This window comes from Ictidomys tridecemlineatus, chromosome 11 (assembly GCF_052094955.1).
Source record: "Ictidomys tridecemlineatus isolate mIctTri1 chromosome 11, mIctTri1.hap1, whole genome shotgun sequence".
Lineage (NCBI taxonomy): Eukaryota > Metazoa > Chordata > Mammalia > Rodentia > Sciuridae > Ictidomys > Ictidomys tridecemlineatus.
In genome coordinates, this window is record NC_135487.1 from 70426700 (window position 1) to 70498788 (window position 72089).

A 72089-nucleotide genomic window follows, 5' to 3' on the forward strand; every position below is an offset into this window, starting at 1 on the left:
ATAGCTTGGCTTGATAGGGCCACTCTTTGTTGGGCCTGAGGGTGGAGCCAGTCCTCTCCCAGGCAGTCTCTTTTCAGAGACTCAGACAAGGTCAAGGGCTTCTATGCTCTTGGTATTTGTGGCAGACAAACTCTAAGGTGATCCCTGTGGGCTCCACATCCTCATGTTCATACCCTGGTATAATCCACCCCCTTTGAGTATGGTAGGGCCAGTGATGAAGGCATGCACTGCCACTCTCGTGATTATCTTCCTAGCAGGTCGGATTTAGAGACTTCCTTTCTGATTTAATGAAGTGGTCTTATTGGAAAAGCCAATGAGACAAGGAATTCCTAGTGAACTCCAAGAACTGTGGTGATGTCTAGGATCTAAGGGCAGCCAACAGCGATTGGCCAATAGGAAGCCAGTCCCCACAATTTCAGAGCCACGAGGAAATGAAAACTGCCAACAACCTGAGAAAGCTTGGAAGTAAAATCTTCTCCAGGAAGCCCAGCTGCCATTGGATTACAGTCCTGTGAGATACTCAGCAGAGTGTCCAGCTAATCCTGATTCACAGAAACCATGATAGAATCAATGTGAATTACTGTAAACTGCTAAGATTGTGGTAAATTGTTACGTAGCAATGAACTCTGACCCAGAGAGAAGGCATGCATATTCATCATTTCCCACTTCTCTGTCCCGGAACGCTTCCCACAGTCCACTGGGGACTGCAAGGCACACTTTCACTTTCTTCTTCCAAGTCTCCCATCACACACACACACACACACACACACACACACACACACACACACACACACCCAACTTACTGCTGCCTGAAGTGGCATTTACTTTATCTACCTCTTTTGGGTTCAAGAAGTGAAGGGGAGCCAGGTGCGTGGCACACGCCTATAATCCCAGCAGCTCAGGAGGCCGAGGCAGGAGGATCATGAGTTCAAAGCCAGCCTCAGCAAAAGTCAGTTGCTAAGCAACTCAATGAGACCCTGTCTCTAAATAAAATACAAAATAGGGCTGAGGATATGGCTCAGTGGTCCAGTGCCCCTGGGTTCAAACCCTGGTACTCCTCCACCCCAAAAAAGAAGTGGAGGGACTATTATGAAGCATAATTTAGAGGAAGAGGTAAGAAACATGCAGAAAATTAATATTTTTAAAATATCCTCATTATAAAAATCATTATATTTAGTTTTTTCCCTTTAGATTCAGTTTGTCTGAGCCTATTTGTTTTTTTTAGGTCAGAGTCACATAAACCATCTTTCACTCTAATTTTCTCTTTGGTTTTACTGTATCTCAATATTTTTTTTTTTCCTGGTGTAAGAAACACCCTTAGGGCTGGGTGGCTCGCCTACTTAAAGAAGTGAATACAGTTTGGTACAAAGGCTCAGAGTCTGGTTTCCCATGGGAATGCATCGACTTGATCAAAATAAATAACTACTCAGAGTCCATGGAATATAATTGCAGATTATTAGAGCTAGAAAGAGAGCTATGATATACAAATACTCTCCTCTTATAGAAAAGGAATCTGAGGCCCAAACAGGTGAAGTGACTTGTTAAAAAGTCACCTGGTTTATTATGCCAAATCAGAAATCAAATCTGGATATTTTACAGAAAATGACCTTCTCAGAGAATGTTGTAATTATTCCTAATTCCCATAGGTGAGCATTGTCCCTGTTGATGGGTGGCCTATATAAACCTGCTTCATTTTGCTATGTCCAATTCTGGCAATCATAGTTTAAGATGTCAAGCACGGCGCCTCATTGTGGTTTGTGGGGAGATAGTGGCAGATGTGGATAAGACTCTGGTTATGGAGTCAAACTTGAGTCCGCAGCTCTGTGATTTGGGGTAGGTTATTTAACTTCCCTGAGTCCTGATTTCCACATCCATAAAGCAGTGAGACTAATAGTGTCCATGTATAGGAATGTCATAAACATTACCTGAGCCAGGGTGGGCACACCTAGAACCTGCCTGGTACACTGTAGTGCTATCTTCACGTGTTGGACACATTATTAGAATTACTGCACATATTTGATTATCCATATTCCCAGTTGCACTGGGAACTCCATTGAGCAGGAACTGTGTCTGCCTGGCTCAGTGTTATAATTCCAATACCCAGGTTAGTGCCTACTCCACAGAAGGCACTCAGAATATATTTTTGTGAATGAAGGATGAATAGATAATCAAAGTATAATAACTATTATTAAGGTTCCCCTTCACTTGGGCAGCACATCAGCAGATCACACAGGTTAACAGAGTCCTTTCAGAAACCTCCTGACCCATAAACACACTCAGGCATGGCCCTACAGAGATGAAGGTATCTACTGCTTCCAGACTTATTAACTTGGACTTATTTAGTTCAAATTTAGGAACTCTTTTTTGGGGGGTTGGGGGTACAGGGGATTGAACCCAGTGGTGCTCTACCATGGAGCTACAGCCCCAGTCCACCTTATGTTTTGAGACAAGGTCTTGCTAAGTTGTGTAGGCCCTCACTAATTTGCTGAGGACTTTTGCTAAATTCCTGAAGCTGGCCTCGAACTTGTGATCCTTCTGCTTCACTGGGGTTATAGGAAAGGTGTTCCTCCAGTCAATCCTCCAGTCAATCTGGCATTGACTGGAGCTTATAGAAAATTGTAGTGTTAAAAAAACAACATTTGAAGAATAGTTAGAAAGGGCAAGTGATAAAATAATCTGGTTATAAAAGGAAGTTTTCTTATTATTTACTTCTCAAAATTCACAACCCAATGTGAACCCCTCATGAGTTCAATAATTTCCAAGGAAACTGAGACTTTTAACGTTCCTGTTCCATTGTAGATAATTTCCTTCTCATAGGAAACCTCTAACAGCAGTTGAGATGGAAATAAAAATAGTCAGAAGAGATAGTGGGAGAAATAAAAAAGGAATATAATTTAGAGACAAGATAGACCCCCTAGGAGATTGAGAGTTCTGTAAACAAGCCTTCTCTAGATGGAGATTGAATGTGTCTTTGCGTCTCTTGGGCCCAGCACAGAGTGTGGACATGTGAGCTGATGGGCCTGTCTTCACTGGGTGAGAGGGTGGCTGAGAGGTGAAGTGGAGGAGAAGGGAAAGGAGGTGGAGTGCAAAGATCCTGCTCAGGAGGAGCTAAACCAACAGATGTTCATTGCCTGTGCTGAGGGGCAGGATGAGGAAAGAAAGGAAATTCAGGAAAGAGAGAAAAGGCTGGAATGACAATCTCCTCTCCTACTTTCAGTTTCACTCTTTTGGTTCTTTATTTAGGAACAGCAGCAAGGGAGAAATATCAGGAGTAGAGATTGCTAGGAGGAACTGAAGGCAAATGTGGGAGATAATTGATTCCTCATCCTTCTCTCTCTGGTTCTCCATTGCCTCTTCCCATGGGTGTCTGTTTTTACGTCTCTCTCACTACACCAGAAGCAACTTGAGGGCACACAATCTGTTTTACTCCTTTTGTATCCACCCTGGATGTAGATGGGGACTGGTTCATTGGGTGCATAATCAACTGAATTGGCAAGAACCGTTGATATCTGCTGGTGGGTATGTCCACATAAAGAAACTCCACGTCTCCATGCTGGTGAGACACTTGATTCTTTCTCCTCTCTCTTTCCATTGGAAATATAGACAATAAGAATCAGAACATGGAATGAAGGAGGAGAATTTTTGTACTTCCACTCTTGATGTTTCTAAAAATTATTGGAATAATTTAATAAAAATAATATACTACAACATTTGTCAACTCTGTTCTTGTGGGGGTTAGAGGGGAAGCAGATCTCTGAGTGAGACAAAAGGCACTTGGGAACATGTGCTGGTGTTCCACTGTGATCTCCTGGTTCTCGCATTAAGTCACTCCATGACTATAAGATAATTCAGTTTCATCTAGCCATAAAGTCTCAGCTATTACAGGTCATTCAATGTGAGCAATAGGTAAAATCATGGTTAGGGGAATGGCTGAAACATTTGAGAAAAAGAATATACAGGGTATGAGCTTCAGTTGAAGGCTATGATGAGAGAAAGAAGGTAAGGTCAAGAGGTAGAAGAAGAAGAGCAAAAAGAATCATGTGGTAGAGAATAACAGAACTGCATTGCTATTAACTTCCATATGTACGATTGGTCAAAGCTATACTTCTTTATTCTGAGGTTAGCAAATGTGTTTAAGACCACAGAATTTGCAAGTTAGCCTTTGAGTCATGGGAAAGTATATCACTTAATTCTATGAAGGAATAATTTCTAGCTGTTTGTGAGTCATAGAGTTTTTTTAATAATCTGATGAAAGTTAATGGATGCTTTCTTCATAAAAAAATGCACAAATATTTCCCACATTTTCAGTCAAATTCAAGGATTCACAGATACCTGCAGTCTTGCCATCCACTCTGTAGGACGCCTTTTGGTAGAGAAATTATCAGTGTTCCTTACATCTTGTCCTAGACTCGCCATTTACCCCCGAGCAGATGGGATACAAAGGCTCACTGTCTGTGGATATGGGTTATCTGGTTTCTCTGCTCTATATTTTTGGTGCAAACAGTTGGATTTCCAGAAATGGGAACTACTATTAATAGCAAATGTTTGGCTGTGGCAATCTGAAATAGTTTTCTCAAAATGCTCTGTGGACAACATAAGTGAAGGAACAAAACCAAACACAAACAAATGGTTTACATGAGTCTGTCAAGGGATATGTGGGGGTTAGTGGTAAAGGGAGGGGACACAAGAGGACATACGCCAGAGCTGTCTCAGAGCCAGCATGTGGTAGTGTTACTGTGTGATGGTGCACATCTGCTTTCAAGCTGTGATATGCTTCAGACTACAGAAATCAGGTCTCAAAAAAAGATAAGGAATGGCAAATAGAATTCATCTTCCTGCCAACTCTAGTCGATTATATGGAAGTGCGTTATACTGATGCCCCTCAAGGGATCGCTCCTCCTGGTGTTTACACCTCTTTGTAGCTACCTCCCCTTGAATCTAGGCTGCTCCTCGAATTTGTTTTAACCAGTAGAATATGGCAGAAGTGGGATGGTGCCAATTCTGACTGGAGTCTTAAGAAAGTCTGTTGGTGTCTGCTCTTTGCTCTGGGGAGCCCTGAGCTGCCATATAAGAAGTCTGTTTGCCCTGACGGATTGATCATGTGAAGAGGGAGAGACCCTGGGACTCCATGAAGAATAACCAAGGAACCAGCCACTGGTGAGAACTGAAATTTTAAGAAAGTCCCCAGCCTTTTGATCCATCCTCATTGAAGCACCAGACATGTAGGAGGTGAGGTCATTTTGGATGTCCCAGTCATGTCCAAAGACATGAGGAGCCGAGCAAGCCATCTCTGCTGCGCTCTATCCCATTCCTGTCCAACAGCATTGTGAGAAATGATAAAAGTGGTGGTTGTTTTAAGTTGTTAAGTTTGAAGGATAATTTTTATAGAGTAGCAGATTGCTAAGATGATTTTTATTTAGAAGTGGGCCAAGCTATAACCTCAATCCCTAAAATGTGGCCTTGGTTTGGGGACCAGTCAATAAGTGAAATACAGAACCTTGAGAAGATTATTTCATGGCTTCTGGAAAGATGACCCCAGCTATGTAGTGGCAGTAATAGGCACTGAAATAACATGGAAGATAGAAAAATTATATCTAATGTACTGTGGGATTATAGGAATAATTTCTAGCCTTTTCTGGTTCATAGAGTTCTTTTTAATAATCTGATGAAAGCTAAGGGATGCTTTCTTCAGAAAAAAATGCACGAATATTCCCCAAATTTTCAGTCAATCTCAAGACCCCTACTGTGGGTCTTCTTGAGTAGAGTATCTAACAGAATGTTTAAGGGCAAGTGCTTTCTTTTGACTGTGTCAATAAGGTACAGATAGATATGAATTAAAGAAGGACCTGTTCAGTTTTAAAGCAGAATTGAGAAGAAACATTTCCAACCTAGGATTGGCTGAGTATGAAAATAGTTTCTAATTCCCAGCCTCTCCAGCTATAAAATATTCTCAAAGTAAATTAAATCCTGGAGGCAGATATGACAGGGCACTGCCAGGGCCTTGTAATGACAGGGCCTTGGTGGCCCAGATCAGATCAAGGATGTGGCTCTAAGACCCTTTGTAGAAACTTCAGTGAGAGTTAAATTTGAGTCTTAGAGATCCTCTAAGCTATATAATAGGGTTTCAAGAATCTTGGGGTCTTATTTTCCATACTCTCACTATTAGACAAAAAAGTTCCCAAGACTATTAATGGGCTTTTTCTCACAGTATCCCGACTCTCCTGGGATATAATGAATTGAATTATAGTGTGATAAATAGGAATCCTACAAAAATTTTAAATTAATTATCTCAGCTTGGATTAGAAAGGACAGCTATAGTTCAAAATAAAGTTTCTGAGACCATAGCCTCCCATGGTGAGGGAATCAAGGTGAGAAAGCTACTAAGAGGCAAACATAAAGCCTTTCTGAGGAAAAGAATGATTCAGAGGGTGAAATCAAGAGCTCTAAGAGAAGATTTAAGAACATGGAGCAATACTTCTGAAAGCAGAACTGAGCACTAATCCAAGAACATTCTCCAACTTTGGAGTTGGAGGATTTCAAAATTACTATGGACCAGTGATTTTTAGGACCCTCCTCTACCCCATCTCCCTTTTATCAATGGGAGTGTCTTTTGTGGTTATCTTGTCTTTTATTACTGTAGTCTATTAGAGTGTGAGTTCTGTGGTTGTTATTCTCTTCACTCACAGGTCCTTGCATTAGGAAGCACCATACCAGAGTAGCCGCACACAAGGGACCACACATTAGGAAAACCTTCTGCAACTGGACTGAGATTTTGGATTTTGAACGGACACTCTAGCCATGATGGCATGACACTTTGGGGGATCTTGGGAAGGAGGGATTATATTCCGCACATGAAAACAATGTAATGGGAGCCCCCCAAATAAACTTTTTATCCTTGAAAAAGAAAAAAAAAGTAAAATTCTGTGATCAGAGACCAGATACTGGTAGCTCTCAAAAATTGTCTGATAACAATCCCTGTCCTCTCAGTATGCACAAGCTGCTCTTCTCATCAAGGGATGCAGATTATTTCAACTCCTTTTGAATCTGGGCTGAACTTTTGACTGATTTCAACCAGTAGAAAATGCAGTGGCAGTGATGTTTGGGGATGCGCTGCTTCCATTTTCTCTTGGAACCTTGCTGCCCTTCTTTAATAAATAAGCCCATGTGAAACGGAGAGATCCGATGGAGAGGACTGGAGGCTCTGAGTTTGTGGGCCCCATCTTCAGCCACAAGCTAGAACCAACCGTCAGCCATGTGAGTGGACTTTCTTTCATATTTTTGCTTAGCTGAGTTCTCAGGTAAGTTCAGCTCAGGCTTGTTACATGGTATAGAAGAACCATCTAGCAGATCCCAGTCAACCCACAGAATTAGGAGAGATAATAAACTTAGTGTTTCAAGTCACTACATTTTGGGGTGGTTTGTTATACTCTAATAGACAAAAAAAAAAAAAAAAGGTTGGTATAGGCTTCTTGAATTGCTGTAAAGAAAGATTTTTAGGCCACCTCCAGGCTCAGTGGGAAAATGTGCTGTTTCTGATTACCCGTCTCTGTGGGGAAGAAAAGGAGAGTAGAGTCTTGAATAAAATGGTACTGAAATTACAATATTGCAACTTATTCAGTCCAGCTCAGAGGGAGCTATTGACAGCTTTTTGTAAGAAAGTTGTGATTTGGAAAACAAAAATTTAAAATCTTGGCTTTTATATGTCACAGAGTTTGGATTTGTTAGTTTGTTTCTTTTTGGTACTGGGGATTATGTTTAACCATTGAGACACAACTCTAGTCATTTTAAAATATTTTTATTTTGAGACAGGGTTTCATTAAGTTGCGTAGGATTTCCCTAAGTTGCTGAGGCTGGCCTTGAATTTGTGATCCTCCTGTCTCAGCCTTCTGAGCCACTGGGATTATAGGTGTGTTCTGCTGCACCTGGCTGGATTTGTTTATCTTTTAAGAAATTTAACCCAGCAGAACAAACAGAAACTCAGTGAATGGTTCAGACCAAGGGAGACCTCAAGGATAACTACTAGAATTCACTCAATTCTTTTGCTCATTCTCTTTCTTCAAACTCAAAGCTATATGTAAATAGCTATGGAGGTTCCCAGAAACTGTTAGCATCCCTACAGATTGGTCTAGGTTTTCCTGAAAATGTCTAAGCCCAAGTCCAGTATAATATAGAAATGCTGGGTATGTCTGCAGAAACCCACTTGCTCACTCATTCATTCATTTTAATTTATGTACAGTTTTCTCTATGTCAAAAGCTCTTAGAAGCTATGATGGGAATAAATGTGGCACAGGATCTAAACAAGTCATGGCCTCTATCTCCAAGGAACTCATGTTCTAGTGTGGAAAACAGAAAAGTAATCAGTTTGGACATTACATCAGGATAAGAACAACACAGCAACAAACAGTGCACACATTATAAGAGTAACTAGAATTTATTGTGCACTTACTGTGTGCCAAGTATCTCATTGAATCTTTGAATTTGTTAATTAATTTAAATTATTGTTAATAGCTTTATTGAGATATAATTTCCATACCACAAAATTCATCCCTTTAAAGTATAGGATTCAGTGGTTTTGTTTCAGAACTCTTTGAGTTCATCACCAGTAATTCCAGAACATTTTCATTACCTCCAAATGCAAACGCCTACCCATCAGTAAGTGTCCCCTACTTCTCTCATCCCATTAACCCTTGGCAACCACTAATATACTTTCTGTCTCTACAGATTTGCCTACTTAGAACATTTCCTATTAATTGAATTATTCAATATACAGCCTCTTTTGCTTGGTTTATTTTACCTAACTGTTTTCAAGGCTCAACCATAATGTAGTATATCAGGACTTTATTTATTTTTATCACCAAATAGTATTCTATCATATGAACATTCCATAATTGTGTTTTTTTGGGTTGTTGTTTGAGGGACATGTGTATTTGATTATTATGATTATTATAATGTTACTGTGAACATTTATATGCAAGCTTTTGTTTGAATAAATGTTTTCAATTCCCAATGGGATTTACCAAAGAGTAGAATTGCTATTAATTCTGTTGAACTTTTTTAGCAACCGCTAAATGGTTATTGCCTGTCTTTTGTATTTTAGTCATCCTAATTGGTACAAAGCTGTGTCTCAGGATTTTGATTTACAATTTCCTAATACTAATGATGTCAAGCACCTTCTCATGTGCTATTGACTATCTATGTGTTTTTCAAGAAATAGTATTCAAATCCTTGGCCTATATTTGAATTGTGTTGTTATTGTCTTTTTATTGAATTGTAAATGCTCCTTACCTATTTGGGATACAAATTTCTTATTAGATATATGATCTGCAAATATTTTCTTCCCTTCTGTGGTTGTCTTTTTTATTTGATAGTGTTCTTTGAAACCCCAAATTCTTTAGTTTTGATGAAATCCAATTTATCTGTTTTTCCTTTTGGCACTTTTGCTTTTGATTTCATATCTAAGACATCACTGCCCAATCCTGGGTTATCAACGTTTACTCTTATGTTTCTTTCTAAGCGTTTTATAGCTTAGCTCTTATTATTAGGACTATAATCCATTGTGTTAATTTTTTATATATGATGTGAGGTAGGGGTTCAACTTGTTTCTTTTGCAGGTTGATATTCTGATGTCCTAGCACCATTCCCTTCTACCCCTTTTTAGAAGTACTAGGATTAAACCCAGGGTACTCTACCATTGGGCTATATCCCATTCCCTTCTATGTTTTAAAATTTTTAGATAGAGTTTTCTCTAAGTTGCTGAGGCTGGCCTCAAACTTGTGATCCTCCTGTCTCAGCCTCCCAAAGCAACTGGGATTAGAGTCATATGCCACTGGGCTCCCAGCATGATTTGATCAAAGAAAATTTTTTCCCTCTTGAATTGTCTTGGCATCCTTTTAGAAAGTCTATCAACCACTTTAAAAAGGTAAGATTCTATTCCATTGACCTATGTGTTTATCCTAACATTCACTCTTTATAGGAGCTATACCCAGAAGGTACTATTAAAGGCTCAGAGAGTTTAAACATTTTCTTCAAAAACATACAGTTAATATGCAGTAAAGCTGAGAATGGGAACTTGAGTTCTCTAACACCAAAGCCCTAGCTAGAAAGTTAATATTCTGCTGTCATAGGAGGAATGACTATGGCATGGGCTTATAATTAGGCAGAGAATTCCAGGATGGAGGGAATTTAAATTCAGGGAGGATACTACCTGTAGAGATATAAGAATGAAGGAAGCAAAGCCAAAACCCAGGGGACAATGGATGTGGAAAGAGGCCCAAATAGTACAATTAATTAGTGCCTTTGGAAGCTCAAAGGGAGCCACCTAACTAGCCTGTGTGGGTCAGGGAAGGTTTTTTTCCAAGAAGAACTCACATTTACCAGTATCAAGAAAGTTCTGTAGAGGTTCCTCAGTGTGTTGGATGGGGTCGGGAAGCGTCTAGGAAGAAAGAGTAACACGTGAAGACCTAACGGTACTAAAAGATGAATCATAGCCAGGAAATGGCAAGAACCCAGCTGGAACCTAGCAGAAACTTTAGGAAATAGTTGGAAACGAAACTGGAAAGTAATTTTTAGGGGGGATATTTTATAAAGGGCCTTGAATAGACTGCTGAAGGGTTTGGGTTTTCTCTTGAGAGCAACTGAGAACAGTTGTCAGTTTTATGTAAAGGAGTTAGGTCTTCCGATCACAGAAGAAGATAGAATGTAGAAGAAGGAGACGAAGGCAGAAAACTTGACGAGGAGCTATTGCACGCGAGATGATCATGGGAGTAGGGAGAAGAGGGTGGTTCCTTAGGGTGCAGGGTTAATAGGACTTTATTGAGAGAGAGAGAAGGAGGCAGAGGAGAAAAGGGAGGAGGAGGAGAAGAGAGAGGAGGAGGAGGAGGGTTGCAGAGGGGAGAAAGATGGGGAATTGGAGCAGAAGGGGAGAAAAGAAGAGAAAGAAAGGGAAGAAGAAAAGGAATGGATATTTTCTGAAGCATCTTTAGCATCTTTCTTTTTTCAGGTGAGACAATGTACCTAGAATGGTTAATAAAATTATCCAAAAAATCACAGAATTGCAAGTCAGTGGTTGAAACGAATTTAAAATCCTAAATTTTGTCAGTTTTGTTAGATCTTAAAGCCCCTGCTCTTCTTCTACAGTGTTCTCAAAGACAACACCCATATTTGTGGTACAGGCCAGAGAGTGAGTATTGATATCACCCATTAAGAAAAGAAAGCAGGGAAAGAGGTAGTTTTAACAGTGAAAGGGCACAGAGGTACATTTGGGGGCACATGGTGTTTGAGGTAGCTGTATAATACATGATGAGAGATCAGCTGGGTGTGATGGCACCTCCCTATAATTCCAGCAACTCTGGAGGCCGAGGCAGGGGGATCACAAGTTTGAGAACAGCCTGGGAAATTTTGAGAGACCCTGTTTCAAAATTTAAAAAAAAAAATTAAAAGGACTGGAGTTGTCGCTCATAGGTGGAATACTCCTACCCAGTTCCCTCTCCCCCAAACAGAAAGGAAACACAGGAGAGGCACTAGGTGAACCAACAAAATTGGTGAGGGAACAATGCCAAATGAGAAGAGAAGAAGGACAAGAAAGGAACCCAACAATGGATCAATGATGAGTGATGGGAAGGCCCAGGTGCCACCCTGGGTGCCATCTGTCCTTGGGCATCCCTGCTGCAACCTACAGAAACTTGGTTTGCAGGCTTCAGACAGGCTTGAGCAAGAGCAGCGAAGGCCCTTTCTTTGTAAGCAATCAACAAATGGTCCCCGTTTTCATGGTTATGAATATTATGACCACGCACTGAGCAAAACTCAGTAACTATTTTTCAAGAGTCTCAGTACAACCCTCTCCAGAGGCAGAGCTATGGCAAAAAAAAAAAAAATGATTTCTGGTGGTCCCTCCACTCCCATGGCTCCATAATTCTCCCACTTTCATATGAGACTAGCAAATAGGAACTATCTTGAAAGTTTGGTTTGTAGCCCAGAGTCTATCATTATACTTCCAAATTTAACGAGAAAATATTTGAAGCCAAACAGAGACTTTCATTTTCTTGACTTTAAAGAAAGCTTCATTCATATTCATCCAACAACTATTCATTCATCACTTGCTCGCGTGCATAGTCCTGTGCTAGGTGCCTTGGCAAAGCTCGGTAGAGTACAAAAGTCTCTGTCCCTGGGTTGTTTGTGATCTAGTTAAGGGGGTGGGGAAGGGGAGATGAATATATCTGTAAAGGTAAATATCAGTGAAGTGGGTAACTTAAAAAGTCAATTTCCTGAGAGTTATTTCTAAGCAATTTATGGTCAAGTGTTAGAAAATATAGAGTGTAAAAAGCTGGAGGTGTGAAAGAGAAGAGAGAGAGAGAGAGAGAGAGAGAGAGAGAGAGAGAGAGAGAGAGAGAGAGAGAGAGAGAGGGAGAGAGAGAGTCAGGCAAATGTTAAGAGACAGGAAAAAACAGAGAAACCAAAACACAGAAGAGAGAGAGAATAGAGAGGTGAATGACCTTGAAGCCAGGCTGGAGATTAAGGCTGATTTAGACAGTCCAAGATGAGGCCAAATCCCAGGAGGGAGAAGAGAGACGTCTGAGTAGAAAAGAAGAGAGAGCGAGCTAAGGTTTGTCTTAAGAGTGGGAGTCAGTCTGAGGGAAGAGGCTGTCTCTGGAGAGGACCATCCTTGGATCCTAAGGTAGAAAGAGGAAGGGAGGGTTATAGGTCACAAGGCCCATGAATGTGTGTCACACAGCCTCTCAGGTCAGCTGATGGAGATGCCATTACCTGTGCCAAAGGAAATAGTTACCAATTTCTCTCAGCCACTGGAGAGACCCACTCTGGATATAAACCCCCATCGTGGGGCCCAGGGTACACTCTATGCTTTGTGTAGCGCCTGGACGGCCAAAGATGGGGCCTAGGGAAAGGTTTCTTAGATACCAAATAACACGTGGATGATTTATACATAAATGAGTCAGAAATATGGAGATTAAGTTTTCGCTGAGATGCACATGAATTAAGGAGAAAAGTGTTTGAGGCAATTTAAAAAGAAATGCCATGAAACTTAAAGCATATGGAAAATAATACATAGTATTGAAGAAATCTCTAAATGGATGGGGTTTGATCTAAAGAGTCCTTGGAGCCCCTCCCCATTTTGCAAAAATCTCATCATTTGAAGGAATTAACATGACTTGAGAGACTGGGAGAAATGAGTCCAACTCTCCAGGTTTGACTGGTTCATCCCCAGTCTAATTGTTTGGATTTTAATTTTTTTTTTTTACCTTGTTCTGCGGTTCATGTCTAAATACTCGAAGATGTTTATATTGCATACATTCAGCTTTAATTGGCCCTTAAAAGAAGGTGTTGATTAGAATCTGCTCAACATCAACAGCTAGCTCACACAACATTCTGTAATTACTGTTTATTAATTTAGTTCAAGTGGCATAGTTGAAAGCCCTGTTCAGATGGGAGAAGTAAATTGTCACTGGTATTGAATATGTAAATTATGTGCATTGTAAATTTCCATGAAGAAATGTTTAAAGTTAAATGCTGTGCACATAAACCCTTCCGGTTTTATCTAACCAGGCCCTTGGAGTGGAACCAGGTCTTCACTCAGAAAGCACATGGCACAGGCACGTCCCCGCTGGGCTGCCTGTGCCCCAGGGCGGGTGCATCTTACCTAGAGTTTGTAAAATGAGATTTTGTAATCAGGTTTTGTTGCGTGTGTTCCCTTTTTCATGAAACAAGGCAACACTAATGTGCCCCCTTTATACTTGTTCACAAAGCCCTTCCATGAAGTTCCCCAGCAAATTTTCCAAGGCTGTTTGGCAATCCGATAAATTCCCCTGCTGCTCTGAGGAAGCTTCTAGACCCCGGTAGGTGCCTTGCTGAAAACAATAGGAATTGAAGACATCTTTTCTTCAGCCAATAGCTGAAATAAGTTAACATAAGTGTGCTCCCCCCCCACTTTCCCTAGAGTAGCAAAGAAGATGCCAGAAATCAGAGCAAGGGCTTGTCAGGATTGTTTTGGGGAGCTCAAATCCTCTGATCTCTTCAAGTTGTCTTAAAGGTTTGGTGTAGCTCTCCTCTGGAAAGTGTATGTGGCTGAACTGATTTAGATCACTTTATTCTATCAAAGATTGCCTTGGATTCTTGCTGTATGAAGTTTGAATTAAATGAAATGTTCCTTTAAATATCAACCAAACACTTTGCTTTTTTTTCTATACTAATGCTGCTTTGAGCAAGTTCCTTAATCAATCTGTTCCTTGGATTTCTTTCGTGTAAAATGGAGAGAAAAATGGTACCTACTTCATGGATTGGATGTAAAGATTCATCGAGACGATACCTGAAGAAAAGCTTACAACACAGCCTGCCCATAATGTCAGGATAATAAGTGCTAACTACCATTTGTCTCTGTAAAAGTTTACACAGTCACAACCGGATCCCCAAAGGCTTTATTCGTTATTAAAATATTCCTTTTCTAGAAATTTCTGATTGGGCGAATCTTAAATCCACCTCTAGTCAGAAAAGACTCTTAAACAAATTAGGGATGAAAATCAATAGATCTGGTAAGCACAAAAATTCAATTATATTTTTTCTCCTAAAGGTTGAAAAGAGTAGTTGAGGCAAAAAGTACATCTGTCTCCTCTGCCACCGAAGCCCACACATGCCCATTTGGGGGGCTTCTGTCTTTGTACAAGTTTTTCAGCCCAGATGTTGGATGTTTTCAATTTTGCAGAATCTGACTATAAATGAACTGAAAAAAAAAATGGCCCAACTGTTACTGGGACTAATTATGATGGTTCCAAGGAGAATGTGCATGCTTTCACTTTTCCTTTATGAAGTGTTCCTGAAGAAAGCCTTTTGATTGAAATAACCCTTTCAGAGGATAGCTGACATTTTCAGAAGTAATAATAACACTGCTTCGGATTCCCAGAGAGGAAGTAACAGAAATGCAAAGTGCTTTACAGATGCAGCCTCTTCACTTGCATTATCCTTCTGTCTGGCAGGTGGCAAAAAATTATTCTTCCTGTTTTACAGATGCAGAAACTGAGGCACTGAGTGAGAAAAGCAGGAAGTGTAAAAGTTCTAGAACAAGCCAGTGAGGGAACCAGGAAGCCTACAGCCCTCCACTAAGGACATTCTGGTCAGAAGCCCACCATTGAGGTGGCTGTCACTAAGGACAGTTCTACTCATGGGGCAGGGGTGGTGGTGGGGGCTGCTTTTTTGAATCAGATGCATTTCAGCTAAATTTGTGTGCATTGTTGTAAAGTAAATCTCATTTCCCATGAACTTCTATTGAAAAATTAGAGATGCAGTTCCCGATATCCCTCCCCTAGGTAGAGCTGAACATCTTTGACCTGGGAGTGTTGGATGTGTGTGACCCACCTTGGACCACTTTCCACCCTATTTCCTGCCTTAATAGTGTTTTGTGAAGTTGGGAAGAAAAATGGTGCAGAGATGAAAGGGCACTTCCAGTGTTTTTCCTGCCTTTGGAGCTCCCTCTGTACAGTCTTTCTTCAGGTCCTGAGAAGTCTGGTATAGTCAGAGCTCCTCTGAGCTGATTCTTAATATCTCTGGAGTTTGGTTTTGCATCCCCTTGGGTGATGCTAAGCTCCATTCTTACAGATTGCAAATAAATGACACCATCTTACACATGCTTTAATTTCTTAAAATATCTTGTTTATTAATCTAATTACCTATAAATGCATTCATTGCATGTTGGGCACACAGGGGTTAAGAGGCAGGAAGAGGTGGGTAGAGAGATGGACAGGGAGTGTGCCCAAAAGAGGTGGGAATTCCCTGGGGGAGACAGAAGCAAATCAACAGCAATCATTCAGGGGACACTTTGTAATGGTTTATAGCAGGGACACTTAACTCTGTCCTGTGGGGAATCTCAGAGGAAGAATTAAAGAATGAATAGGAATTAGGTGAAAAGTGGGTGGAATGTCACTCCACATGGGGGCTACAATATGTGCAAAGGTATGGAAACTTGCAGGAGGTTGGCCTCTGGGGACCAGTGGGCACTGGGACGTACCATAGTATGGCTGTGTATGATGGACATCAAAACTGACTGTAGGTAGAGGTGGATGTGGGTGGTAACCAGGCTCAGCAGGTTCTTTTGTGCAAAGGAAAGGTTAAGTGCTTCTTTGAAAGTCCTAAGGCATCACTGTAAGTGGCTGTGATGGGGATTTGGTCATGATCAAGTGTAAGGCTTCCTGTGCTCCAGAACCAACTGGTTCCTTCCTTTGCTACTGGAGTAAATCTGCTACATGAGTTTATTAGGGTTCTCCGGAGAAACAGTACCAAGGAGATGGCCTGTCTCTGTCTATCTCTCATCTATTGATTGATTTTAAGATACTGACTAATGAGACCATGGAGGCTGGCAAATCCAAAATCAGCAGAGTGGGCTAGCAGACAGAAGAGCCAGTGTTGCATTCAAGTCCAAAGGCCATCTGCTGGCAGAATTTCCTCTTGATGAGGGATGGAGTGGAGGAGGGTGAGGGTGGTGTGTGTGTGTGTGTGTGTCAGTCTTCTGTTCTATGCAGGCCTTCAACTGATTGAATAAGAACTACTCACATTCTGGAGGGCAATCTGTGTCACTCAGATTCCACTGATTTAAATGTTAATCTTATTCAATAACCACTTTCACAGAAACATACAATGTTTACCACATATCTGGGCACCACAGTCCAGCCAACTGGACACATGAAGTTAACCATCACAGGAGAATATGTGTGTATGTGTGTGCACGTGTGTGCATGCGTGCACTTATTAAGTAATAATTCTATATTCCTGTCTGTTTTCCATAGGACTTCATTTACTTATGCATTTTGAGAAATTACCAATTGGAGGGTTGGGGATGTCTAGAATGTGTGAGGCCCTGCGTCCAATCCCACCACTGAAAACAAAATTACTAATCGAAGGCCTACTACACGTGAAGCCCTGAGGATCTAATAGTGAGCAGGACAGCGTTCTCATGGAGCATGTTGACCTCATGGAAATTTCTACTAGACCAGGAGTTAGCAAACTATGGCCAATGGCCAAGTCTGGCCTACAGCCTATTTTTGTTAGTTAAGGCTTTTTGATCTTTTCCATTGTCTATGGCTGCTTACCTCCCGTGATAGCAAAGTTGAATACTAACAACAGAGACCAAATGGCCTGAAAATCCTAAAATACTTATTATCTGGCTTTTATAGAAGGAGGCTGATGATCCCTGAATTTGAAGATATTGGTAAATGATGATAAGGAAATGAATAAGTAGACATACTGTACCGTCAAGTAGTCATAATTTCTTTGAAGAAAATTAAAGCAGAACAGAGGAGAAAGTGATGAGGGTCCTCTTTTTGACATGGTGACTAGGGAAGGTCTTTCTGTTAAAATGGTAGGGACCTTAATGAAAAAGAGCATCAGTCCTGACAACCCCTGGGGAAGCAAGTCCCAGGCAGAGGCCACAGTGAGTTCCTATCTGCTAAAGGATCTGGAGATAATGGAGCGCCAGGCAGGTCACCTGGGAGTTGTTCCCCCATTGGGTACATGCCAGAGAGGCCTGTGTTTCACTGACGTTGTTGGAGTCTGGATTCTTTAAAAGTGTGGTATGACTTTATGGTTCTGAGCATTGAAGACCTCAAACTTCATAATTTTCCCATGGGTCTTTTAAACTCAGATGTGATCAAAGGCTTCCATGTCACTCTCTCCCCTCCATAGATCTTTGCACAGTTCAAAAGGCAACTTCCTTAGCTTGGCAATCTAAGCTCTCAAAGGTCAGTCCCGTGCCAGCCAAGCTTTCTAAATAGCATCCCAGTGTCTTCCACACAATCCCTAGACTCTCTCCACACTAACGCCCGTTTCTCCTTTCTTCACTTGCTATTTACCTTATCTTCCCAGATGCTGTTACCTTTTTCTGCAACTCCGTCCCTCCATCTCTTGCCATCTCCACTTCTCTTCCCTTTCTTCCTCCTTCTTTTCCCCATACCTCCGAGTCCCCTCCATCCACTACTTTTTGCTTGAATCTCTATTACAACACTGACGTCAGTGGGTTGAACCCTGATATGTGCATCCTTCTTTTAGTTGCCTCTCAGGCCTGGACAATAGGGTTGCAGGGGAACAAAGTAGTTACTCTTTGCAGAAAGTATGAGGTCAAATAAATGACTCAATAATTTACTGGAGACTGGTTTGTGTCAGGCTTTCTGGAAAGGCCCTGAAGAGACAGCCATGAATCAGACAATATCTTAAACTTTAGGGAGCTCCCAGTGTAGCGGGGGAGAAAAACACATAAGCAAATGATTATAGTAAAACATAGATGCTTATAGGATGTGCTTCAAAAACAGTATGTAGCTAGCTCTGCCTGGATGAATCATGAGGGGCTTCACCAAGGAGGTGATGTTATAGTAAGGTCTTGGCAGAAGAAAGGAAGCAGAATTCTAATCAGAAGAAATAGCACATGCAAGGCTGGAAGCCAAAGGAGCTGCTTTTATCTGAGACTTGGGGAGAAGTTCCAGGTGGTGAAGTCTGGAGAAGGAGTCATGGCATTGGAGGTTAGGGAGCTAGTAAAGTAGTCCTGATGTAGGGGAGCAAGCATAAAAATAGACTTTATATTTATCTTTGCCTCTCCCTCACTTAATCTAGTGTCTATGGCAGAGTTGTAAACACTTTTGATAGTTTGTTGATTTGAACTAAGCAAGTTAAACAGATTTTACTATCTTGAGATCCAATCAAGCAGGGTATGTCCATAATCATAATGTGATACCATTTCATTTCATGATTGTGTCAGATATATATTGACATAGTATGTTTGCATGTAGGGGTATTAACTGCATTTTTTACTCACCATATTTTCAAATGACAATGGGTTAGGGCTGGGAATGTAGCGCAGGGATAGAGAACTTGCCTACATTGCCATGCACGAGGCCCTGGGTTCAATCCCCAGCAGGGCAAAAAAAAAAAAAAAATCAGTTTTCTCAAATTATGATGAGTTTCAGAACATAACCCCATCCTAAGTCCTGGAACATCTGTACATTGCATCTCGTCATATATCACACGATTTTCTTGAGCTCATAATAGGAACAGGAATCTCTTTAATCTCCCAATCCTGGCTGTGGTTTCTTCTGTGGAACCAAAGTATTTACTATGCATAAAAAGCTTATTCTCCATTAGAGTAAGAATTATACCCTGTGCTTGGGTAATGAGATACGCTGGAACTAGCAGACCCACCTGGCATTTTACTTTTATAGGACTCTTCCTGGATGGTAATAAAATCAGAACAAGTGCGTGTGACAAGACTTCCTCCAGGAGGGACTGAAGAAATAGTGACTGATGATCATTCAGTGTCAGTATTTAATTACCAAATAAGGTGAGTGTGATCTGATAGCAATTTGATTTCCTGCTCCAATACACAAGCCCAACAAGACTGTCCCATGTGTTCTTGGCAGGAGACGAGTGCCATCTTAAAGATGAGTCTGTTCTCTATTAGGTCAAATGAGGAGTGAACTAAATATTTTCTACTTGGGTCTTCACATGATAAGAGCTTAGCAGCTTTGAAGGAGCTATTACAGGCAAATGCCTAAAAGAAATAGCCGTTTGAAAAGTCTATAATTATATACTTCTATAATAGCGTGTAAAGGGATCACAGTTCCCATCAAGGGTTATTGAGTAAATAGTGAGTTCTTAAGTCAGTAACTACTTATTTACATGATGGTCAGTAATGTCAGGCAAGACCACATTACTAGCTGCTGAGCAGATCTCAGTCATCCATGTAGCGCTGCAGCAACTTGGAGGGAAGGTAAGACGCTGTTTTGCCACAGAGCAAAGGGATACCAATGAATTCCCCAAGGTCTCTGCTAGTGATTTAGGTTCAAAGTGAGGGCATCTCTGTTCTTTTTTCTTCTGATAAAAGGCTCTTTTCCTTTGGGATCTGCCTTTCCCACATTCCTTGTGCCTCTGGTAGGGATGTCAATCAAATGTTCAGGCTTCCCAATCAACAAGTGATTCAAATGGCTCTTCAGAATCCTTTTGGGAATTTGACCTGATTCCTGAGAAGAGAGACATCTCTCTCTCTCTTTTTTTTTCCCCCTAGGAGCCCTTGCTAAAATCTGAGTAAGATTTTGGTGACTTTCTTTACCACCTGGTGGAAATTTCTTAGCCATAACTAAAGCCAATACAGAATTAAGTAGAGGTAAGAGATGTTTTGAGCCATGACTGAAGCTAGATTGCACTTTGTACCTCCCAGTTATGGGTGCAGTAGATTTCCATTTCATGTTTATGTAATTTGATTTGGATTTCATGTTGCCATCACTATTGGGTTCCCTGGTGTGGAGTACACTTTTGTGTGATTTTTTTCTTCTTCTCTTTACTCTCATACCAACTATGTGAGAATTCCTTAATGCTTCTATCAGAAGACATTGATTTCAGTATTGGACTCACTGACACCTATTGGGTTGATACTTTCTGTCAGTAGTCCCAGCAATGTTAGGATTTTGAAATACATTGATGTTAAGGGTTTAGCTCTATCTGCCTAGTGCCTCTTCCATTGGCAGCAAGAGTTGGCTGTCTGCGTCTGAGTGACAATCCCAGGAGAGATATATTCCTGCCCATTCTCTTGTCTTCAATCTTTGATTTTTATCTTTGTCAAATATATGAGGTTTCTACTTTCTTAACTTTAAATCAGATGATTAGTGCAAGGATTTATTAAATACCATTTTACTGAACTATTTAACATTTTGACACTTGGAAAAAAAGAAAACACGTTGTTGGGAATGATGTGCTCCTGAGTCTGATTATGGCTGAGAGAAACCACTCACCACTCAAGATAGAGCCATATGGTCAATACTCTCCTGGAAGACTGAAACCTCCAACAGGATTACATAATGAGACTTTAATTGGCATAAGCCTTTATAGCCAAAAACTAGCCTTGGTGATGAAATGAATGAAAATTGAAGATGTTGGCAAAGCCCCAAAGAAGTATTCAAAAGAATGAGACACTGCAAAGTCACAAAGAAATGAGATCACCCAAATTTAGCCTAATTTCTCTGTAGCCAAAGACATAAAGTGGAGAATTTAAGAACCAGACCAGGATCTTTTTAGAAACATTGTTGCCCTGGATGCCCCCTTAGGTCTCAGGATTAACAGAGTTCAACAATCAGGGATTGGATAATACTTGTCCTAAATGTTGATTCTGGGCTTCACTGAGAATGTCATACTTTCATTCTACTTAGCATTTGTTTCAGGGTTTCTTAGCAACCACCATTATTTCCACACTTAGAATGGGCTAGGAATGGCTACACATCTCTTAATCATGCTCCAGATGTGGAAAATCTTAATTAGTAGAGTGAGAAAGGTAGCTAAGAACAGGAGAGAGTGACAGTTTCTATAATGGGAATCAGCATTTTTAGTTGTAGTACTCCAGTGTTAAATAACTAATGATAAAACGTTAGAAGAAAAGACAGTAGATGACACAGGTATGTATAAATAAATAAATAGATAGATAAATATATAAGCAAATAAATAAATAAAATATCCAGAAGGAAGAGGAGAAACAGCCAAGGATGTAAAGACAAGTTGGATAGGTTTGCTGATGTTGCTCATGTCTACCCAAGACTTACCCAATACTTACTGATTCCTGTATGAGGCACTTGTCAGTCATTCAGGCATCTTGAAAATTCCATGAGCTTTTTGTGGGTATGCCTCTATCTTTTTTTTTTTCACAAGAATGCTATATAATTATTCTCTATGTCTACTTTAAAATGTCCTTCAATAGGAGACCAAGAATGTGATTTAGGTGATTTTATAACTATATCTCAAGCTTAATCTTTTTCACTTTTATTTGGGAATCTTAAATCATTTGGGCAGGAAATTAGATATACAGTATGTTGAGAAATGGGACAAAGGACGACTGCTTTTATATAGTGTTGGTTCTGTTCTTATTGATTTATGAGTTTAATTTCCATCAAAATAGGAGAATAAGAAAATCGGAGACATTTCCAATGGCTTGGGAGAGGCTCAGGATTTGACTTGATTAGTAGATCAATTAAAATTTCCTAACGTTTTTCACCTGTGGTTAGAACTTGAGAAAAGGATGCTTTCTTGATATTTGTCTTTCTTTGCCTTCTAAGCTTGCTAAAGATTTTATAAACCTCTTCTGATAAACTGAAGCTTCTCTTTGCTTCTCTTGCCCCAAACTCTATTTCCTGCCATTAGCTAATCTTTCTTTGGGTCACAGTGGCAAGAGAAACTGGGGGAATCTCTCCTAAGGGATATTGTGTAGCAGTCCCAAAGTCCATGGATACAATGACCATGCTGCTAGGAAAAAATACTTTCCCTTCTTTTAAAGTGGATTTATAATGCTAAGATCCAGCCCATTCAGGACTTTAAAGTTCCCACCATAAATATGAGGATTTGATGTGATACACATCTTCTGTAAAAGCAAAGGGAATGGTGCTTAACTTAAACCAATTTCTGACACTTAGTCCTGAACATTCTAAAGCCCTTGCATTTTAGTGAAGATCTTCTTTCCCATTTAGTAGCTTAATACATAGTATCATTGTATCCCACATGAGGATCATTGCAGTTCAACAGCTGGGGAAATGACAGCATCCAGTCAATATGATTATTTTGACTATCAGTTTTTTTGAGGGTGAAATATAGAAATGTCATCCATTCTCATCCTAATGGGGTTACTTCCATTCTTTGAGGGGTTATCACCTAGTATCAGAGAGATCTCAATCTTGAAGACTATGGGATGTAGAGTAATTAGGCTTCAATGTCTTCAGGAGTGTGTTTTTTTTTTTTTAACTGTGTAAAAAAAAAAATGCCTCTTTCCAGATGTAGAACTGAAGTATCTGTTGCTTCTGATGTTGCTGTCAGAGGCCATTGGGGAGCAAAGTATCAAACACAATGGCTCCTTTGAATTCCTTTGCAAGAGGCAGAACATTCCCAGCCTCAAGATTCCGGTCCTTCTTGCCTTAGTGTGGAAAAAAGCAAATCCCCTCCAACTTGAAGAAAGAGTCTTCCTTCTCCCCACCCTGCACCCCTGACCTCTGAACTCAACCGAGTTCTGCTATTTCTGAGGAAATGGTTTGCCTCAGCAGCGTGGCACTCAGAGGTGAAAGAGGGGGGAGACTAGAGGAATTTGAGCCTGTTTTCACAATTCCAGTTAGGATGCTGGAGAAAATTTCTGTGACATTTAAACTGCTAGTTACTTTATTAGATTTTCATTTCTAAAGCAGAACTAAATAAGTGTAGTCAGTGACTCTGGCCAGAACATGTGCATGTGTGGGATCATTAGGCGCTTTTCTCTCCTTCACCCAAAAACTCCAAATGCTGGACTTGAATGGAAACAGAATAGCAAATTTCTCATTTTGGTCCCAAATGCATTTGAGCATATTTTAAATAAGAAATCGCAAACTTTGAACTAAATAAAAAATAGACTGCTGAATCATTGTTGTTCCTTTCTTGGATGTTGGTTTTTCCTTAAAATAATAATAATAATAATAATAATAATAATTAATAATAATAATAATAATAATAATATCATCATCATCACTGGATTTCTGTAGTCTCAGACCTATACAGTTTTTACAGCAATCCTACTGCTATGGGTCCCTGACCACGAAGCCGGCCAAATCAGAAATAATAAATGTCCCTCATCCTTCAGGCCTCCTTCTCCTCCTTGCCTTGATCTTCCCTAAATGGTAATTTAACTTAGGGCTCTTAGAGATTCCAGTGAGAAAACATGGATGGGGATAGCAGGTTGGAGCCTTTCTTGTGGTTTTTGGTTGTTTTGGTAGTATCTGTTTTGGGGAAGGGGCTGTGTATATTCAATGTGGAATTGCTCTCAGGGTCTATTATTATCTTTGAAATTAGATTCTTCTCAATTATCCAGGAGCTGAATACCCAGCTTGCAGACTATCTGGGTATTTTGTTTCTTCCCTTTCCTCTCTCTGGCTGCCAGTGTTTTGACAATTTCTTCACTCTGCTGACATGCACAAGATTGACCATAAAAGGAGAAAGGAAACACCCAATCAGTTTTGTTTGTTAATTGCTCTGGTACAATTTGTTCAGAAAGAAGCTAATATAGAGACCCAACTGAAGTTTGAAGAGTATCTGTGAGTTGAATCTATCCATACTATTTCTAAGCCTCATTTGTACAGATAATCGAGGGTTGGCAGAACTTCAGAGAAGTATCTCTTAAGGGAGATCAAACATTTTCTCAAAACCCAACTCCCTCTGAAATGGCACATTTTTTCATTCCCATGGGAAAGTCATTGCTTAGAGAAGCGAAGAGACAGAGGTGCTGAGAGGAAGAGAGAATTCCCCGGGTCTGAGTTACCTTTGATGGGAGAGGCTCAGCAATGAGTGGGTAAGTTGGCGATTTGTTCTGGATCCAGACATGTACACAGGCACGTGTGCGCATGTGTGCAGGCCTGTGTGTAATATTCAAATCCACCTGAAGGCAGTTTGCCAGGGAAGGAGTTGGGAGGTCAGTGCCAGTGAGCCACAGCTATCCTAGTGAGAAAGTGAGAGGGTTCCCCAGCTCCTGGCTCCTTACACCCTTTCTGGTTCAGAGGCTGCTCTTCCACCTCCGACCACCCAATGGCGTGAAACTAATGATTAACCCTTTGGCACCAGCGCTGCAGATTTTTCTCCACTAATTGGTAATGTGAAACTCACTAGTGATTGGGGATATGGACTCCATATGTCAGAAGGTTAATGAAAAATTAAGTATTGTATTTTTCTGGGGGTGGGAGGGGATTAAAATTTTTAGGATGGGTGATGTCTTTTTCTCCGTCTGTCTGCTGGTGAGATTGAGCATCAGGATGTTGGCCTCCTGGAGCTGGAGCTGGCCTGTCCTCCACAAGTCTGGTTGGGTTTTATCTGGAAGGTCAGAAAACTTTTGCTACCAAATCCAAACAAGTTCCATCTAGAACTATCCTTCACAGTTCAGAAGTGAAGATGGCTCCTGAGGGCCATGTAAATAGTAGATTTAATTGCCCAATAATTGCAGGCATTTTGCCTGCAAATATATTTGTTAATTGAAATATATATATTGTTTCTGTGTTTCGGCTCCTGGAATGGATAAGAGGGAAATTTATTGGAGAACTTTATTTGGACTCCAGGACCCCTTTTTGGAAGTGCATGCCTTATTAATAGGTCTTTGTTCTTGCTGTAACCCTCAGACAAGTATTCTGAGAGACATACTCATTTTCTTCTAAGTCCTATCAGCATAGTAATCACTCTTGGCTGAAAACCAGCTGCCATTTGCATGTTTAATAATAAAAATATAACACCAATACCATATTCAAAACTATATTTTTCCTTTTAGTGGAAGACTTCGGAATAACCTGGTTCCCTATGTCTACCACAAATGCTTTTTACCAAGGGGTTGAAGTCTTTAAAATAGGAAGATAATGCTAAAACAATTTGATTACTCTTTCCTTCTCCTATCAGTCACAAACCATCTCTCTTAATTATGGTGTAAGGACATTTACATAACCAGGGAGAGGGTCCTTTAACTACATTGCCATTATGCTTGGCACTTGTGTGAAAGGATATTATATTCATGTGCATTAGAGATTGCTTATAAAAGATCAAGACAATAATAGCCGATCAGACGATAAAGGTCTCTTTTCTCCTCCCAGACAGGCTGTCTCTGACAGAAGAATACAGTTCATCAAAAGTGTCTGCAGGTTGTCAAACTCAGGGAGGTTTGGGGACCCTCTGCGGCTGTCATGGTCAACAAGAAGATTTTCTGTCGGGCTCCTCCATCACTCACCCTGAGGAAATAATCACTCACTACATTCTGCATGTTCTCATGATGGAGCTCTCCATTTGAGAGAAAAGAGCCATTTTATCAAAGGACAATATAGCCCTTCTCTGGGTCCACGTAGCTTCCATTATCAGACCATAATAAATCATATTTATGTTCTCAGTTAATAAGACTGATTACAACGCAGGTTCCAGACGTGGGAAAAGCAAAGCAGGTGAAAAGATGTTTTAATGAAAATATGATAAGAAAACAGCTTCTTGTGAACATTTTGTGCTATTATTTGTAATGATTACAGACAATTTCTGATGCATCTTCTTTAGCAATGGTTTAAGCTGCATAAATTGGCTCACTGGTAGATAAGTAAAAATGATAAGAGAAAAATCATGAAATAGTCTTATGTTGTCTAGAATCATTATGTATATAACAAGTGCAAAATGGGTTTAATGTATATGCTGGGGATGGAGGGAAACAGATTTCTCAGAGAAGCATGCTTTGGGTATTATTCAAAATGATTTAGAAATTTTCTCCTCATCTTGCTTACTAAAGGTGTGTGCTCCCTCAAATTGGGGAGTATTAATCACACATTTCATTTTTGCAAATGAATCTGTAACTCTACCTCCTTTATTCAATCTCAAAGTTGTTCTTCTTTTTTCCTGTCTGTCCCTGACCTCTGCCACTCCTTGGACCTTGGTACAAAGAGACAAAGAGATACATGTTTCTCACTCCCTGTCTGTGCACAACTGCCACTAGTGCTGAGAGGAGTTAAGTGTCTGCTTCGGAAGACAACAGACCCCAAAGTTGAGTATTGAAAGCCACCTTATTAAAAAGGTCTGGACGTTTTTAGCTTCACTGAGTTCAATTACATTAAAGTACCAACTTTCTAAATTAGTACACAAAAGAAAAAAAAATCAGATAAAATATTGAAAGTGCTTCAGCCATTAACTGTGTAATACAGAGGAGCATGTGAAGGCTGAGGGCTCGGGATGTGCAGTATGGATTGTTCGTTCATATTAATTTACCAGTTTGATGGTGTAACAAATAACAATTCCAGGTTAGCATGCAACACTTAGAGTACTTCTTTGCACTGTCCGTTTATGGCCTGCTGAGAATTTTGTTACGCTTGGCTTTTGTTTTCTAAAAGGCTACAAAGCTTGTGCACTCTGTATTCTGATAGTGGTATTCCGAAATTTGAATTTACACACTTCAGATTCAGCAAGTGATTGGAGTATTTTAGTTATTTAGGGTGGGGTTGGGGGAGGCAGTTGGCCTCTTTCTCACGTATATGCTTAGGTCTCACAGCATGCACGTATGAAGGGTTCTGCTGGTGGAATAGCCATTGTTATAAACTGAAAAAAGAGAACATTCTCAAACAGTTCCTGTAAATCTAGTGAATTTTCATGGCTAGACTGCTGGAAAGGCACACTATTGACAGAATTGCAGACTTCTCTTACTGAAAGAAAACAATGTTCAGTGTTTCCAAGAAGGAACTTTAGTTCAGACATGCATGGATTCTACTTTTTCTAAGGTAGTTTTTGCTAATGTTAGAAGTTGGGAGAGTTGATAAAGTCAGCAAGGTCTAAGAGATTAACCTCACCAAATTGATCAAAACACCCATGAGGAAAATTTATGAACTTAATTGATAAGGGTGGGCATGTACATATGGATGTATGTGGGCGCCTGTGTGGGGGTCCGTGTTTTTTAGGCTACCTCTCTGTTTCCTGAAATTCAAAGCCGATTGAGATGGAGTTCCCTCCTCCTAGATCACGGCTTTCTCTGTTGCCAATTTCTTTGTTCTATTTTAACATAAATGGAGGAGGGAAAGAGCAATTGGTCCCTTGTCATTCACATTGTCTGACTTCCACAAAAATAACTGCCAAGACTTCTGCTGCGTCTTTTCTCCGATTTTAGCCCTCACTCCATTTTTCTTTTCCTAGGCTGACCAAAAAATATTGCCTGCAAGAGGATTCCAGAATGCCACCATGTATCTAATATCTATGAGGAGTTCTGTTTTAGCGTCACTAGACTTACCCACAGAAGACTTTGACATTGATAAAGAATCTGTCAAGTCTAGCCTGATCAGTGCGCTGAAATCACTCATGACAGGGAAGATACCAACTACCCTCCGTCCCCAAAGCAGTGGTAGATTAGGGGAAAAATGATTAGCGGCTTCCTGGTTGTGAAGCCGTTTCATGTTAGACCATATACTGAGCCAAATGTGTTTTACTTGTCACACTCCATTAGCATGTGTGAAACAGTTGGGGAAATGGCCATATGATTAGACAGAAGGAAACCTGGATTCTTCACATTGGGACTTGTTACCACTGAATAATGTCGTTGCAGGAGGGATTGGTTTGGATTTCGTTAATTTCTTGTGTGTTAGAAAATAAGTGGCATTTGTGGATAGAATCTACTAAGGTCGACCACAAACAGTTCCTGTAAATCTAGCCCATTTTAAGCATTTAAAAAAAAAATAAGCCCTGGTGAAATCCACAATTTTATTGGCAAAAACTTTCATTGATAATTTGACTCAGAAAATTCCCTCCCTTGATCCCCCTGTAGGGAACCCATAGATTACATTTTCCCAGGGCCTCAACTGTCTTTCTGTGGCTGAGAAGCAAGCAGAGGATTGGTTTCAGATGAGGATTGACTGCAGGAGGAGTTCTTACCTGGACAGGATCTAAATCCAGGTGTAGATAGTTTACATTTAAAAGATTTTGTTGTTGTTTTGCTGGTTTCGGTCGTTTGCTTCTAGGGAGAATGTCCGTGCCAAGAGAGCTTTAAGGAGGAGAAGATAAGGAGGACTTGGGTAGGAAGGAAATTCCAATGATGCTTAAAGCTCCCTGACTTCTGTACTGTAAGGGAAAGGACAGAGGAGGCCGAGTTTTCCTCCTGGGGGCCATCTGTTGAAAACCCACAATGAGTGAAAGAAAATCTATTATGGAGAGAAAGATAGCTTTCTTGAAGACTGCCTGCCTAATTACATATGTATGAGCGCTACAACTCCTTAGAATGAGATCTTGTCCCACATATGATTGGGGAATTATTAAATGTTGACTATTAAATATTTTAGTTAGTTTCACACTGTGTTTATTTCTCCAGAATGATGAATATGCAGATTTAAAATGGAATTTCTTCGTTCCCAAGAAAATGATGAAGCCAAGTCCTTGACGATGTCTAGCTTTTACAGATGGGCCCTCTGTGACTCACCACGGCAGGCAGCCGCATGTGTCAAGAAAAACCACATCGCCTCCCACCTCCGAGCAAGGGGGCCTGTGTGCATGGGGAAACTGCACCAGATCTGGTGATGGTCCCTGGGTGCTGGTGCAGCACTGTGACCTGATGGAGTCATGGGTAACAGCTCTCCAGCTCCAGACCTGAGCAGGGGCAGCAAACGGACGAGACTGCCAACAAAGGGCAAGAACAAAAGGGGCACGGGATAGAGGTTTCCGCCCCTAGACAGACCAGCATGGTGGGCAGTAATTAGTCGAAAACACCCACCGCTGTTTTTCTTGAGCGTGTTCAGCTTGTCTGGCTGCTAAAGCTTCAGAGTTGGTCCAGGAATTCAATGCAGCCCTCCCTAGTGACTACACAGAACGTGTTTGCCGTGTTGAAGGCCAGCCCAGGACTAATTTTGAAAAGTAAATCTGGGAAACAGCTTAATTTCATTTCCCTAGAGATTTTTCCTGGGACAGAGTGAGAAGGGAACACAAGTTGAACAAAATAGCAGTTAAAGGCAGAGGGCTACTTTGAGGAAAAGTCTCCTACATCATCCTTGTTCCCCAATTTCTGTCCTCTGAAGGACGTTGAACGGATTTTTCAGTAAACAATAGTGATTTTTGATGCTACACTGCAATGTTTTACAACCCCTGTGATGCTGGTATGAACTGTAGAGTCTTTAAAGTGTCTTCTTCAACACCAAGGAAAAAGGCACCGTCAACTGTACACAGCGACTTTTGCTTTGTGATCCCATTGGTGTTTACTGAGCACTTACTGTGTACCAGGCACCATGACTCAGAGTTGGGTCCCCCCATTCCTGTGCTCTTCTTGTGATTCACACTCTTCCTCAGAAGGACTGAAAGAGTTAGTGAACCAAAGTCAGTACTTTTGACTTTGGGATTCTCAAGTCGAAAATGGCTATTTTGGCAAAAACTCTACAATATGAATATAAATGAAAGGCATACTTACTTTCCTAGAGGAGTCAATATAGAGTGGTGTATACTGTAAGAGCTCAGACTTCAGAGTTTCATGTTCTGGTTGAAACAAACACTGACTTTGTTGCTTTCTGGTTAGTTTGTTCTGAAGCAAGTTACTGTTTTAAGTCTCGATTTTCTCGTCTATAAAATGGTCATAATAATTTTATTTATTTTCTTAGCGTTGTTGTGAGGATTACATGCATGTGAACAGTTGGCACAAGGAAAGCCAGATTAAAACATGGACCCTCAGGGCAGCTGTCTAGGATCAACGTTTAAGGGATGCCAAACACCTAGAAATAAATTACAAAAATGGTACCAGTAACTCAGGTTTCTATACATGATCCTGATGTATCTGGCCAGATGGAGTTGACCTCGTTCTACAGAGGACAGTGCCCTTCAGAGGAGAAAACAACAACAACAAAACCCTGATTGGCTAGTGTTGTTGGTCCAAACAGATCCTGCCACCACCTGCCCTAAGACCAGCACTTACAGCTAGCTGCAAATCCGAGATCTAGTGATGCTTGTCTTACAACTGCCTTCTGGAGAATTATACTTTTCTCTAAATTAGAATCCTGATACCAGGCTTCCCAAGCAGTTGTCTCGGTAAAGAATCATAAAGGAAAACCAGAATGAACACACGGGAAACATGCCGTCCATCTGAAAGTCAGAGAAATTAGATTTTTAAGCAAAATCTGAACAAGATTTTACAACTCTATCAATATAAGTTATCTCTACGCTTTGAAAGGAATACTCTTCAGTTAGGAGAGTAAAAATCAGTGAAATGGAAGGCAATTCTAATTAAGTTAAAACGTTTCGGTGCCTGAAATGATTCTCTTTTGTTTTGAACATCAGAAAAGATGTATATAAATTATATTAGTAGAAAATCAGTTTGTCTCCCTCTCAGCCAGTGACGATTGGTCAATGGGATATCGGCTGGTAGGGACACAAATTGTGATCCCACCATAGCTGCCCAGGTCCTGTTGCTCTGATCACAGCGTCTATACAGAGTAGCTCTCAATAAGCACTCGCCATTAGAGTCTAAGCATTTGCAGGCAGCATAACCTATTTTAAAGCATCTGATTATGAACTCCTGAGAAAATATTGCTTGGAACTTCAGGACTTCATATCCGTAACAGAAAGACAAAGGAAGAAACGGCTGTTTGAGCTCTGATTCTTGGAACTCTCTGGCTGACCTGGCCTCTGCAGCCCCACCTCTCTCTCTTCCTACTCATTCTGCGTCCTTCCTTTTCTCCTTCTGTCTCTCTTCATGCTGTTTGCACCTGACCCAGTGCCTGGTACGTGGCCTCAGGTGTGCTAGATTTCTTTTTCCTTCTTGTCTTTTTCACCTCTCCTACCTTCTACTCAGGACACTGGTCAATACGCTTCTGAATAGTGAATGGTTCAAGAAAATGGTCTCTCTTCCCTGAATCTGCACGTGAGCTTCCTTGGTGGTGGTTTTATCTAGCTGTTTCATGTGAGTAAGGTGAATGTTGGTGGCAGAACAGTGACCTGGGAGGGGGGGGGGGTCAGAAAGAGAGGTTCCAGATCCCTGCCTGCCTTAGCCAGATCTTCACATGGGTGAGAGGATGAAATGCAATTAATAGGCAGATCTCCTGGACAATAGAATCTCTAGAACCAAAACAAGGGGACTGAATTGGATCCATAGTTAAAAGTTTTCGAAGGAGTAAAACCCTTTTCTACAAACAGGATTTCATTTAAAATGCCAATAGTAGATCAGATTTGGCAGGAGAGATTCTAGAAGGAGACCTGGAACTCTGAGTTCACCTGTTCAGCTTCTTATGACCTATCCTCCCCGCCACCCTCCCAGTCCCCCAGCTCTCTGATGATCTCCAAGATGCATTTTGATCCAAGGTGACTCTAATAGTGAGCAAACTACCTGAGAGTGGACATTGAGCCTTATTTCTTCTCATTCCTACTCCCTTCCCTGCCCTCCAGTGCTTAGGAGAATACTAGATATATGTAAGCAGTTCATATTTATTTACTTCAGTCAACTTTTGGGTGACTAGAAAATAATAAGAAAAGTATTACTGTATGTGGTTACACAGATTTAGCCTATTTGACCAGTATTTCCAAGCTTGTTCAAGGGTTTTCACTATGAAATGATTAAAAACCGGGGAACAATTTCCAAGGAAAGTGACCACTTTTATTCCAGGATGTTCTGAGCATTGCACTAGGAGGAGATTTTTGGTTCAGGTGGTTCTTGGTTCACAGTTTCCCCTTCTCCAGGATTGGCACCAAAAGGGTCTCTCAGGGTTTTTCTGGGCAACATGACTGTCTCCTCCCTGAGCCCTGGCTCTTGTTTATTGGTCTAGGAGTGGACAATAACCCCAAACAAGACCAATCAAAATCTTTCCCTGGGGATTTCTAAATTGGAATCAAGACAAGATGATCTGTCTCTGAGAGTGGCAGTCCCTGGATGCTGTACTCGGGAGCTTTCTAAGCCGTGTAACCTACTGAGCAAAGGCAGTAGGTCTGGGGGAGAAGACAAGTGTCTGGGGGACATTCCCCTCAAAGAGGAATGTCTGAGAGTCATGGTGGTATCTAAGCTCCAATCTCAAGTTGCTTCTCTGTCCCTGCCCTGATTTCTAATTTTTGTCCAACATCTTTCTAATTCCCTGTTTGACCTAAACTAGTTTGATTAAAGTCTCTGTCATTCAACCAAAGGAATCTAGACTAATACAAGAGTCTCTGTTTTTCTAAAACTTCTTTCCTTTTTCTTACCTGATTTCATATATATTTTTTTAAATGATGTTATCATTGAGAAGATTCCCATACCTTCTCCTCCATGCCTCTATTTAAAACCCCAAATCATTATCCATGCCCAGGAGTTTCATCTCCACTAGAAAAGCCTTGAACATCCAGACTTGCTGTGGGTGGCTGCTTGCTGAGACACTGATGGGGGCCTCTCCTTGTTGGCATGATGGAGAGGCCCCCATCAGTCTCTCAGCAAGAATTGAGTGCCTCTCAATACTTATGAACGGCCTGGTAATCCCCTGTTCCTTTCCTATCCTAGGATGTACCTTCCTTAATGTACAGTTTCTCCATTCCCTATGCCAAACACAACACCTAGGACATTGTAGGCAATGTCCAATTTTACTTTGTTTATGGAAAAATGCCTTATTAAGGTATTATAAGGTCTCCTTCAGTAAAAGGTCATACCTTCTATTACTGGTGCTAGAAAAGTGTCCTTGCTGTCACAAGAGTAATACTGCCTCCCTGAAAGGGCAGAGGGGAATCACTTGGGAGTCTCCCTTAGGTGGCTAACATGTCTTTGCATCACTGAAGATGACTCAAGGGAACTCAGTCTACCATAGGAGGAAGATAAGTAAGGAGCTCCAACATCTAAAAAAGGGGTTGAATAACTTGGGTTTGACAGTTTCCGAGAAAAACAAAGCAGCTGAACTGCAAAGGCGGAGCCTAAGAAGGAAGGGAGAGAAGGTGGTTCTGGACTCCTGAGGCAGTAGACTCTAGAAATCAAGACCAGCCCAGTGCCTCTGAGGCTAATGAGTACCCAAATATGCAAGAGGAGAGAGCTGGGTACCAGGAACTGCATAGCAGGAAGAGAAGTGGGGTAGCCTGAGTTGTGCAGTCAGCACTGAGGACTGAGGAAATGGTGCCGCCCTTCCTGGGAGAAGCCCAATGGGACCTGGGAGACACTGTTCCTGGAGAATCAGTTCCCCTCCCTGTCTGACTCTGTAATCATCGCTTCTCAGCTGCAGCAACACATTGCAAGGAAAAATGGAGGAAGGGTGGTTTGGGCAAGCTTCCAAACTTCCTGGTCCGGCTATGCATGAAAATCTAGGTTTTCCTGGATGATTGATCAGGGAGCAAGGAGTTGTGAGAAAGAGACATTGGAACATCCTATTAATAAGGAGCTTCTGGCAATTAATTAAAAAAAGTAAAAATACCATGACCAAATTTTGTATTTCCAATTTTGACAGATAATACTAGCTACATGTTGAGTAAACAAATGTGTGTTGGGCCCACCCTGTTGGACTGTGTCATGAAATTTCAATATGTCAAGGAGCCCGCCACTGGTCTGATACAGCATGTAAATGTCCGATGTTTATCTGGGTTTTGAACCTTACAGCAATCCTGTTCAGATAAGCAGGGACTTTAGCACTATCTCATTTTACAGGTGAGGAGGTCATTGCTAAGAGAGACCGAGCGACTCACCATGGCTGGAAGGACAGCTAATGGCAGAGTGCTTTCCACCACCATGCTGGGGTATCCCCTGAGGCAGCCGTGGACACACTGGAATCTGGAGAACAGGGAGGCCCCGTGCAACAGTGGAGAGAGAGCACTTGGCCCCTGGTCAAGCTTTCCAGCTTCTGGTTCTATCCAGCAGCTGGCTGGGAAACGGCAGGCAAAGCCCTTTTTAAGGCTTCATTAGGCTTTTTTGTCATTTTGGAGGAGAAGCCAAAAGACCTCAAAGGTCCTTTCTAGCATGAACATATCTTGGATTTAGGGGTACAAAGAAATAGCTCCCGGGTATGTGGCTGGGGGAGGCTGCCAGCTGTCCTCCACGATCTAGTTCTCCCTTTATTTTTTCAAAATGAGTCTTCAATTTTTAGAAGAGTTTCAGATATATAGAAAAGATAGGAGAGTTCCCATATGTATCATGGTTCAATTGCTTCTATTATTAATACCTTATGCTGGTACAGAACATTTGCCACAATTCATAAACCAGTTTTGATATGTTGTTATTAATTTTTTGTGGTGGTTGTTTTTCTAGGATTCCATTCAGGAAGCCGTATTTCGTTTATTACTCTCGTCTCCTTGAGCCACTTGGCTGTGACGGTTTCCCAGACTTTCCTGGCATTTGATGACAGTTTTGAGGAGTGCTGGTCAGGTATTTTAGTGAGTCCCTCAACTGGGATTCGTATGATGTTTTTTGTCATGGTTAGACTGAAGTCATGTGTTTTGGAAAAGAGAACCAGAGACCTCATCACGTCACATCAAGGGATCCACACCATCAATAGGAATTATCACCACTGATGTTAACCTTGATTACCTGACTGGAGGTAGTGTTTGTCAGGATTCTCCATTGTAAAGTTACTTTTTTTCATCTTTTCCTTAGTGTTCTTTTTGAAAGAAAGTTACCACGTGAAGCCCACACTTAAGGAGTCAGAAATTATGCTGTCTCTTCTTAAGGGTGGAGAACCTAAATAAATTATTTGGAAGGTTTGTTCGGTCTCCCCTATTTATTCATTTATTTAATCATTTACTTTTATCTTGTGGACTCATGGATATCTGTTTTATACTTTAGGTTATAAACCAATACTGTGTTCATTTAGTTGCTCCCTTCTTCAAAAGTAATAATCCTCCAAGTTTTTAGCTGGACAAATGGCCATTGTGACAAAGGGCACATTTCCCAAAGTCCCTTGCATTAGATGTGGCCATGTAGTTAAGTTCTAACCAACGGGATGTGAGCAACAGCTATTTGTACAGGAAGTTTCTTCCTATCTGCATGCTAAAACATATTAGGTGAGAGCATCTGCAACAAGAAGATGACCCTGGGAATGCAGGCCACAGATGGTGGTGGTGGTGCACCAAGGTGAGAGCTTTGGGCCTCGACCCTGTGGAGCTCTGGAGGAACACTGGAGAGTGTAACTGTATGCTACCTGAGATAGAAAAAACATTCCTATCTTGCCCAAGCCCCATAATTTGGAGGTTTCTGCTACTCACAGAAGTTGATCCTAACTAAGACAGTATGCATATAGCATATGTACCTTTGCAAGTGTGTGTGTGTGTGTGTGTGTGTGTGTGTGTGTGTGTGTATGTGTGTGTAAGGGATGGCTTCAGGGAATGATTTTTTTTTAAAGAAACATACTGGGATATTCTAATTAGTTTTTTTAGAGAAGTAAGTTTTTATTACATTGTTACATTTAAAAATGTATTAAGGACACAGCCCTGGGTCGTAGGGCTTTGTTTGCTAGCTATTTGATTCTCTACCTAAGATTGGTTCTTTTGTCACAAAGAAAAGTTTCAACCATTATCTTTGGAGCAAACTGTGAGGGAACTGAAAGGTATTTGCAGATGATGCAGTGTGTTCTACTTGGTCATTTAAATTGGCTGAATGTTTTGCTGAGTTCTGAAAGAAAGAGGAATAATGGTTTTCTGATAAGGATTTAGTTAGAGAAGTATGCTGCTATTCCCCGACCTGGGGTTAAGCTTGTACATGGAGGAACTCTATGGATTTTGAGCAAGGCAGAATTGTGTTTGTCCTTAAAGTGGTGTGGTGTTCTGGACTGAATTGTTCCCATACCAAATTTCATATGTTGCAATTCTAACCTCTAGTACTTCAGAATGTAAACTGTATTTGGAGATGGGGTGTTTAAAGAGGCAATTAAGATAAAAAGAAATCATTAGTTTGGGCCCTGATCCAATATTACTGGTGTCCTTATAAGAAGAGGAAATTAGGTCCTGACTAATGGGAGGAACAGAGTTATTGAGGGTTGCTGGAAAAAAGACTGATCGTGAGCTCTACAGCAAGCACTGGGTTTATCTTTGTGACATCTCCAGAGCCTAGCAAAGAGTTGTAGGAATGAATAAGTGCATGCTTGAAAGAAAACTAGAATGTGAGAAGTTACCATGACACTAAGTGTCCGGGAGTACTTCCCAGCCCCACTTCCTGGAGGTGTCCGTGCTTAGCCGAGTGTGGAAATTCAAAGAGTGGTTAGGAACATCCAAGATCATTAGCAGAGCAAAGGCATAGAGCTATAAAATAACCTGACGTCACTGTTTTAGAACTGTACTATCTGGTAGAGTAGCCACTGACATACATGGCTATTTAAATTTAACTTAATTAAGATTTAAAATTCAGTTTCTTAGTCACACTAACTACATTGCAAGTGCCAATGACCACATATAGCAAGTAGCTACTACAGGACAGTACAGATATAGGATATTTCTACCACTGCAGAAAGCTGGTGGAGAGTGTCCTTTTGAGGTAGGGAGGGCATTGCAAGTTAGGAAGCAGGTAGGGGTTGGGTCTAAAAGGACTTTGTGTAGCTTGCTTAGGAACTCAGCTCAGACTTAATCTTGAAAGTGACGGCGGCGGGGGCGGGGGCTGTTGACAGTTCTTTTTACTTTTTAAATTTTTTTATTGGTTCTTTTTATTTTTACATGACAATAGAATTTATTTTGACATAATTATAAAAGTGTGGGATATAATTTGTTCTAATTCAGTACCCAGTACTTCCCTTTCCCTGATTTCCTTCCACTTCCTGTTCTCTTCCGCTGCTCTACTGATCTTTCTGCTATTTACTTAGAGTTTTTTTTTTTTTTTGCAATTAGTGTCTTGTGGATGTACATGATGGTGAGACTCAATGTGGTATATTTATAGATGTACACAGGAAAGTTCAGATTCATTCCACTGTCTTTCCCTAGTCATTCTTCATCTCTTCTCTTCATTGCCCTCTTCATTGCCCTCTGTCTTCTCCATTAATCTTTCTTCCATTCTTTCTTTTCACCTAATTTTGGATTAGCTTTCACATGTTGGAGAAAATATTTGTCCTTTGACTTTTTGGGACTGGTTTATTTCACTTATCATGAAGTCTCCAATTCCATCCATTTACCAGCAAATGCTACAATGCTCTTCTTCTTTATGGCTGAGAAGAATACTGTAATACTCCATTGTATACGTACCACATTTTCCTTATCCATTCATCTGTTGAAGGGAACGTAGGTTGGCTCCATAACTTAGCTATTGTGAATTGTGCTACTGTGAACATCAATGTGGCTGTGTCACTTTGACAGTTATTTTTTAAAATTGTGATAAAATATGCACAAAATTTGCGATTTTAATTTCTTACAAGTCTATAATTCAGTGGCATTAAGTACGTTTTCATTGTGTGCATCCATCCCCACTATCCATCTCCAGAACATTTTATCTTTCCAAGTTGAAACTCTGCACCCATTAAATGAAATAACTTTCCATTCCTTCTTTCTCCAGCCCTGATAACCATGATTCTATTTTCTTTCTCTATGAATTTGATTATTCTGTAGACCATATGAGTGAAACCATATCTGGTCTTCTGGCTTGTTTCACTTTTACTATAATGTTTTCAAGTTTCATCCATGCTATAACATATATCAAATCTCACATTTTTTGAAGGGTGACGAATATTCCATTGTATACACCAAGTTTCTTTCTTTTTTTCCCTTCTTTCCTTCTTTCTCTCCCCCTCTCCCTCCCATCCTTGCTTGTGCTGAGGATCAACCCAGAGCCTCATACATGCTAGACAAGCCTTTACAACTTCGCTACACCCCAACTCATTGACAGTTTCTTTATCCATTTACCCATTGGGTTGTTTCTACTTTTTAGATAGTGTGAATAATGCTGCCATGAATATTGATATACAAATACTTTCCTGAGACTCTCTTTTCAATTCTTTTGAGTACATGTCCAGAAGCGGGAATACTGGATCTCAGGGTACTTTCATGTGATTTTTTGAGAAGTTGCCATCCTGTTTTCCACAGCAGCTGCCCTCTTTAGATTCCCACTAGCAGTGCCATGTACTTGGTAATGCTTATTATTTTTGTTTTTTGGATAATAGCCATCCTAATGTTGAAAGATTTGAAGAGGGAGCTTTGTCATGTCCAGAATCCATTTCCCTCTTTTCTGATAAAGGTCCCTGTATGTTTTAAGGAACCCTTCTCCTGCCTTCTAGCTCATGTGCATGAGGTGAGTACAGGGTGGTAGCATGTACTATGCACCTGAGCTAACAGTATGTCATTCCTTAGGTCACAGTGACTGACTCAGAGGCTAACAGTGGAGCCAAGATGGACTACATAGGAATAATTATGGGTTGGAATGGAACTCATGGGAACAAGGCTCTGTCTGGAGGATACTATGCTGCTCCAATAAATACCTGGATCTGCTACTGTCCACCTTGCCACCACAAGGATAGTCTTACTGAGAATGATCCAACGAAGAGGATGTCCACACACAAACAAAGGCAGAGCTGAACAGTGAAGACGGACACTCCATTTTCTGAGCACCTGGATGTACTTTCCAAGTTACAAGAACCAATATCTTCTCCCTTTTGCATAAATCAGTTTGGTATTGGTTCTCGACAGCAAAGAGAGTCCTGAAATATACAGACTGATATAGAAAGATTTACATGTTAAAAAGATTCTTTGCTGATTCTGTGATGGGTGGATTCAGGAAGGCAAATCTGGACGCAAAGCTCTGGTGAAGGAGTTAGTAGATGGCTGTGTTACAAAGTGGGACAGCATCAGCAGGGGCAAAGAGACGGGCACAGAATCTAAAGCACACCTAGGAGGTAGGATACTCCGCACTGTGTGGCTGATTGGGCCGGGGCATGAAGAAGCAGCAGGCCAGAGGAACTGAGGATGGTGATGCCACTAGTTGAAATGAGCAAAGCAATATGTAGAGAAGGGGTAGTCCAGTGGAAAGATGAACTATTCTGAACACGTTGAGTTTGAGGTGCCCGTGGGATACTCAAATAGAGAGGCTTAGCAGAAATGTGAGTAAATGAGTTAGATCAGGTGAAATATTGGAGCTGGAGCAGCCAGTCTGGAAGGTCTTGCCTGGCATTTAGAGCCATGGGGGTGGATTAGACTCTCCCAGGGAGAGTGTGCAGGGTAGAAGGACAGATCCTGAGATCAGATCTCTGAGGCATTAGTGTTCAAGTACCATTTGAGGGAAGAAGAGTACACTCAAGAGATAGAGGAGGAGCAGGAAGAGAACAGGAGGAGACAGGCAGGATGTTGCAGGCAGGCAGTGCTCAGCCATGCCCTAGGCAATGGGGAGGCAGGCCACTGAAGCTAGACAGGACGTCTGATGGGCCTTCAGCAGGTTCCATGTGGGAAATGATTCTTGGTGCTGAGCCTTGCCTTGGGTGTTGGTGTGGTGCCTTGAACTTAGTGTGGGCTTTAAAATCAGATTCCACCTCTGCCCTGTAGCATGGGACAAGTTTACCCCACCTCTCTGAGCCTCATTCTCCAAATCTAAACAATGCAGACAATACCTGGTTTATACAGGACAGTTGTGGGGGCTTCAGTGAGATATTGTTCAAGCCCTGAATCCAGAGGCTGGCACAGAGTGTTCAAGGCACATGGGCCTCTTTCTCCCCAACCCTTCCACATCAGTGCTGTCCACAGACTTGGCTTCTGTGTTCTTTGGAGTCTGAGTTGAAAGGCAGGTTGACTTTGAAGTGCCTGAGCGGGGACTGGGTCTTTAGTCACCCTCTTGATCCCATAAACATTAAAACTGAGGATGGTATGAGGAGTCAGTAAGCAGGAAAGGGCTTAAAGAGAGAGAAGGGGGGGTGGTGAACCTGCATGTACCGAGCTCTGGATTTAGGATTTGATGATTATCTCATTGAAGCTGACTGAAGAACAGAGGCACAGGCTCTTCAGAATCCCCAGGGCTGTGAATGATCCCTGACCCTGAATGGCTGGGTTGAGAAAGCACGCAGAGGCTTGAGGATTAGGCACGGGGCCAACATTGCTATATTGACAGCGAGTGGCCTGTCAATATGGACTCCCATTCATGTCAGAAGGCCATTCAGGAAGGTGGAAACTTGGCAGGGAAAGTGAGGAACTGGAAGGAGCTCTGGCCACAATCGGGGGAAGATGAGTCTCCTTAGGGAAAGATTTTCCATGATGTTCTCCTATTCTCATAGGAGATATAAGCCTGAAGAAGATGCACTTGGGGAATAACCCACATTGTAATCTGGTAGCCTGTAGCTGGGGTAAGTTCTCCTCATTCATTCGTAGCTGTTCCATGGGAAGAGGCTTTCTGAGACCTACTTCACAGAAAAGGCAGAAGCAATACAAGTTTTTACTCCAATTTTGGTAATAATACTTTTATTCACAATCACCTCTAAGTACTATCCTATAAAATGTAAATTATTTTCTCTGATATCTGCAACTTTTGAAAAATATTAGAAGAACAATAAGGGAAATCTTCAAGATAATCTGATTTCTTATTTTATGCCCAAATTATGGCCGGGGAGAACTTTGCAGTGACCATGGTGTCTAGAAATGGAGATGTCTCATTTGCAAGTACTGGTGGCCTCAGGGGATTGACTTAGAGACATAGAATTGCAGAATTGGGATAGCGGTTAGAGTTTTTCTTTGTGAGGATTTGAATGGTAAAAGATGTTCTTCAAAGGTTATTGCATGTGTACTTTTGTTCAGTGATTTGTGTAAACTTGGTTCAGTTAATCAATATAGATCTTTTATATGAATGTGATGTTATTTGGTTTCACCTCGACTTCTGAGAAGTCTGAAGAATGAGGAATTTCATATTCACGCACTGGAGACACAAACTACTCAGAGCAAGGTGGGAGTGAAAATAAACAACATTGCAGAGAAGGACCTGGGGAGTGACAATCATGGTGTCACAAAAGCTCTAAGAGGAAGCACAGGTAACTTCCCAGAATTCTCTGGTTCTCTGTCAGGATAGCAATCCAGGAATGCAAGGTTCAGAGGCTTCAGGGAATCCCCATCCCTCAATTTTGGTCATGCCAAGTTGTCTTTTAAGGATCTGGCTGTGATCTTCTGCATATAACTTAAAGAGGGCTCAACTCCTTGCAACTCAACCTCCCGCTAACATCGTCTTGCTAGAAACTCCCGGAAGAGGTTTATAGAGTAAATCTCAAAGCTTGCCTTTCATGTAGAATTCTACCTGGTCTGGCCTTAAGAAGGTACCAGTAGGCACAGTTTTATCACACTTTAGTTTTTGACTGTAAGAACTTAGTGCTCCAATAACTGGATTCTGAATTAAGTGTTTAACCCAAGGACCAGCAGATGGCGCCCTTTGTCATTTATTGACACTACTCCCCGTGTATAAAAGCGTGTGGCATGGCTTCTTTAATTTGGGTCGTATTATAAGTAGTATTTTCAACTGTTTATTATGCATGAGCCAAAATTCCATGAATGTGTAACATTTTCTCCTGTATTTCCCTTTTTTATAACATCATTTAAATTCCTTATTAATAATTTAAAAATGTTCTGGATTTTAATCACTTTTCTCATCACTAAAATATCTGATGAAGAGATGTTTTTCCCCTGCTGAAGGTGAGATAGAGGAAACCGTCAGCCAAGAAGGAAGAAGAGACTCTTGCTCTTGAGTGGCGCTCACCGCCCTCCCGTGTGCACCACCCCATCTTTTCAGTTTAATTGAATAGTATTTATTTAATTAATAAAAAATATCTGTCTAGTGCAGGTTTCAGAAATCCAGGGCTAGAATAGGCTGCCATTAATAAAACAAGGGTTTTTTTTATATCCAAGTTTAATTATGGTGGTGTGTGTTTGATAGCTTGTTACTGTAAATAAAAGAGATAAAGGCAGCCCTTCACTGGAGTAGCTGGAGAGCTGTGAAATATGTACCTAATTAAAACTATTGGTGTAAGAGGCTAATAAAGTACATGTGCCTACTAGATGTCTTATTCTAATGAATCTCGGCTAATTTGCTTTGACTGATGAATTTCGGTGTTAGTGGTAGGGGCTGAATAATTATGAAATTTATCACAAGATACAAGGACTCATTAAGGATTACTCAGGTTGAGTTAGAGGAATGTTTTCTTTGTCAAGAACACAGGCCTTGACCAACATAATTGTGGCAATGCCAAAGAGTAGCCAGATTCCAATCCAAACCGGAGTGGGTGTTCAAGGCCAGGAGGGGTGCGTGCTCATGGATGGGAGGGGTTGGAAGGGGATGGAGACTGCATGTCAACTCTGGAAGAGACACCTGTGTGCTGCTCATGCCTGAATTTTAAATAGAAGCATTCAGCTCGCACAGACCTCCTTGCTGATGGTTCTAATGACAATGAGTCTCTTCTCATCCTTTTATCGAAAACATCTCGCCCTTCATGTAGAAAAATGGGCGAGGCTAGCATTTATTTAGCAAGGTCACCATTGCAGGAAGTCACGTTCAGCCCCCAATTCTTTCTTTCCCCTGCTTCTAAGTTTTCCCCCTCTGGAGTCTCCAGATTTATTAATAAATCTGATTTTATTAACTCTTGGGTAGTAGACTCCAAAACTGGGACCATGATTGGAAACCATTTGGCCAGTCTCATGTAACCACTTGCAGAATGCCCAAAAGGTGAAATAAATCTGTTTATCTTGAAATGGAAATTCTCATTGTTATAGCATGTGTTGCTGGCAATGTACAGGAGAGCTGTCTTCCTCGTGATAAATTGCACAGCTTGTTCTGCACTGCCAGGAACCAGAGCAGAAGGCAAAGACACACCTGGACGTCTTTCCCAGGTCAATGGGACGTGGAGGCAATAGAACAATTGATCTCCTGTAGGCAAGCAGGACTTTAGCTCAGAGGATATGAATGAATGAGTGAGTGAATTAGTGAATAAAAGGCCACTGTGAGCCAGCTGGTTTCAACCTCTTCCCCTGAGGGCCAGGTGGTGGTGGTGAGGGGGAGAGACAGGAAGGTCCCAGTGAATGACACTAGATGACATCCCAGCTGGAAGTCTTGTCAAACACATGGACACTTATTTACCTCCTTACCACCAGAGATGGCTGATTCCAGAGCTGAAATCAAGGGGATGACATAAGGTCTCATGGGGGCTTTGTGATCCTGTCTGCGGGGCATTTACAGTGTGAGAGGGTTTCCCTTCCTGTACACATGTTGGCATTTGTATGAACAAAGGATTGTAAGCTCTATGACATGGAACCAGACATTTAAATGTATGTATTTATGTGTACACACACATACACACAAAACACACACCATAAAAACATGTTTTAATGTGATTTAAAACTGAAACAACTAGAAATTCAACTTGATTTCTTACCACTAAAGCTTTCAAATCAATTAACCCTCTGGTTTGTTTTTCTTTCCAAAAATAACTCTGAAACAAACTTTTCCAATTTATTTCTTTTGAAGAGAAATGTCAGGCACCACATTAAGTAAAATTTTAACATTTATGATGAAGACCAAAATTATTAGATAATTTGTCTGAACTCACTGTTTTTGTTGGGTTCTCTTTTTTTTTTTTTTTTTCAGGGAAGAGAAAATCTCTGTGATTCAGAATAAGGCAAAGAGTGATGAGACTTTTCGGGTTTCCCTTGACCCATCTCCCCTTGCTCCTGACCCTTTTGACTAAAATAAGTAGTAGCAATAACCACAACAACTATAAGAAGTAATAAAGTGTAAGTGCTTACCATGTGCCAGACATAGTGCTTTACAATGTCATAGAGTTCTCAAAACAACTCTAAGAGGCAAGAAGTATTGTTATTTCTTTTTTTCATTGTACAAAAGAAGAAACTTTTACACACTAGCTCAGAGGACTGAGGGAATTTGTCCCATCCAGATAGTAAGCAAAAATCAGCCACCCCAGATCTGCCTGCCTGTCTAACCACTGAACCGTGCTATCTTCTGATTGAAATTTTCTCTGTTACCTTGAGAATATTCTAGAACTACAACACAGTTTTGACTTTCCTACCACTTAAGGAAAAAGGACCCATGACTCTAATACAAATTAATGCCAGACGTGTCGGTTCAGAGGAAGGCATGTGAAGTTAGCGTCTGGAAGACTTTGTTCAAGTACCTGTGGGAAGGTGGGAAACTGGGTACTGGTCTGAGAGATGAGGCTGGCGGTCAGCAATGACGAGGCCACTATTTTGCACATTGTTTTCCTTTTGTCTTGGATCCATCATCTGTAACTTAGAACTGGTTGAACAGTTCAGATGTCAAAGGGTTAGACGCTGTATTGAAAGGTCTGAATTAAGTCTCCAAATAGACCTACCTGCCTCCTAAAACCTTGCCTCTTCCCCAGCCATGATTTATATACACTGCTTTGTCTTTTATGGTTTCCTGAGTTAGTTATTTCAGACTAAAATTTGTGTGTTATAAGCCTCAGTGTGCATGATTTCTTAGGTTTTTAATTACAAAATGTAGTTTTGACCTATTAAATCATGTGTGAGGTAAATTTACCATAATAAAGCCTTATTAATCCCCTACAATTAAGAATTTACAGTTCTTTGCTGAACTTTTTATTGAATTTCCCAAGAGGGCCCTTGCACAACTGATTGCGAAGAAACTTTTTAGCCCATAACCAGCAAGCCCACAGAGTAGAAGTGAGAATACAATTTAGAAAATCGCTTCATATATGGAGCCAGACTTTCTGTCTCTGCAAACAGTGTCTCACTGAGGCCTTACAACACAGTCTTACGGGAGGGCCACTGTTATTCCTGTTTTATAGATGGGGAAACTGAGGTACAGAATGCGATGTAACTGATCAAAGTCTCATAGCTACCGGAGGTGCCAACCAGGCCATCCAGCTTCAAAATGCACACTTTATGGCAGTGTCTTTCAATAATAATAACAATAGTACTACTGTTACTACTAATAATAATGAACACAGGGCATTTGCTGTGTGTTCTATGACAGTGTATATTTATTATTATTATTTAGATCATTAATTCTCGTGTCAACTCTATGAAGGGTCTATACTATTTCCTTTTATAGAGGAGGAAACTGAGTCACAGAAAGGTTATGCAACCTACCTGTGGTTCTGCAGCTGATATGGATGGCCTGGTTGGCACCTCCTGTAGCTGTGAGACTTTGATGGGTTACATCACATTCTGTACCTCAGTTTACCCGAGCTGTTCCTTAGCTTCCTCGTGTACAGTGGGGCACATCCCTCTTCTCAGTATCAGGAGGTTTTCTAGTGTGATGCGTATCAGAAGCTAAATAGATACTGTGGTAAGCATTCAGACAGTGATAAGCCTTGTACATTTCTTACTCTCCAAGCCCAGGTAAGGGCCCCACTTCTGCAAACTCCTCCTGTGGACAGTATAAGCAGTTGACCCCTGAGCCCCCACAGCTCTCTGGGTATGTATCTCTATTTAGCTCTAATCACCACCTGCTTTGTATTGTGACTACTTCTGTGTGTCTGTCTCTCCTGCTAGACTCGGAGGTTCTTAGGGTCAGAGACTGTGTCTTAGTCATCTCTATGTCTCCAGATGCAAGATCAGGACCCTATGTAGTCAAGCTCTTAAAAAAAAAAATTGGTGGATTGAATTGAAAAACAGAGTGTTGGAACTGTGGACACCATTAATTGTGTAGTACACACTCCAAGTCTCAGGAAGGCTGGGGGTCACTCCCACGATGGCAATTTAGAAATAGCCAGGCTACCTCCCACTTCGTCAGTTCCTTCTGTTCTGCACTACTCAAACCACCAATGACTTTCACTACTAAAGCTTTCTTTTCTTGATGTGATTCAATGTTGCAATGTGTCCTGAGAAGCCCCTGGGTTGGGGTGGTGTGAATCCTGTGAGTGACTGGAGTAGCCCTTTGCAATGATCTAAATGTTTGTGTTTCTCCCAAATTTACCTGTTGAAAGCCTGTCTTCAATGTGAAGGTGGCTGAAGGCAGGGCTTTGGGAGGTGATTAGGTCATCAGTAGAGCCCTTGTGCATGATTAATGCCCTTAAAAAACAGGTCCTAGAGAGCTGCCTTTCCTCTTTCTCCATGTAACGACACAGCCAGAAGGGGTCTTTGCCAGATGCCTAATCTGCAGGTGATTTAATCTAGACTTCTCACCCCAGAACTGTGAGAAAAAAAAAAATCCTGTGATTTATAAGCCACCTGTTCGTATTAATTTTTATAGCAGTCTGGAAGGACTAAGGCACTCTTTTATTGACTGGAATGATGTTGGATGTAGCAGGCTTATTTCTCTCCCAAGTCTCCATCAACTGACCTATCCTGGAGCCTGGAAATTCTGACCTACAATTTTGGATTAAGCATTGTCTTCCAAAGTGTTTAAGTGAATGAAGGCATGAGGCACACTGTCAAAGGCCTATGCCCGAACCCAGCACCCCGTGGCATACTTAGCTTGATAGCGTCACGGCAGGGGACAAAGCCAGAAGGATTAGGACCTAGAACTAACATCTTTGCCCTGGGGTCTAGGTGCAAGTGGTGAGTAGGAAGAATATTGTCAGCAGATGTCCTTTCAGCCAAGTCATGGATGACACTGAGGGTACCTGGGGCATAGGGAATGGGAGACAGAGCAGATGTATAGTGATAAAGGATGTCCCCCAAAGCCCTGTTTCCTTTTGTGCCTGCAATAAGCGTGGTGAGGCCTCTACTAGATTTCTTGTGGTTGTTGAAAGTTACCTTCAAAAGAAGAACCATAATTCTTGTATGACTGTATTATGGAACAGAAAAGGGAAGAGGCAGGGAATGTGGCTGTTAAAAAATCTAACTTGGAGCCACATAGACCTAGATTTCCAGGATGACTCCTCTAGAAGCTGTTTCAGTGACCCTGTGTAGTACTTATCTCCTCTGTACCTCATTTTCCTCATCTGTATGATGGAGACAAATAATAAGGCCTCTTGAGGTTCCATAGAGGATTAAGTGAGCTTCTCCATGGAAAGCACCCAACGAGAGACAGCCAGTCTTCTGAAGGGAGGCAGCTCAGCTACTCTCAGAACCCGTGCCTGGGTTCCATTGCCAAAAGTACCAGACCTGTTGGAAGTGCAGTGATTGGAAGCAGGCATGGTGTGAGTCTGGCCTGCAGAACCTTCCAGTGCTAGTCCCAGGAGGATCAATTCAGTTCTTTCTTTAAGAAAATAGCCCTAAAAGACTCCCATGTGGCTCGACACACTGATAGACAGCTATGGCCACCTAGCTGAGTAACTGCCAACTTGAACTTCCAACCTGGGCCTTGGGGCCAGTGTACACCTAATCCAAGCAGAAGCAGGCTTCCTGGTTACTTCTCAGTCTATTGTAATAACCATCCTCAGACCCAAAGGCTGAAAATTCTGTGCTCTATAGGAGGAGGAGGTGGCTGTCAGGTGACAGATCGCTTGCAGGTTGGCTTTCTTGAGTGAGGACAAATCCTGGGTACTTAGTAAACTTGGGCTGTTTTTCTTCTCCCTAACCTTCATCTCCTTAGAGTGGTGTTTCTTTGTTTCTTCTCAGGCTGGGCTTAGTCCCTGCCTCTCTGCTAGTGGGGTTTCCCTTCCCCCACCCTCCTCTGTCCTCCCTGGTTCCTATCAGAGATAGGCAGTGATTGAAATTATTGATTCAATCAGTTTATCCTCCTGCCGAGATGCATCTTGGCTGGATCACTGATTCTGGCGGGCCGGCACAGTCCGCTGGCTTCCTCTGCTTAACGCTGGGGGCAATTGGAGCTGCAGAACCTCCTGGGGTGTCATCAATGAAGACCAGAGGACTTGACTGGTAATGGGGCTCCTTGTTCTCAATGCAGCTGCTGCTACTGAATCCAGGGAAGGAGAAACACATCCAGCTTCTCTGAGGGCAGAACCCTTCAGAGTGGTCCATCGTAAAAGGGGCTGACTCTTGGGCTCCCAGGCAAAGTTCTTCAAACCTGCATTGTGAACTGTTGGAAGAAACCTCTGAGAATATTCCTTCCTATAGTATGGAATAATTTGGAGCCATGAGAATGAAGACATTGCTGTTTCTTAAGTGATAACAAAGGCATCATCGTGGGGGCAGTTTTGGCAGCTGAGTGACTGGACTTATTGTAAATGCCTTTCTATTTTACTAGGTTTCTTGTCCGCCCTCATTTATTTTACAGGGACTCTGTGTAGCCGAAGTAATGTGCATGAATATTGCGTAACATTTTGTGGACGGATACAATATTGTAGAAATAATTTAATTGACGACCTGTAATGAAAAGAGCGCTGGGTAAGTCGCTTGGGTTGCAATTTCTCTATATATTTTTACATTGCCAGGGATAGTGCTGTTGATGTGAATAGGCCAGTATTGATTTCATTTAAAATTTTCAACATCTGAATGATGTGAGCAGTGATCTGTGGGAAGATACTGCAGAGTTGTCGGCATATCCCCTGCTAACAAAATACCATTTTAAAAGGATTTTTCTATTTGCATTCACAAAGAGCGGAGAGGATAAAAAGGGTTATGAGAATGTTAAAATTTTCACTGACCAAAGAAATATGAAGTCGCCATCTTCATTTTACTCTTAATTAATTGAGTTATTGGACCTTATATAATCCTCTGCTAAATACCTAAAAAGAAAGCAGGCAAGGACCTTGAGGTGGTTGTATAAAACACTTTGTTTTCTGAAGGTAGTGACTTCAATGACCCCATGAGAAAGTCCCTGATGGTACTCAGACTCCCCCTAGAAATGAATTTCAAATGCGGCAGTGACTCCTTAATGCTGCCCTGTTAATGAGTTCCAATTCAGTGGTTAGAAAGAAGTTGCCATCATTTAACAACAGTAGCTCAAATTGGATTTTCAAACTTTCTGAAACACACTTTCTCAGGATGCCTGCATCTGCTAGTCAAATAACAAGAGATTGAGGGGAGACAGGGGTTGGGCAGGCCACCTGAGATGTGTTTTGTTTTTTATTTTTAATAGCAATACACTGGATTGCTTTCATTTCTGGGGAGTGAGGGTCCAAGGTGCTCTGTTTGCCCACCTTGGAGATGGATTTCTGGGGAAAATGTGAACAGCTCTTGCTTTTATACTCTGACAACTCTTGCCTTTATATTCTGTCATCCTGGGGGTTCCCAAGGATGGGGAGATGGACAGGTTGGGCGTGAGCAGTCATGGAGCCCCTGAAGTGGTGAAGAGCCACTTCTCGGCAGTTTCTGCTTTCCTGTCTTTCCAATGACGGGGCCTAACTTCAGCTCAGCTACAGCGAAGAGATTTGAACGAAAAACACAGGGAGGGAACTGTCCAGAACCAGCAGTGACAGGGCTGATAGAAGAGCCATCCAAATTTGGTGTTGCCCTGGCTGTGGATTCTTCCAGAAAAATGCCTACGACAGGGCTTCTTTGGGTTGTTGTACTCCCTTGTTTTCTAGCCAGCAGAGAGGAGATCTTCGACCCTGATTGTGAAGTCCACAGTGGAGAACCTGGCCCCATGCACAATGGGAAATGGAGAGGTTCTCACTGGATGCTGCCTTGAAGGAAATGAAGTGGTCCTGCCTTCAATATGGCCGTAAACAGTGGAAGGAGCAGGGCAGAATGAGGCTGGCCGGAAGAGAACAGTATAGGTTCCCAGCCTCACCCCCCCAAACAACAGCAAGTCATGGAAATAATTAAAATCAACAGACATATAGTTCTCAAATACATTCAGATGTGCCCGATGAAAGCAGTTTTAAAACTTTTACTGACATTCTTAGTATATGACTTGTATTGTAAGACTATATCATTCCTATGGAACTCAATAAAGCTATTGCATTTTAAATAGAAAAGAAATTTTGTAATTTTTTAAAAAAATGACATTGATTTTACATAATGACAAAGACTTTCAAAGAGGTCCCTCTCTAATCCTGATAGGTGCTAGCCAGGCGTGAACCTGGGCCCAGGGTACTTTTGTCAGACAAGATGGGTAACTCGATGGGAAACTTTTCTCGTTTGATTCACAGAATGGATAACAAAAGCAAAATCCCGCCACAAACACCTCTTTGGGAAGCTTGCCTCCAAACCATACTGCAAGCTCACACTGGAATAAAGCCACCCATGGAATCAGGGCTCAACACTAGCACCCAGGTGTCTACTACAATGGCCTACCAACCAGGCCTGATGTTCCTAGGGTCCCAGTCAAGTCTTTGGGCTATCATCTATTGCCTCTGGGAAATCCTCTAAAGGGCCAGAGATTATTATTTAATATTGGGGTGAGAGTGGATTGTACTATGATATTTCCAGGGACCTAAGAATCCTGAAGTCCTTCCAGATCAACACCCAATTTTACTTGGACGAGAGATAGAGAATGAGAAGAAACAGAGAATGGAAGGGGCGTTACACTTCATGATGACTAGCTAGGATTTTGGTCTCCAACACCGTAGAAATCTGGAATGCTGGGCTGGGCCAAGTGGAAGGTAGATCATCTCTAATTGATTAGCTGTCAGTAGCTTCTAACTGCCATGGGCTGGAAGGTTTGTTCTCTCACATCCTTCAGCGCCCAGGCTCTTATTTTGGAACTTATGGTTATGATACTAGAAAAGGCTGAGCCATTGCATGGAAGACAGCAGCAAGGGACCAGAGACACAAAGCAAGTTTGTTTTTTGTGCCCAGTTGGGAACTGGCTCACTTTGTCCAAGACATTATCTTTGGGTCTAGAAGCTCAGTGAGCAGCAAAGAACCTATTTCAGGTTCAGGCCAGAGAAAGTGAGCAAGAGGGAGAGTGTTAGTTGTCCACATTTATACAATGTCTGGCTACATTGTATACATTGTTGGTCAGAGCAAGATTTTACCCAAATGGCTGATTTTTTTTTTTTAGCCCCTTAAAACCCAAATGAGATCCACTATCCTACATTTAACTAATAAACTTAGTATTTCTGTTCTTGCAGCAATCCACATATCCCATTGGTCCAATTTCTATATTAGTCAGAAACCATTTATCAGTGTGTTCTAAGATGGTACACCATATTTAAGGTGATTTGGGTAGCTCATGACTACGAGTATTAAAGTATATTACTTTGCTAAGTGAGAAATTTATTCTGTTTAACATTCTTTTGATCATTCTAAATAATTCAATGAAACTGTCTCCATTGGTGCTTTGTGTCTTCAATACCCTTTAAATAATTTAATCAGTCTCCATTTTTATTAGAGGCCAGGCCTCATCCTCAATGTGAGGCCATAGTATATAGCAATAATTGAATAATATGTTTTAATTTTTATTTATTAATAAATTATTTTTATTTAAGAGAAGTAAAGCAGATTACCCTTTATGTTGTTAATAGTAAGAATAAAATAGCGGGCTGGGATTGTGGCTCAGCGGTACAGTGCTCGTCTAGCATGTGCAAGGCTCTGGGTTTGATCCTCAGCACTGCATAAAAAATAAATAAAGTAAAATTAAGGTATTGTGTCCAAGTACAACAAAAAAATAAATATTAAAAAATGAATAAGATAGCCAAGGGCTGTGTAATATTCAACAGGGGCTAGGAGCTGTTGTGTTAAACCTATAGTAAACCTTTAAACCTCAAGCCACCCTGCGAGATAGACCCATCATTATCTGCACTTTGCAGATAAAAAAACTGAGGCTAAGAAAGTGAAATTAGCCTTCAAGTTCATCCAGTAAGTAAGCAGTGATACCGGATTCCAATCCTCTCATTCTGGCTCTAGAGAATGGGATGGGGTGGGAGTTAATCACATGCCATCCTGACTCTCTCTACTCAATGACCACCTGTGAAATGCTCAGGTATCTTACCTGCAAGATTTATGCAAGGGATGAGCTCTAGGCCCCAAATCCAAGCTCTGGTTAAATTCAGCATGGTTACATTCCAGCCACAGACAAATAGTTCCCTGTCTTGGAGCTGTGGCTTCCTCATCTTTAACATGGAGACTGATGGAAATACCTGTCTCAAGGGTTGAGGGGCACAACTTTAACAGGGACAGTTATCCAGATCTTTTGGAAAGAATATAATATTATATTCTGTTTGGCTTATAAGAGCTGACAAGATTACAGCTGATGGTGGTTTGGCTGGAGAGTAGGAATTTAATATCTGCAGAAGGACGTTGTTCACTTATCCTCATAAGAAACTGAAGAGGTAACCTTATTTATTTTATTTGTGAATAGGAACCAAATGGTACTGATCTCAAGAAGATTTATTTTTACATGCCATTCAAGAGCTCTAGAATTAGTGAGCTGTGTCCTTGAGTGAATTATTGTCAGAGGTGAAACTGATTGGCATTATGTCAATTTTTCAAAATTTCCATATTTCAAAAATACTTGAAATATATTTTTCATAATATAAATGTAATTCAAATTATATTATAGAAGAAGAGATAAATATAGTTAATGAAAAGGAAGAACCAAAGGGCCATCATTGATACCTTGACCTTAACCTTTTTGAGCTTTTTTGATAGACAGACAGACACACACACACACTCACACACATACACACACACACAATATTTTTAAAAAATGAGAATGAGATCATATTAACATACAGCCTTTTAACTTCCTGTTTCACTCAAATCAACACTAGTTTCTCTTACCTTGGTCCATGTCACTTCCTGGGAGTCAAACTTGCATGTTTCCAATTAGAAGACACTAAGGTTTAAAATGGCAGAGTTGAGCTTCCCCAGTTCTGAAGATTGTAAATGGAGGGTCTTATGATAGCTGTCAAAAGCCATTAGCATAACAAGATATCACTCCAAAGTCAGGGAAAACAATCCTTTTGTCTATGTAGAGTACATTTGGGACTTTATCAAATGGGAGGTTTGCTCATTTTCTATTTAAAACTCAAAAAACTGCCTGATTCAAATGTAACTTCCTTCTCCGCTTTTCCATTAGTCTTTTCTGAAACATATTTTTAAAAAGTGTTAAAAGGAATGGAACAATACCCTGCAATGGAGTAATAATATTTTAGGTAGAAAAGTAGAGAAACATAGACACGGCTACAATAGATGAAAAGGGAAAAGAGGAATAGATGTTGATTCTGGTCTCAATCAATTCTGGATCTTATCTAACTTAACACGTTAAGCAGTTTTGAGTTTTGTTGTTTTCTTAATGGGGAACCAGTGGAGACCTTATGTTATTCTAAGCATGTTCTATTATGACAACAAGATAGGCCTTTACAGATTTTTTTAGTCTTTTATTTTGAAAGATTTTCACTTATTTGAAGTCTTGCCTGGTGGCCAAACCCTAGTGTTCTGTGGCTCTGTGGAAACACAGACTCACCTCCTGCTCCTGGTATCCCACTCCCTCCGGCTTTAATTAATACCGTACAATGAAATTCCTACTCTCCAGCCAAACCACCATCGGCTGTAATCTTGTCAGCTCTCATAAGCCAAACAGAAACACACACTTTTGCTTGTTGTTCAATCGCCTGCATCTGCTATTTAATTTCCAGGGGAACCTCATCTTGCTGCTCTGTGTTCCCCTTTCCTCCCTTCTGTTTATTTATTTGCTTTTCATATTTTTTTTCCAAAGAAAACCATAGGTAATGAGCTTTGTGAATTGAATACTGAAGATCCTAATGGCAGATGCTTCAGTTCATGACAACCTAAATACTCTATCCAAATTGCAGCATGTGAAGGAGGAAGAATTTTAAAAACTCCTGTAGCCTTTAATGAGAGCAACAGTTGAGAGAGGGGCATATTCTTAACCACTCTTGCACATATGTAGCGGGTTCTCTTGCTTGAAAGTCTCGGAGTTGAATTGTAACGCTGCTTTACCTCTTGCAGTATCCGAAAGATGGTGTATCATGGGCTTCTGCTTGGCACTAGCCTCTTATTTGTAAGTACTTTTGGGCCACATCAGTACCTACTTGGCGTGCGTGTGTGTGTGTGTGTGTGTTTGTGTCTCTGTGTGGGTGTATCTGTGTGGATGAGAATATCCTTGTACTTGTAGAAGTGATATTGCAACATGCATGCATGCATTCAATTGTCCCCATCCCCATAACCATCTCACACCCCCACAAACCCAAGTCCTGTTGATGGAAGATCCTTAACTTCCAACACTGCTAGAGCATCCTCCTGATACTAAGGAACAAGATGTACGTGCTCTTCATGTTATTGATGCTATAATAGCATGTTATTCATTCCTTAGCTCCTTGCAAACATCTTTAGTACTTTAGTACTAAGGTCTTTTTTTTTTTAACTTTCTTTTCTTCTTGTATTACTAAATACAAATGCTATGTATTATGATAAAGTAATGGAAAGAAATTGTGTATTTCTCTCAAGCTAGTAAAAGTAAAATTGCTGTTGAAAACCTTTAACTCTAAATTCTCTGGCTTTCACATGAATGGAATTTTACCTCTAATGCAGCATTAGTGGGGTTTTGCACTGAATTGCCTTTTGGGGTTTGATTTGCCTTTTAGAGAAGCTGGTGTTTGACTACATGTTCAAACACGGCATGTATTCTTATGAGCGATGTGAGATTCAAATAAACACAACGAGTGTGTTCATTTTGATGACCTCCCCATCACACATTCAAATAAACACAAATGTTCTCAAATGTATAAAAGCAGCTGTGTTTATGTCAACGTGCAAAGCACCAGATATATACATTCAGATTCACTCGTCTATCTGGAACCATGTACCTCCGCTCATCGTTAAAAATTTAGTGGAAAATCATGCATGGGGCATGTGTAATGTGCAATTTTCAACCATACACACATCTCTAAACAAATTTTCTTCAAGCATGTTACTGACATTTGTTCTAATTGAGGATGAAGCCTGGAGAAACTTTGAAGTTTTTGAAAACAAAACAAAGCAAAATACAAGTTGCTACCAGAGGGCATAGCGTATCTAAAGTATTCTGGCAGTACCAGTAAGTCACCTTCCCTGATATTCAGAACAACCTTCTAGGCCTTTCTTTTCTTCCACTTTCCTTCCCTTTTCTCCTTCCCCACTTCTTTCTTTAGGTTAAGAAAAAACAAGCAAATACCCTCCTCTTTTCTTCCCTGTCTTTCTTCTATCCTTCCTTCCTAGCTAAGCCATGCAATTGCCAGCTTGAGTTAGGTTTTCTTTCATTTGCTTTAAATATCATAAATGCAAGACATGATCAATCTTTTCTTCAGAACCTCAGCTGGAGTTGCTCACTCATTAATGGTGGATTAAGCCATACTTTCTGCATAAGAACAAGATTTTGCTTTGTACATCAGACTACAATACTTCCATTTTGGGACTCTTTAGACTTAAGTGTATTTGCAGGTCTCTAGAAAAATCCTCAGTCTCCATTTTGCTGGCAGACGGTAGTAGGCAGAATAAAAATAACACATAAGGTTGATTGAGATCTACTTGCAGGCCAGGGGCTGTTCTAAATGTGTTGAATGTTTTATTTCATGCAATTCTCAAACACTCTCGGTAGCAGGTACTGTCACCTTCTCATTTACACATAAGGGAGGGCAAAGAAGTAGCTTTCTGGAGGCCTTAGAAGTAGTTGATGATAAGCCACATGGGCAGGCAGGTTCCAGACCTTTTGGCTTTGAAAAAATCTGTAAATCCAAATATTTACAAGTAATATCTTGATTTTTAAATGTTAGCAAAAAGAATTCAAAAATTTAAGAAACTCTGTCAACTAAACAAAACACATCTGGTGGCTGGATTAAGCCCCAGGCGGCCAGTTTGCTTCCTCTAGGGGATAGAGTTTCTAGATTTTTAGTGTTACAAAAGCTATCAATAAGTAGATTTGGAAGTAGAGAACTCACATTTACACCTTAATTCTATCAATTCCTGGTTAACTGACCTTGTGCAAGGTCACTTATATTCTCTTATGTTTGTGTTTCTTCGTCTGTAAAACAAAAGATAACTCCTGTTTGGGGACAAGTAATATGAGAATCAAACAATCCTCATATTACCTTTGTATAATATGTACATTAAAGCATTTCATAAACTTAAGCATTATATAACTAGAAACTAATGTTATCGTCTTCTTGCATCTGAGCATGAACAGAAAGACCAACACGTTGACCTACAAAGTTCACCAGGAACAGCAATAACCCCATTTTACAGATGAAAAATCTGTGACTCAGAGGATTAAGGAAATTGCTCAAGGGAACAAAACCAGTAAGAAGTGGAACTGAAATTCACATGGGCTTGTTTTTATCAGTCATTACAATTTTAGTGGGAACCAGTTTATAAGGTTTGACAAAATGTCCGCTCGGAGTCCTGCTATTTGTTTTTTAACATTTTTATTTTTTAGTTGTAGTTGGACACAATACCTTTATATATTATTTATTTATTTTTATGTGAGTCCTGCTATTTTTAATAAAGCTTAAGATCAGTAACTACTAGTGAGGAGACAAAAAAGGAAAAACAAAAAACAAAAAACAAAAAACAAATTCTACATACACAATCCAGGAAAGACAGACAAGCACAGAATTGGACTGACCTCACAGTAGAAATCTCTCCATGTTGGAAACAGGGATGTAAAAACCTGAGAAAAGAAAATGGAGCTCTGCCATTCCTCTTCTCTTTCCTGAGAGTGAGCCACTGGGGTGCCACACTTTGCCCTGGCCCCTGCTGAGACCACTGCTGAGAAGTCCAGTTGATTGCTACTTTGAATCTTCTTGCCTATAGACAGAAGTCACATGAGACTTCTTCAGTCTGAGGCTGATCTTTGGAGCCTTTCTGCCTTATCCTTTATGGCATATTTCCATTGGTTCAGAACTCAGGCAAGGAAGAGAGACACTGTCTCAGGGGCCCCTAAAACCCAGCACAGGGTTGAGGTGGGTGAAAGACAGAATGGGCTTTCCCTTCTTTGGTTTTGGCAGTCTCCTTAGCGGTCTACCTTTCCAGAACAGCATTAAGTGAATGTGAGATCTTCCCTTGACCTGAAGAACTTTAGGACTAAAATGATTTCCATATCTGGAAGAGGCAGCAAGATAGCCTCCTGTGCAAGCCCAGGGGCCTATGGCAACCTGGTCAAAAGAATCTGGCTCTTTGTTAAAATCATTTGGCTGTAGTGAGCTCCTTTAGGGTAGGACCTTTACAATCTGGGGCTTTTTTTTTTTTTTTTTTTAAATGGAGTTCAGTGACCTGCGGGGGAGGGGCAGCTCCCTGGCAGCTAATTTCTGTTAAAGCTCCAGTCCTAATTCTCTTCTAGTCATGGACGAGGAATGAAATTTAACATGGCGGGTGTAACGAATATCTAGCCCCATGGAATTATAGGATGGATGGTTTCCCCAGCAGATTCAACAGTGGTAACGATAACAATAATCAATACAAATTAGGGACATGCTTCTGTTTTAATGCACTTAGTAACCAGATCTCTTGTCCTCAAATAAGTCTAAAGGAGAACTGTGTTCTCCTGAGCAACTGAGGGCTGTTGTGAAGAAAGGGTGTGTGTGTGTGTGTGTGTGTGTGTGTGTGTGTGTGTGTGTGTGCACGCGCGCGCGTGTGTTCCCTTTTCTCTTAGGGATTCTATAGCTTCCTTCATTCTTCGCCTCTCTCATATTACAGAAAGAAGGTAATTTTTCCTGGCCATTTACTAAAGCTCATTAAAGACTGGAGAGAACAAACAATGCTACTCCTCAGAGACTACCATTCAAAGTCACTCTACAATTCTCTGTTCTAATACTTGAGACAAATTAATTATTCCTTAGTGAAAAGTGTATAATTCCTATTCTTCATTTTTTGGGGGTGGGGAATAATAATGGGAAGTTTATATCTGAGTGAAAAGCTGTCTGTGTTGAAGGGAAATGAGAAAAAATGTGTGTTCTGAGAGGAGTAAAAGCAATTATTCGAATAATAATTCTAAGAATATTAATGTCTTTTTAAAGTAGATTGCCTTCAAATAAACACAGAGGTTGAAGCAATGGGAGGCTGGTTTATTTATTAATCATTCCAAATGTGCATTCTTCTAAATGAACAACTGCACGATCAACTTTACCGGCACATATTAAATTTAGTTAAACAGCAACTTGCAAATGTCTCAAAACTTTTGTAACCAGAGACTAATTTGTTTAACACATTTAAAATGTTATATTGATGTAAAGCCCTACATATTAAACTTCAAAGGGAAAAGCTCTTGAGAGTTCCTCATTTTAAAGACTACATGCTGGAAATGAGATGAAGACAAGACTCATTCTCCATTCTCCTGTTTTGTTTTGTTTTGTTTTTAAACATAAGGCAGTCTCTGGGCCCTGGCCCTCATCCTCCGTACTGTGTTTGGTCATCTGCAGAACAGCAAGTATCTAGCTGTGGGGACTGTAAAGCGATGGTTAAGAAAGGTCTAGTGTTTCCCTTTCATCTCTATTAATTAATCCTGGCTCCGTTTGCCCAGAGTACGTTGCTGTTGACATCACCTTTTCCTTACACTTTAAAGAGTCCCGAGAGAGACCGACTGCAGAACAAAACTGGACAAAGAGTACATTTGGTAACCATTTTATTTCTCAATTACCAACCTAAACGTATGGAAAAGATTTGTGCGCTATCCGATTTACACAACAATTATGCTTCAAAAGTTTAGAAATAAATAACTTTTTTCTTGGACTCATTAGTTCGTCTACCAATTGTAATTGGTGTCAACTAACGACTTTGCTCCATGGCTTGCCCTTAATTACTGATAAAAGCTAAATTGCAACTCTAGCCAATCAGAAACTAGTTTATTCATGAGAGTATAGTATTCTTTTAAAAGCTCTGTTTGTCCTAATAAGTGGTTTTGTGTTTGGCTGAAACCTTCCATAAGCCCCCTTAACATAAGCAAAGGACTCTTAATAACTATATACAGTGAAGGAATATCATTACTGCCTTTATTCAAACAGATGAAACAAAGAGAACGCTTTGTAAATTTCAAATGTATACATCATGAACTCACCAGGCCCTGAAATCTCATCCATATGGTAGGAAATAGATATTAGTACCCTTAAGAGTAATATTGAGAATTTGTTTCCTCTCCAATGTCTAGTTTTTTTTCCCTTCTTCTCTTCTTCCTCCCCCTCCCCTCTTTTCTTTCTTTCTTTCTTTCTTTTTTTTTTTTGGAAGTATCCCTGGTCTTCTGAAACAGGCGGTAAGAAATAAGAGAACCCCAATAGAGGCGTAAGGCATGTTAAATCCTGATGGTATAAACAAGGGTTGGCTGAGGCCAATATCCCACATTAAAAATAATAGGCATTCTGGAAACAAGAGTGTTAAGAGATAGCATGTGGTGGAATCCTGCTGCGAGGGAGGCCTAGAGACTGCGAGAGCCTAATGGGAGAAACATCATCCTAAAGACAGCCTTCTTTTTTGTTGTTTTCAGACAACAAAGTAAACCTCTTCAGGATTATGGGAAATTCTGAAGATCGGTTCTTCCATTATAATGATTAGAAAACCCAGCTTAAAATGTCCCCTAGAACAACAGGGGACATTTGTTTCCTCATATAACAAGAAGTTAGCTATCGGAAGTTTCCATGGGATTAATTCAGGCGCCCACCAACATCATGGAAATCAGGTCTTACTGTCTCTCCTATCTGCAGGTGTCAGTGTTGGTGACTACCTTAGTGGTCATCTTAATAACTTCCAGAGGAGGATGCCATGGGAGTATTTCTTTTATTATATTATTATTATTGTTGTTGTTGTTGTTATTATTATGTTTGTTTTAATACAGAGCGAGAAAACTGTTCCTGGAAATATCCGACAACTGACCTCCCCTCGCATCTCATTGGTCAACATGGGGGTCACATGCCTACTCCTAACCCAATCAGTGGCAAAGATTGCCTCCGGTTTAGACCAATCATAATTCACCTCCAGAGGCTGGGGCGGGTCCCAGGTTCCTTTAAAACACTTGGCGCTTCAGACCTCACAGAAGTGAGGTTGCCCTGGATGGAAAAGGGATGATGGTCAATGATTTCTCGGAAAGGTAAACATCTGTGTTTGTCACATTCTTGAAATGCTTATTCCAGGGTTACCATTCTCAGTGAACTCCAGTCAGAACTGAAGGGCCAAACTAAGTATAAACTTAGAAGACAAAGGTAAGCGTGGGGTTCCGTCTGTTGTGCTTTCTCATACCTGTTCTCTGAACAAATCATCCTTCAATAAAGAGAATCACTTTCTGCATTGGAAAAGGGGTGTAGATGGCCAAGAGATGAGGTGGGAAAGGCGCAGTGAGGCTACTAGGGTGGGATCTACCACTAACCTGCTGTGTGATCTTTTTAAATCCTGGACCTCTGCACACCTCACTGACTTCACCTTAAAAGGAGGGAGTCGGCCCAAAGGATCCCTAATATCTCTTCTCACTTTGGAATTTGATGATTTTCCACTTTACTCACGGCCATCTGTTATATATCCTTTGTCTCTTTATTCTCAAGCTGATAGAAATGGCATGCCAAAATTTTCTTCCTGCCTTTAGGTTTCTCTTGTCCTTTAACTCTTTCTTCTCAGGCTAGAAGAGCCAGGAGGACAGGACACCTCTGCATGCTTTGCAGTGTCTTGTGATGGTTGAACTATCATTTATTAAGGACCTACATGGGGAGGCAGACTGTAGAGTGCTTTGTTTACACATAGTGAGCCCTCTGTCTTTATTTCCTTATTGGTTTTCCTCCTGCAGCTTTTGATGTCTTCGGATTTTAAGAGAGGCAGAGTAGCATTCCTAAGCTAGAGGTATTAGATGTTTAGTTTGTTATTATTGTGAGGACTCTGCCAGGCCTAGTCCCAGAGGATCACAATTCGTGTGAATAAAGCAACAATCCCAGCTTTCCAACGCCACCCACTCATTTTATAAGCACAATTTCCATATATGGCAGCAGAGTTAGAGGAAGTAAAAGAGACTAGTTCCCATAACCCGCCTTGGTCTTGGAGACAAATGACAACAGAATGTTTAACTTTAAGGAACTTTATAAAGGCAAGTGAGAGGGTTTTTTACCAGAGAAAGGAGAAACAGAAACGGAGAGACTCAGAATTTTAAGAATCGTGGAGAGTTCTTTGGACTTCTTCTTCTTCTTCTTCTTCTTTTTTTTTTTTTAAAGACTCTCTAGCATAATTTTTCCTTAAAATTTGGTCACTGGTAATTTTTTTTAGCTTTTTATGCATCTAATCAAACTGTGTTTATTCTCCTGAGGCTGGCAAGCAGGTGGCTCTAGTGTTTTAAAGGGGGAAAAAAATCCATGTGGTTAATTTCTCTTTTCACTTGGAAGCATCTTTATGTAATTTTAGAAGTCTTTGGTGTGTTGAACTTCCTGAAGAAGGGAGTGATTATTTTGCAATTAATAGCATACAAATACAGTTAGTCCATTATGGGATTGGTGGCAACAGCAAAAAGAGCATCAGCTCCTTTTACTACTTGTGCCCAATGCAGTACCAGCTCTAACAGTGATGAGGTTTGGAATTTTTATGTAACAATAAAAAGCATTGTGGCAGGCACTGTTTATTGCCTAACCATCAGCCATTTCCCTGACTCCACTTCTCTTCTAATCCATTTCTGATTTTTTTTCAAGGCAGAGGCCCATCTTTCTCAGCCCACGGATTTAATCATGATTGGTCTAGGGCTGAGCATATGACCTTGTTTTAGACAAAAGGAGGAAGTAAATTGGATGAACACTTCCCTTCCCAATAAAATTATTTTGCCAAATCAATGAATTATTTTCAATGATCATTTTAGGTTCTCAGCAGCATTTGCAGATTTGACTAGCATCCTCCTTACAGTGTTTTCCTCAGTGTGGTCACTGGTTTTCTTCTAGTTTTATTGCCTTCCCTTTTTCAGATACTAGACTGATTCTTCTACCTCTTCATGATCTCTAAAGTTGGGACTTCCCAGGGTTCACTGCTTGGTGCTTTTTCTGTCAAAACTCACTCTCATTCATGATTGTAACACCTTCAATAAGGTATTATGTTTAGGTTTAAATAGAATCTTTATCTACTCCCATAGTCCTTTCCCGGGCTTCCCCATTTCTGGAAAGGACAATTACCATTCACTTGCTCTTACCAGAAAACTAGAGATTATCCTTGATTTTGTACTTTCTCTCGAATCCCCCTCACAATGCAGTGGCATATGCTCTTAACATTACCTTCAAAGTATATCTGCAATCTTATACTTCTCACCACTACCACCATTCACTGTGGTCCATGTTGCCTTCATCTCTCAGAGGAACTGCTGCAGTAATCTCTTTATTACTTTCCCACATCCTTTGCCTCCTGGGGCAGTTAGAATTGGTTTCAACTCTCTATAAAAAAAAATTAGCCAAGGTTTAAACAAGATACATTTATTTCTCTCTCATATCAGTTTGGAAGTAACAATTCCTGTGTTCTTTTGGCAACTTCATAGTGTTGCCAGGGGCCTATCTTTCACCAGAGCCTTCATCTTTCACCTGTCTTCTCTATCATTCTAGTTCAAGGTTGTATCCTAGCAAATAGTTTTTATCTGCAAGCTCGTCTCATGATGAAGCTTTAACTAGTAGGTTCACATTTCAGGCCTAAGAAAGGAGGAACAAAAGAGAAGAAAAGGAACTGTAGTGATCTTTAAGCAGTTTCCTAGAAGTCTCAACTACACTTCCCTTTACATTTATTAATTGGACATAACTTGGTCACATGGTCCATAGAAATGTAATCTTTTATTCCAGGCACCAATATACAGACTTTAAATTGGAGTTCTAATTCAAAGAAGGAAAAAATAATGCATCCAGGAGTAAGAATGTAGCATTTTCTGCCACATATCTTTTTAGTTACTCCTTACATAAAAGCCAGTTAACTTTTAAAAAACTTAAATCACATTATAACAAACCCTGTTTTGCCTCCTCCCATTGTGCTTAGATTAAAATTTAGTGGCTCTGTCTTTCTCCCCAACATCATCTTTTATCCTATGTCCCCCTTACTCTGTTCTGGAAGTCCCAGTTTATTCTCAGGATGCTGAATTTATTCCCACTATGGAACATTTGCTTTTGCTGTCTGTTACACGAAATGGGTGTTTTTAAAATCTTGGCTCAATTCAGCATCACTTCATTCAGGTTCAGCCTTGCCCCATATCCTGATGTCCTTTTAAGAATGAAAACTGTAGATTTATTATCAGACTTCTGTAGAGTTTAGAATATCTTACTTTGGAATATTTATCTAAATCATATAAAACACATTCAATAACTTATATGACTTGAATATGCTTACATAAGAACTGAATTATATGGCAATTATAATTATATATAAATATATACTGAATTATATTTTCAAGTCAACCAGTTACTGTTTGTAGACATTTTGTTGAACACTTATCAATTTCAATTTTTGAAGTTTTGCTTTTACACTTTTGAGCATGAAAATTTGTATGGTCTTGAATATTGTTCCATAGCACATACTGGGTAAAAGTCCCCTAGGATGGCTATAAATTTTACCCTGACCAATACTCTGAAATTGTTCTGTCTATGGAAACTTCTTCACTTTTAAATCTTAATGAAAGATTATTAATAAATGTTTTATAACCTATGTTATTTCTGCTGTAATATTTGAATGATCAAACCATGGTTTAGAATAGGGTTTCTCAAAGTTGTCACTCTTTGACATTTGGGGAAAGATAAAATCTTTGTTGTAGGGCATTTTCCCCTGACCTGTAAGATCTTTAGTGGCATCCCTGGTTTTTACCCACTAATGACAGATAGCAAGCCCCTGTCACTCACGCCCCTCCCAGATATGACAAGCAAGAGTGTTCCCAAATGTCTACTGGGGACATACTCAGTTGAGAACCATAGATTTAGAAGCTAAAGTTTCAGAAAACTACTTACCAAAGTCCATATACTAAGTTATTAGCATATAGGACTGGACCATGGAAGATTTCCTCAACTTGTAAAACTTTGCAGAATCCAAGCTTTGAAGAACCTCAGCTTTGCAGAACCTCAGCTTTGACACTGGTCCTGAGTAATCACTTAACTTTATGATTTGAGTTTTCTTAATTTTAAAAATGAAGGCAATGATACCTATTATATCAGGTTGCTAGTAAGATGAAATGAGGAAAGAACCTAGTCCAGTGTCTGGCATACATTGAAAAGTTCAATATTTTTTTATTTCTCTTTTATTAGTTAAAATGGAGAGATTTGGATGAAAGTCAAGTAATGTGGCTATTCCTGGCATATACTCAGCACATAAGAAGGGGGAGTCTTATGGGGCTGAGAGACAAGGAAGTTATCCTGCCCAACTTTTAGGAACAGAAGGGAATGTATGGTTACCAGGAAACATAAAAACACTAATAATTGTCAAAGACCCCTGAACTTAATGTAAACTTGAGCTCATGTGTTCATGTGTTCATAGTTCCATATGTCTTAGATATTTAATTACATTACAATTGTCAAGTCAATAAGTTACCTCCTGTAAACATTAGTTGGGCATTTATTAATTTCATTTTTGCAGTTTTTCTTTTGTATTTTAGTGCTTGAAAACTTAAATGCAAAATCTGATCACTTCTTCTCTTTCTGCTGTCATTATGGTTCAAGCTTCCATTATCCTTTGGTTGACTATTGCAAGAATCTCCTTCCTAGTGGTCATTCTTTCTCTGCATTACTACCTGTTGTTTGTGTTTTCAATACAAGCAATTGATTGAGGCCTTTAAACTATACATCATATCACATCTCTTTGCTCAGCAACCTGCAAAAGCACCCAGGGAAAAGCCCAAGTCCCCAGTCTGTCCCAGAGTATAATATACTATACTCTAAACCTCATGGCCTCCTTCTGGCTTCTGCACCATACCAAGCACATATACCTGCCTCAGAGTATGTGCACTGCTCCTCTGTTTCCCTCAGAATCATGGCTCCTTTATTTCCTTAGTTTTCTGCAAAATTTTATCTTGTTATTGAGACCTCTCCTGACTCACCTGCATAAAATTATGCTTCATGACCAAGATCCAATCCACCCCAGCCCATAGCTCCCTCCTACTCTTACTCTGCTTTATTTTTATTCATATCATGTGACTTTAGCCAATACAATCCTCTATAAATACCAAGAGAGCAGAGGCTTTGCTTTCTTTGCTCTTGTATTTCCAGCACCTTGAACACTGGTTGGCACATAGTCAGTATTCAATAATTTTTTTTTAATGGATGAACAGAGGATAGCAAAAAGACTTTCATGGATTTAAAAATTTAAACAAATGACAACAACAGCAAACTCTGAGACCATTTGTATAAGTCAACGACACAGATCCTTTGGTGCCGTATATCTACTAGACTGGTTTTCTACTGCTCTCCCAAATGTTTGTTCATAACACTCTGACATACATAAGTAGTGTCTCTCTCCCTTTCCTTCCTTCTCAAATAGTCACGAACACTTAAAATCCTCACAGGTGAGAACTATGATGCTTATGAAGGGTTATACTTGAGAAATTAACAAATATTAGACTCAAAAGAGGTAGATAACAGTTCTGGCTGCCCCACATATCTAGTCTACTCAAGTATGGGGAATATAGAAAACTATTTGGCATCTTAAGTCTAAAATTTGCTCGGATGACCCCCTTTTTGCTGCAAAGTTAAGTTCTTAGTCTCATTATGAAGTTTCTTGTGGCCTGACACGCCTCTTTTTGATGACATGTATTATCTGATGAGCACTCTACTTTAAACTATACATCACATACCACATCTCTTATATGGGATTCTAGCATTAATTCTTTCACCACATATAATTTGGCTGACACTTGTCAGCTTTTTCTTTTTTACCCCCAACTGTCTAGTATCTTTTTCCTTCTAGAATATTACCTCTTGGCTACTTTATAGATTCTTGGTGGGAAGGGATTTCTAGAGCTTGCTTCATTAAGAAATAGTGAGAAGCTCGTTCCTTCCTCTCATGCTGAAATCAAGATGTGAGCCAGGCCTACCATTTTATCTGAGGCTCAAGATACCCTCCAAGATCACTGGTTCTTGGCAGGATATATGTCCTTAGAGAGGCAGGATTGAGGTCCTCATTTCCTTGCTGGATGTTGGAAAGGAACCATTCTCAGCTAGTAGAGGATATATTCAGGCCCCTGCCATTTGTGGTTCCTTGCCTTTGTGGCAATTTGCTTCTTCTAGTACAACAGGAGAGCATCTTCTGTGGCTTTGAATTTCTTTGAATTTCTCTTCTTCCATCTCTGACCTCTAGACTGTCTTTCAGGTGTTCACCTTATCAAGCCAAGCCCAGCCATAATCAAGGAGAAGTGTTTCCACAGGGCATGCACACCAGGGAGTGGGAATCTTGGGGTCATCTAGGAATTCTGATTACTGCAACATTTTTACAAGGATGCCACTTGGAGAAGTTTGTTACTTGGCTCAAAATTAGCATATGTATCCAGAGGTAATAAGTCCAGGACAGTTGGCTATAGTGGCTAACAGCCATGGACAAAGTCATTATCCTATTGAGGCTTACTGGGGAGCAATGTATTTGCGTGCCAATGTGGAGGCTTAATAATGTTTGTAGAACATTAATATTGTTAGTAACAATGCTTGGTAGATTCTTGTGTGTGTGTGTGAACGTGTGTGTGTGTGTGTGTGTGTGTGTGTGTGTGTGTGGTGTTACAGACACATCTGTGCATTTGGAGGTGTTTGTTTCTTTAGATGGTGTAGCTTTAGCAGTTGCCTTCTGATTGGAAGAATCACACAACAGATCTCCTCTGGTCAGAAATCTCCAGTCATGGGTGTCTGAGCCCTTGTCATTGACACCTCTCATTCATCAGGAAAAGGGATCATTCTCTATCAGCCATTTGGCAAAATTGAAACAAAGTAATTGTAACACAACAGTGTCATAGGATCCATGACACCTGCTTTAAAAATAAATCTCCTGGCTTTGTCTTTCCCTTTATTTTCAATAAATGCTTCAGTATTATTGCCACTGCATTAATCTAGCAGCAGGAAACCATTATCCTATGACAACAGTCTCTCCCATTAACATTATCTTTTAATTTTAAGATTGTTTAGATGACTGCTAGAAGCTACTAAATTAAGATAAAATGAACAAAGAATTATTTTGTTTAAGCCAAGTGTTCAGTCAAGGCAGCCGCCTCCAATCTTGACTGCTTTGGCAAAAGAGACACCATTATTTTTGTATCCGATTACAAAATAACATTTGGGTATAAGCTGAAATTTCCAGAAATCGAGACATGTTTTAAATGTCATCTGGGAAATAACCATTAAATTTTAAATTATTATTTATATTGCTTGCTGTATTACATAGTATATATTAAGAGTTGAAAATACTGTTATTTTTCTAGGAAGCAATTGTTGTAGTAAATAAAACAATAATGAAATCACCATGATGAAAACTCAATAAAGGAATAAAGGAAACATTTGTCTAGTAGAGTTTACCCTGAAAAATAATTGAATTTGGAGAATGCAGCAAAAATGAGACAGGAGGAAAATAACAAAAAACTTAAAAAGGGTTGTGATTATTGGTGATTATTATTTAATATTCTGACAGTTATATCACATTAAACAGTATCTGTAAGTTTTATATTGAATACATAACAAGCTTGTTTTCAAATAGTAACTAACTTGCCTACTATCCATTAATCTAAAAAATTCTCTTTTATTCTATCAGCTATATCCTAACACTGGAAGAGACTCTAAAATCTTCTGTGTTTTGCTCCATCTTCATTTGTTCCAATGGCCTTAGGGCTTTCTTTCCAAAGATCAGAGGCTGGAATAACTACAAATAAGGAATATATCTAAATAATTATTAGAGTAGTGATATTATACATTCAACAGTTGAGATCTGTGATTACCAACTCCCACGAGTAAGCCACACAGAAGAAAATTAATAGAAACTGAGTTTCTGTTTTAATAGAATCTTTCTGGAAGGAAAAAAAGAAAAGGCTTAAATTGTGAATTCCCCCCTACTCTTAATGTAGTTCAAGTAGGCCATCAATATGTGTCCTATTTACTGATAGGTGCAAAATAGGTGGTGGGAGATCAATCAAAACCCCCCTCCATAAATTATTGTGACTTCTAGAAATTATCAAAACTTCACTGGAGTGTCATATGTAGTCTTCCCAGCAATGAGTTATAGTCAATAATTCATTCCCTGACGGAGCTGATAACAGGCAGATATTCTAATAATGTGCTAGGATTTACTACTGGACACAAGCAGTAAGTAGGAATTTCAATGCAATGTTAAATGTTATCTCAGTGGAGAAAAGCAATAAAAACAGGACAGAGGGAGGCATCTGGGTGTGATGTTTCGATGTTTTAACCCTCCAATTAGACCAAACGTATATAAAGGTAGTGTTGTTTTAAGTTTTCATTTTTTTGAAGCAAATTTTTTCCAGAGTATTGTTTTGTAATAACTTCTCCTGATCTTATTGTTGGTGAGCACAGCAGCTGGCTCTGAAAAAAATGCTAAAACTAAAGTCTATTTTATTTTTCAGTTGTTTCCCCAAATTTGAAAATGGCTTCCCTTGAATATTTTCCTTTTAGAGGAAACTTCCAAAAAATATTATCATCTCAGACAAAAGGTCTTAAATATATTTTCAGTGATTTCTTATCATACAGAGAAATCAACAAATTTGCTTTCTCTGTCAGAATGTTTTGAAGCTAGAAAAGAAGCGGTGATTCATCAAAAACAATTTTATTATGAAATTTGATTTATGTTGAGAAATATAAATGATGACGTTATAATGTGTACCTCTGTGTGGAGGGAACACATTTTAGTCAATTGAATTATCCAATTTTATTATTTTAAAAAATCCATATCTGGTTGTTCTTTTTATTCAGAAAAATTTATGATGCTGTATAGAGTAGAAATGTGTGTTTTTCAAATCTATGGACAGCTATGGATTGTACTCCCTTAATTCCAATAGGGTCATTCATTACAATTGGATGAATAAATATTATAATAATATTCATCATCTCCTTTGGTGAGCAAATACTTTCAAATACTACATTTTATTATAAGTATATACAGAGAAAATGCTTAATTATATCAATTCTATAATTAAAAATAACACTAACTAAAGAAATTGTGGTTGGGGCAATTAAAATTTCTGAATTACTAGCCTTTAAAAAATTTTAAACCCAGAATAGTTAGAGACAACATAAGGGAGAATGAATTATGTTTTATTGCCTTAGTTTCTCTATCAATAAATGCTCATTTGCATCATTTTAGAGAGGAATGGTAATTTTATATGGAATCACTATTTTCTACTGGGTTTATAATTTTAATTTATATCCTTAGTAATAACCACTTCACATATATACAGATGACCCAGTCATCTATATATCCTCTTTTGTAACTATTATAAAACTAAATTTATTCATGCAAAGATTTGACTCAACTTTAATAAGCATTGCTTGTCGACCTATTAGACCACTGAGAAGACCCTAATGAAAATATGATATACTCACACATGTAGTCTGATGATTTATCAGCAATGATATTTGCAGAATATCACTTATGCTTGAATTTTGTTGACAAAATTCAGTCCTAGAAATGGGCAGTATGAGTAAGCGAAATAATTTTCCTTATAAAATCATTGCTATGAAATATATTCATATATCAAGATTTACTGAGTTCTGAGGCAAATTTGGGGGATTTTTAAAGTGATGTTCCTATTCTTATATGAAGAAAACAAGTCATTTATTGTCACTGTAACACAGAGATCTTGCTGCATTGGGCAAAATGCTGGGGCACAGATGTGTTCCCTTCTTTCCCATCACCTTTTCACCTTTCCTGACATCTCCAGGAGCTTTAAATGTCCTAATGAAATAGAATAATTTAAAGTAAAATGTACACCTTACATTTTTATTTCCAATTACAACAATATCCATGCTGTTTTTCCCCCTCTATCATTATTTGATTTCAATAAAATCAACTCCGTGTATGTGTGTGTGTGTGTGTGTGTGTGTGTGTGTATGTATGTGTGTGTGTGTATATATATATATATATATATTTTTTTTTTTTTTTGTACTGAGGATTGAACCCATAGATGCTTAACCACTGAGTCAAATCCCCAGCCCTTTTTTATATTTTATTTGGAGACAGGGTCTTGCTGAGTTGGTTAGGGCCTTGCTAAGTTGCTGAGGCTTGCTTTGAACTCAAAATCCTCCTGCCTCAGCCTCCTGAGCTGGGATTACAGGTGTGCACCACTGTGCCATGCCTCACTATGCTTTTATATTGCCCTATAAAATAGTAGTTAGGATAGAATTTCCTAAATACTGATTAACATAATTTGATGAGTTATTTACCAAATGTAATCATTGGGATTCTTAAAAAAAGAAAAAGAATCTTCTAATAAGGCAACTATCTACCCTTTATCACATAAAACATTTAGTAAGACACCTATAAGGGATTTTGAGAAATCTCAAAAAGTATTATTATCAATATTTTTAAGGTCAAGATATGGTTCCTTGAAATGTAGTCTTTTAGAGATGTAGTCTTGATGCGTTGGACATAAACCCCTTACTGTGCAGTACTCCCCAGCTCCATCCCACAACAGTAACACAAAGCAGTGGTACAGGTCCCAGCTGCCATTCCTCTTCCTTGGGCTTTCTCTGTTGCTATCATTCCTTCTTCTCTCCACATTGGAATTTGTCATCCCAACCTCAAGCATTTTGGATTCACCTTGCAGGAGCTTTTTTACTTCAGGGGAATTAACAGGTGGGTGAATTTTTAAAAGTCCTGCCTAAAAAGACTTCTTTCCCAAACAGTTTTGCATTGGCTTTAAAAGGGTGAAATATTTTTTCCTGAGAAAGTGCTGTGGCACTTGTCTTCGATGTGGCCATCTCAGCATGGAAAATACCAGGGGTCTGTGTGCAAACTCTGGCTATCCATACAGATTCTTAGAGAACTGTCACTTGGAGAACACAATGATCATATTGAAGGACTAGAGTGAGAAGGGAGGAAAATATGGATAAATAATTTCAGAAGGAATAAGGGCTTAATCTAGGACCAATATGGCTCTTACATTTAATCAAAATTCAAGACAGAAATAATTTGAGTTGCTTTATTTTCCAAAGCACCATATTTATTTATTTTTTATCATTTTAAGTGAGTAGGCTGAATGATTAATGTGGGATGTCATCAGAGGTTTCTTCAACTGCTGGGCACAATATTACATTATTTTGAGTTAGGCAATTTCACTTTACATTGGGATTATTACTTGAAGTACCATTTTTATGTTTGTTTAAAGAATGCCCTTATACAGAACTCTTTTACCCACGATGAACTTGTATGTGTTTACACAGTTTGGGTGTGTTTTGGATCAGTGGAAATAAAAGACTGACATTGGTACCTCATTCAGGCAGGCACTCTCAGACCACAAATCTTGCTACCCAGATGAGAAAGGAATGCTAATGCAAAGAATGCAGAAATAAAGGCTACCCAGAGGTGGCGCTGTGGTTAAAGTACACCTGAATTTTGATTACAGTGAATGGATTTACTCCCTACCCTTCAGAGGAGAGATGTTAACCATTATCACTTTTGTATTTCTATAACCACAACATCAGCAAATAAAGCTCTATGGTAATACACTCCAACCCACTCCAATCTACAGGGACAAGTGTAAAGACCTAACTTTACACACAATTAAAGCCAAAACACAAAAACCACCTCCTAAAGCTTAGGCCTCTGATAGCCTAGAAATCTGTATTCAAAGTTTTATACATTCTTCTCTCCCTCATTCCATACAAACTACCTGGATTCTTTGATGAATCACTCAGTGATATTTGAAATGTGCCTGGCTAAGTTTCTAACATTTCGTTTTAGAATTTAAAAATTCATTTTTGTGTACACTCTTTAGATAATACCACAATTCATTATAGAACTATGTGTTATATGTTCTATTTTTTAAAAAATCACTTTAAAAAATGAAGAATAATGGGCCCTGGCTTAATTTTCTCAATGTT